The sequence below is a fragment of the Musa acuminata genome, chromosome BXJ1-4 (genome assembly GCF_036884655.1).
Source record: "Musa acuminata AAA Group cultivar baxijiao chromosome BXJ1-4, Cavendish_Baxijiao_AAA, whole genome shotgun sequence".
Lineage (NCBI taxonomy): Eukaryota > Viridiplantae > Streptophyta > Magnoliopsida > Zingiberales > Musaceae > Musa > Musa acuminata.
Genome location: NC_088330.1, coordinates 1,786,235 through 1,856,012, shown reverse-complemented (window position 1 = coordinate 1,856,012; position 69,778 = coordinate 1,786,235). Strand labels below are relative to the sequence as shown.

General features: G+C 36.7%; 11 protein-coding genes across 18 annotated transcripts in view; 6 read left to right on the top strand and 5 right to left on the bottom strand.

The window, feature by feature from the left end:
* LOC135584438 (heavy metal-associated isoprenylated plant protein 23-like) overlaps window positions 1–473 on the top strand; it is a 1,083-nt gene extending 610 nt beyond the window's left edge. For all 5 annotated transcript variants that reach the window (XM_065155607.1, XM_065155595.1, XM_065155587.1 and 2 more), the window contains one exon: window positions 29–473. In XM_065155607.1, coding sequence (XP_065011679.1) covers window positions 29–327 — 299 coding nt within the window. In that variant the 3' untranslated portion in view covers window positions 328–473. The remainder of the gene's footprint in view (window positions 1–28) is intronic.
* Window positions 474–6,360: 5,887 nt separating this feature from the next.
* On the bottom strand, window positions 6,361–7,756 carry LOC103980321 (FCS-Like Zinc finger 5). Its single transcript, XM_009396686.3, has 2 exons — window positions 7,301–7,756; window positions 6,361–6,655 (listed from the first exon to the last, which is right to left on the bottom strand). Exons 1-2 carry the CDS (start codon window positions 7,645–7,647, stop codon window positions 6,502–6,504), a joined length of 501 nt encoding a protein of 166 aa, XP_009394961.3. The 5' UTR covers window positions 7,648–7,756; the 3' UTR covers window positions 6,361–6,501.
* Window positions 7,757–19,060: 11,304 nt separating this feature from the next.
* On the top strand, window positions 19,061–21,502 carry LOC103980322 (probable trehalose-phosphate phosphatase 6). The gene is made up of 11 exons (XM_009396688.3): window positions 19,061–19,439; window positions 19,528–19,668; window positions 19,763–19,834; window positions 19,929–20,021; window positions 20,108–20,161; window positions 20,247–20,348; window positions 20,456–20,533; window positions 20,614–20,683; window positions 20,761–20,831; window positions 20,924–21,016; window positions 21,116–21,502. The coding sequence occupies exons 1-11, from the start codon at window positions 19,152–19,154 to the stop codon at window positions 21,179–21,181; spliced, it is 1,128 nt and encodes a 375-aa protein (XP_009394963.2). The 5' UTR covers window positions 19,061–19,151; the 3' UTR covers window positions 21,182–21,502.
* Window positions 21,503–25,285: 3,783 nt separating this feature from the next.
* LOC135586506 (uncharacterized) lies at window positions 25,286–27,054 on the top strand. The gene is made up of 2 exons (XM_065155571.1): window positions 25,286–26,835; window positions 26,936–27,054. The coding sequence occupies exon 1, from the start codon at window positions 25,651–25,653 to the stop codon at window positions 26,746–26,748; it is 1,098 nt and encodes a 365-aa protein (XP_065011643.1). The 5' UTR covers window positions 25,286–25,650; the 3' UTR covers window positions 26,749–26,835; window positions 26,936–27,054.
* A 6,306-nt stretch (window positions 27,055–33,360) lies between these two features.
* On the bottom strand, window positions 33,361–39,483 carry LOC135640802 (uncharacterized methyltransferase At1g78140, chloroplastic-like). Of its 4 annotated transcripts, none has more exons than XR_010497452.1 (9): window positions 39,156–39,478; window positions 37,826–37,926; window positions 37,526–37,666; window positions 35,544–35,625; window positions 35,069–35,259; window positions 34,822–34,933; window positions 34,520–34,627; window positions 33,772–34,004; window positions 33,361–33,693 (listed from the first exon to the last, which is right to left on the bottom strand). XR_010497452.1 is itself a non-coding variant. In XM_065155559.1 (9 exons), exons 1-8 carry the CDS (start codon window positions 39,345–39,347, stop codon window positions 33,864–33,866), a joined length of 1,068 nt encoding a protein of 355 aa, XP_065011631.1. In that variant the 5' UTR covers window positions 39,348–39,479; the 3' UTR covers window positions 33,361–33,693; window positions 33,854–33,863. The 4 variants fall into 4 exon arrangements, 1 of the variants encoding a protein (XP_065011631.1); XR_010497450.1 differs by having other exon boundaries at window positions 33,796–34,004; window positions 39,156–39,477; XM_065155559.1 differs by having other exon boundaries at window positions 33,854–34,004; window positions 39,156–39,479.
* Window positions 39,484–41,275: 1,792 nt separating this feature from the next.
* On the top strand, window positions 41,276–42,022 carry LOC135671981 (early nodulin-like protein 21). The gene is made up of 2 exons (XM_065180437.1): window positions 41,276–41,474; window positions 41,673–42,022. The coding sequence occupies exons 1-2, from the start codon at window positions 41,276–41,278 to the stop codon at window positions 42,020–42,022; spliced, it is 549 nt and encodes a 182-aa protein (XP_065036509.1).
* Window positions 42,023–43,440: 1,418 nt separating this feature from the next.
* LOC103980324 (extradiol ring-cleavage dioxygenase) lies at window positions 43,441–45,965 on the top strand. The gene is made up of 3 exons (XM_009396692.3): window positions 43,441–43,849; window positions 45,149–45,519; window positions 45,594–45,965. The coding sequence occupies exons 1-3, from the start codon at window positions 43,619–43,621 to the stop codon at window positions 45,784–45,786; spliced, it is 795 nt and encodes a 264-aa protein (XP_009394967.2). The 5' UTR covers window positions 43,441–43,618; the 3' UTR covers window positions 45,787–45,965.
* Window positions 45,966–46,821: 856 nt separating this feature from the next.
* On the bottom strand, window positions 46,822–52,412 carry LOC135640793 (UPF0481 protein At3g47200-like). Its single transcript, XM_065155536.1, has 2 exons — window positions 52,394–52,412; window positions 46,822–48,529 (listed from the first exon to the last, which is right to left on the bottom strand). Exon 2 carries the CDS (start codon window positions 48,318–48,320, stop codon window positions 46,944–46,946), a length of 1,377 nt encoding a protein of 458 aa, XP_065011608.1. The 5' UTR covers window positions 48,321–48,529; window positions 52,394–52,412; the 3' UTR covers window positions 46,822–46,943.
* Window positions 52,413–59,528: 7,116 nt separating this feature from the next.
* Window positions 59,529–64,408, bottom strand: LOC103980519 (UPF0481 protein At3g47200-like). The gene is made up of 2 exons (XM_065180736.1): window positions 64,359–64,408; window positions 59,529–61,285 (listed from the first exon to the last, which is right to left on the bottom strand). Exon 2 carries the CDS (start codon window positions 61,074–61,076, stop codon window positions 59,589–59,591), a length of 1,488 nt encoding a protein of 495 aa, XP_065036808.1. The 5' UTR covers window positions 61,077–61,285; window positions 64,359–64,408; the 3' UTR covers window positions 59,529–59,588.
* A 1,502-nt stretch (window positions 64,409–65,910) lies between these two features.
* Window positions 65,911–66,854, bottom strand: LOC135671980 (UPF0481 protein At3g47200-like). Its single transcript, XM_065180436.1, has 2 exons — window positions 66,471–66,854; window positions 65,911–66,372 (listed from the first exon to the last, which is right to left on the bottom strand). The coding sequence occupies exons 1-2, from the start codon at window positions 66,852–66,854 to the stop codon at window positions 65,911–65,913; spliced, it is 846 nt and encodes a 281-aa protein (XP_065036508.1).
* Window positions 66,855–68,653: 1,799 nt separating this feature from the next.
* LOC135671979 (extradiol ring-cleavage dioxygenase-like) lies at window positions 68,654–69,462 on the top strand (the record flags this gene model as incomplete). The annotated part of the gene is made up of 2 exons (XM_065180435.1): window positions 68,654–69,027; window positions 69,102–69,462. Coding segments are annotated over 2 exons (567 nt in total), but the record flags the coding sequence as incomplete, so codon positions are not given.
* Window positions 69,463–69,778: the final 316 nt, after the last annotated feature.

Here is a 69,778-nt window from a genome sequence, read left to right as displayed (position 1 = left end):
CTGATGCAGTTCTGATGGATCCTCACAGGAGTTCAATCAGTGGACATCAACAGAAAGCAGTACAAGGTGACTGTAACGGGGTATGTTGAGCCACACAAGGTACTCAAGAAAGTTCAATCCACAGGGAAGAAGGCTGAGATCTGGCCTTACGTTCCTTACAACCTGGTTGCCCACCCGTATGCTGCCCAAACCTATGACAAGAAGGCACCCCCTGGGTATGTCAGGAACGTGGAGGTCATCAAAGTCTCCAGCCAAGCTGTGAGGCCAGAGGACCAGTTCACAACCTTGTTCAGTGATGACAACCCAAATGCCTGCTCTATCATGTGACCATATCAAAGAGACCACTGTTCTTTCTTTTCTACCATTGTTCTATGTCTGCAAAGTTGCTTCTGTGCTTTGTTGCGGAACAGCTGCATGTTGTAATTTCTTGTCCTTTGTCTTTGAGTGCAGAGTTTGCAGTTTCCTGTCTTCCATTTGCTTGTCTTATTGCTGTCCTCTAAACAAACAACAAAGAAGAGTTCTTATGGGACACAAGTACACCCAGGTTCATTAAAGAAGTTTCACTTTTACCAATACATGTAACCTCTTTTTCTACAACTCAACGACACAATTGAACCAAAACAACCATCTTTGTTTCCAATTATTTGTTAAGTACATGGCCAGGAATTTAAGCAAAAGCAAGGAACTCAGAAAGGATTATCTAACAACCATTCTAAATCTTTTAGCAAGCACCTAATGTTTTGAAAGGGAGATCATACCTACCACATCAATACATCCTTTTCACTGGGGAAGGTTCTGCCTTAAATCTGCTTGTTGAAGGACACAGAAATTAACCAGCAGCATGCAGTGAAACATAGCTAAGCATTTGATGTAACAGTTGCACCTAGTGCAAGTCTGCGGCATTGTTGTGTTGACTTTGAAGAATCAAAAAAAGAAATCTGATCTTTCTCTACCTCTTCACTTGGAAAGATTATGGAGAGCCTGTGACTGTGCTGCAAGAAACCAGAGACCTATGCAAGAAGTCAGGCACAGAAAGATCTTCTCATGAATTCTTTTGGTTAATTGCACTCTAAATGAATTGTGATTTTGGATTTATTATGCACGACTGATTTCTGTAGAATCCGACCTATCAGCAAAATTCAGAATCTCAAAATGTGATGATGTATACATAAAATAAATGCATCAGTGTTTGAGGTTTGTCTCCTACTCTGCTCGTGGGGTGATCAGCACAATCTATCAAATCCAGTCAGCTTATTTGAACTATAGCAATACAGAATGAAATGTTCCCCTTCTTATGCAAATATACAGATTGTTTAGAAAACAGTAGTGACGTCCAAAATACAGATGAGTACTCGTGTTATTTGTAGGGAAATATACTTATCCATGTCACTCATTCATGTGAGGAAGAGAAGAATTTCAAAAATAAAAAATATATAGAGAGATTAATAATCAAAGAACATATAAGAAAGTTGATGTAAGATTTAACGTGATTCGATAAATCCCTAGATATATTCATAAAAAATATTAAATTATTTAATATGTGAGATGATCCTTGAATTATCCTCACTATGCACAAATTAATATCAACACCATCTCACACAAACGCCTGAAAAATTTATATACTTTTCTTTATCCTTTATAAAAATTCTATAGAATATCCTCTCTAGACATTCTAGAAAGAAATCTAGGAGCACTAAAGATATCCTATATATATATATAGAGTAGCTAGTCGCAAATATAATATGGTGTTTGATTAAAATTATTTAAGTGTTAGATGAGCTGCAAACAACTTATAGAGATTTAGGATGGGATCATCTTCCTTCCTCAAACAACATAAAATTAGTCGCACTGCATTCTCAGACATTAGATTTTGATAGATGGACTCATGACTTCTTGCAGTGCATTCAACTCATTTTGAAATACCCATTATCCTCTATTCTGAGTAGTGGTAAGGATTAACCTTTTCCTCTATGAGTTTCTTACTATACTTAAAAGTAGGTTTATTTTGATATAATTTATCAGTCCAGATTCAAATATGAAAATTATCTGATTAACTTATTGAATTTAAATCATCCATCCAAAAAACTTAAATCTAAATTAGTAATAATATATTCATAAAATTCTTATAAAAATAATTTAATTCTTTATTTATTTCTAATATATGATTAAATTTGGAGTATTACAGTATAAATCTTTTCTTTTTTTAAGAGGACATTGCCACCAGAGCTTGATTATTGTGATGGAGTGATGGTAAAGTTAATATTCTGGAATCCAACTGGTGATCCATAAGACCATTTTCCACATCTATGAATGTGATTTGGGAAGAGAAAAAGACTAACATTTATGAGCAAAAAATGCAACAAAATTAACAAACACTTCTAGGAGTTGGAGGACCTGGAAGTATCACCATTTGATTAACAGCAAAATGTCTTCTAAAGAGCATGAATTCTGGCAATGAATAGATATGAAAAAATAGCACATCTACTGATTGAAACTTGAGCTTGTACTTACCACAGGTTGATTGGGCTCTTTTCTGGGCTATGAGGCTTGTACTGTTGATAGGCTTGGCCTTCCTCACTGATGATGCAGATGAAATTGTGGAACAAAAATTGAACTGTATTCAATGATAATTCGTTCAGATTTGGAGACATGATTCAATAGAATATGTGTTCGTAGGACAAACCATTAATTCTCTTTTGCTCAGGCCTAAATCACGCATTCAAGGAGAATGCTGTGTTGAGTCTCTGTGCCAAATCATTTGAACTTTGCTTACCTGCAGACCCCATGTCACCATGTGCTAATATTCTCAATTAAGATAGCCACTTGAGCTAAAATATACAGGAACTAAGCTGGATTGTGCTTGTATTCTTTGAATCAAGAACCCTTGAACCAAGACCGCTTTTGGTTATCACCAGACAAATATCAGTAAGTATCCTAAAAATTAATACTAGCTGCATATGGATCTCTACGATGTTTTCAGCATTAGCACACGCGCAGCATTAACCATAAATAAAATCTTTTGTATTAGAAGAACATGGAGTAATAGATGAAGAATAATCTTACACAAGTTCTTCCGAGAGAATAATTGACTGGTCGACAAAAGAGATAGCAAGAGGATCACAACATCAAGCTTCTTCTAAGGATCCAACTCAAGGAACTCAATCTTTTACTCAAATATGAAGAAGCATGGATGCTTGATCTCCCAGATAAATTATCAATGAAGGCACGACAGGATAGAAGTAACAATGTAACACCTTCAGTTTTTCCACTTGAAATCCACCGATATAGCCATCTTCAGATATCAATAAGTGTTTTAGTCTCAGATTCTTCAGTTCCTCTAAGCATGTGCAGATCATCATTATCAATTAGCACAATCTGTATTAGTCATTAACAAAGCCACAAATTGCTCTTAAGACAGGCCATCATGTCTGTTCATTTTTTGAGAACCTTGTGCATGTACAGTTCATGACACTCCTAAAGCTTGTCAGTAGGAATTTAGCAGTACAAGATAAGAAAAAGAAGTATTTTGCAGTACAAGATAAGAAAAATAAACAATGGATTAGAGATGCATTATCAATCTAGAATAAGTAGATCAGTTATCAAGACTTAGTATCCTCCACCACAAGCTGACTTTATTTCATGCAACAATATGACCATGCAAGCCTGCCCATGAAAGAGTTGTTTTCATGCAATAATGTTTAGGCAGAGCAGGATCCATTCATTTAATGTTAGCAGGAGACTTGTCTCGAGGTTATTGTTTGCCTCTTCACCAAAGAGAAGAGGCAGTGGCATTCATTGTGGTGCCTCTTCTCCACCTAGTTTTTGTCTGTCATCAGTATATCCTAATCGAAAAATGGGCCAGCCCTATGGATCAACTGGAATAAACTAATAAAAGGCAACATTGCTTTTAATTCTGTCATAGTTTTCTAACTGATTTCATGCTGAATGCTCCAAACAAACCAATTAACTTCTCACCATTCTTGTACCAATAAATTTTTAGAGCAAGCAAGCCTGGAGAGGCTTCCTGCATCCTATACACAGCTCATATTATTTGAGACAGTTAGCTGATGGACCACACAAGTGCAGTTTGTTGTCTTCACACATTAATTTCTCCCGTTGTTGAGCAAAATTTAGTGATGTCTTTTACAAGTTTCATTTAAGACAAACTGCTGGAACTCAAGCTACATAACATTATTGAGAAAGATTTCCACTGCCACGTCAAAAGGCTTGGCTAAGGAGTAGTAAGACTAAACTGCAACTTCAAACATGAGAGAAATCACCAGTGAATGCCTCTTCACTGATCAGCACAATATATGAACAGGGAAGTTCTCAGTTTTCAGTACTAGTATGACGTGATTGTCCTGCTCTTCAGTCAAAGGGTGAAGTATCAATTCTCAGTGCTGATGGCGAAAAGAATCTGTGGAACAGTGACAATTATTGCCAGGGTAGATACCTGCATGGGTGATGGTATTGGCATCATAATTGATCTTTTCTCAAAACATTAGTGCATATTGTTGGTGGTTCTGTGGACTCTCTCCATGCATTTATCTGCTAATGACTTCAATTTGTTAACCAATAGGCTTCTTGCACTGGTGATTTGGAGTTTAGGCTTTGATGGCACTGGACATCATTGTAGGACTGGATAGTGGCACAATCTGAAAGAAACCAATAATAAAATCATAAAGAAGTCCTAATTAGTCCCTAAACTCCAGATGTAAGCAAATCTCAAGGGTATAGTTTATAACAAGCAGACAAGATCAGGAAGTATGATAAGGATTAAGTTAATAAGAGGAATGAGATGGCTTCCAGATCCACAGCAAGCTATGATGTGCTGAGGGAGACAACTTTTACTGTGAAAGGTATCGGACATCTAACACTCATTTTTTAGTTTAGTCACCCTCACTCGAGTGCAGATTCCACAATATCTGATCTTACAGAGCAATATATATATTAGAAAATACAAATGTCATTCGAGATATCTTATGTAGCTTTACCTCCCCAACTCTTGCTAGAGTTCCAATGAACTCCCGTCTCCAAATTCTGTCAATCATATACCAAGACTGAATCCATCTTTGCTTAGATAGATCTTAGATAAAGTAATAGGACTAGGAGACTGTACTATGCCAAACACTTTAAAGCAGCAAATTGTTCATCAAGTAAGTTCCAATTTAAGACAGTCCACTAAGTGAAAGCATATTATATCAAGGATAACTCGCAACATGAACTCAAGTACATAACATGATATTATTGTCCTCTGTTGATAGCCAGTGGCACCATCAAGTTGAAGGTAAGGAGGTGACACAGTAAGGTGATGGTAGAAGTCCAACGTTAAGTGCATATTTAACCTCTGTAGAGTTAGATGAACACTCTTGTGTTGTTCTTCAGTGTGCGGTACTGTTTCATATTCCATCATGGTGAAGCGATGGTGAATGTTTTAATGAGGCAATTCAGTTTAACCACGGTGCTTTGCATGAAGTAAACAGATCGAGGATGCTTATGGTCGAAATTCCAATAAAGTTGGAGTTTCAGAAAGATGATGGCGATGAATCTATTGACTCGTACTAAGAGGGTAAAAGTCGTCCGCCCAAGAAAGCGAGTACAAGATTGCAGCAGCACGCAAACCTTTCGGCCTTCGGTGCTCAGCGACGTCACAGCTGAGAAGACGAGAACAACATCGAGACCAGGTCGTCGTTGTTTGTGATCTCTACGTCACACGGCAAATACGAGAGCGAGAGATGGGGACATGAACGACGCTGAGCTAGTGGGTTAAATGAACGGTGATAAAGATGGGGCCGTGCAGATCATTGCATCTTCCTACCGGGCGCACCCTAGAAGGGTCCCACTTGACGCAAGCCGACATGGGGAATAGAATGAACATTCAACCATGCATGCCTTCATACAATGTATGTGCAGAGGTTTTCTGCATCTAAATGTTCCCAGTAAAGATACAATTATGCCAGGAAAAAGCATATCAAGCTACACGCCTAACATTACCAGTATCTCTGGTGGCAGTGAAGCTTCGTAGGGATGATTCATTAATATATTGCAACTATTAAGGAACAACATGGCTGCACGAATTCTTTCTCCGCAACTCAGCTACCTCTGAATTAAGGCACATGGCGCTGACGTTAAGCATATTTCTCAGTTTCACATGAAGCATGAATATTGGTTCAATGCAAAAAACTGCCGCTCATGCTTGTGGAAGACTATTCTTCTTAGGTGTCCAAAAGACTTGTAGGAATCACTCGAAGAGGATGGGGATCATCTGGCTCATATGATTTAGACTTTTTGGAATACAGGCCAAACAAAAGGACATTTTGATTCACGAGTTGCTGGCATTCAAGGCCACAAGAACAAATCGAAGCACAAGATGGTGTAGACTTCATTGCTTTCCATGAGAACCGAAAAGACATCAGCTTCATGTTTCTACATTATATTCCCTTCTGCTAACTGCAGCATCTACAGTGCATGACATGGACTGTTCTTAAGGAACTCTGAAGCTTATGCGGCGGCGACCATTTCGCTGTCACCGGCTTGCTCGGATCCAGTGGTTGCAGTGGAGGTGTCCTTCATGGAAGTCAACGAGCACTTCTCCTGCAGCTCGTCCTGAGTTATGTGCTGCTGACGGCATTCGAAGCTGCAAAACGCATCACCTCTGTGCAAGACAGGAATAATAGAGTTAAACATCCAGTGATGATTTGTAAGCTTCTATTTGCATGAGATAATGATCATCATTTATTCATGGCTGGATCTAACGTTGCCAAAGATCGCTGAGCAACGATGAACTGGTTCTGAGACAAACCATCAAGAATATCTTTGATATATCCAAGATCTAAGTCTTCCAATATTATAGGAGACAATCCCATAAGATCTCATGAGATCACTCAAAATCCGAGTCTGAAAGATTTCAGGGCTTATGTAGATCTCAGAAACTAGGAGAAGACCTATTTATCTCGTTGAAGATAATACTGAGGGATAAAAAGATTCACAGAACATCCAACAAATACTTTTGGCTACATTTAAATTTCCACAAGAAATGGAGAGAAATGAACCTTAAGCTTTAGCGAGAGCAGCAAGCACATATGAACTTGGAGGCAAGCGAGAAAAAAAAGAAGATAAAGTTCTAAGCACCATCGAGCAGATATACCTCTGAGTGCACTTGGCATCTCCTCGAGTTTTTACCCATTATAAAGCAATAAAGAACAAGTTTTTAGAGCAGAAATCCAAGGATCGGCGTGGAACATGAAGAAAACTATGGGAAAAAGAGATGGGATTTTTATCCATGAACCAGAAGCAGTACCTGTACATGAAGGTGTCCTGGCCGGGTCCAAGACGGCGCTTACAGAGGCCGCAGGCCATGAGGAAGGGCGCCGTATCCACCACCACTAGCTCGGCCGAGTTCCTCGCGCACCTGCCGCCCCGCGGCGACGGCGCCGCCGGGTTTCCCAGGTTCTTCGTCTCCAACCAATCCGACGCGGTCTGCCGCTCTCTCGACTGGTCCCGCTGGTGGTGAAGGGCGTTGCTGACCTTCTCCTGATCGAAGGGCTGCTGCATCACCTCGCCGTCAGTGAGGACGACGTCGGCGGCGAACTCGGTCATGCTCGTGGTCCGCCTCATGGGAGGCCGCTGCCGCTTCCCCAGCAACATATCGCCTCCTCCTTCCCTAATTCCTCTCGCTTCAGTAAAGAAGAGAAGGAGGCGTAGAAAGGAGCGGGGGTTGGGAGGCGAGCGAAGTAGAGAACAGGAGGTGAGGAGACCGCCGTCAACTAGAAGAAGGGAAGCCAGAAAAGAAGCAGATGTATCTGAACCGTCGATTGCTTTCCCCATCCGTTGGTCCACGTCCGTCCTTTATTTTTCGGGGCTTTTTCATCTTTTTATATGCGTTATTTTTTCCATGATAGATTGGCGACCAGTTACGTTCATCCGTCCGATCAGCATCGGACGGTCGTAATTCCACGTGACACCACACCGCTGCCCGGGACCGCGTCAGAATCGACGTCTCTGTCGTCGGCCCGGCCTATGAATCATTGCCGCGGGGCCCACGGTTCCTGTGTTCGGCTCGAGTCTCGGTCGGGACACGCCCCAGCGTCTCGCTTTCCCGGTCGAAGAGGTCAAATGGTGGGCCCCATGCCTACTCAGCTCCTCCGGTTTCCTCGTTCCTCGTTCACGCTTTCTGCCTTTCTTTTGTTCCCAGAAATACTATGCAATTATTTTTTTCTGGGGAATAAGAGTATATTATTTTTAGCACAGTGATATTTTGCCAGGTCAAATCGGTTTGAACTAAATGTTTAATATATATTTTTTTATTTTATTCCTATGTTTCATCCAAATATGGACAAGCATGTAAATGATGCATGACTCAAAATCAACCTCATAACACAAGCATGGCAACAACAAAAATAAAAGATTCAAAGAGAGGTAGGTCATAAAGCCTGTTCTTCATCGGGTTTATTTATGGAAATTATTAATTTTTCATGAATTAATTCAATAAAAATTAAAAAAAAATCTTATAAAATCTATAACTTTGATAAACTAGAGAAAAAAGTTTTCCAAATCCTCCTCTTATATCATAAAAAAAAAGGGGGTACGCAGATGTCACTGTAGTAGTCAAATCCATGTCCATTAGATTAGGAAATAAAGAGTGAGAGGTTGAAATGTTCTATCGTCACTGTTTAATGAACTATTATTAAGAGGACAACGACATCTAGCTAACAACGGACACTGAATGGTAGCGTAATGAAAAAAGACAATGGAAAACATGAGTTAACCATTTTGGATGTTGGCATCCTAAGATTGATGCTAAACTATAGGTTAATCTGCAAAATAATTGGAGAGTTGAACCCATGTTTACCAGCTTGGAAGACGAATTCATAATATAGAAAAGTAGTTTCAGCCTGGAGGCTACTCTTTTCCACATGCATTAATATACGTCACTGCAGCAGAAAAGTTGCATCGATGCCCCCCAAAAAGTTCTATGTGAAGACTACTCTTCTGAAAGAACTTACCGTTGCCCACACCTAAAGAACTCAATATTCTACTGTGACATGAAGTGGTCTAAAGGTTGATCCATAGCTTATACGGCTTGCTCAGAGAGCATCTTCCTTTCCTAGGCTTAGATCACTGCAAGGAATATACCTAGCGTTATTAGACTTGAAAGATCTGTAACCATTGACTGTGGAGGTGCACACCCATGTCTTTGTCAGGTTTCATCAGACTCCAAGCATAGATATTGAGAGTAAGAGTGTAATCACTTCATGATCCCCACTATGACATCTACGAACTACAATAATTTATTTCTGCAATCAGTTTTCCAGTTCTAATGGCAATTCAAGAGAAATTATAACAAAAGAATGAGTGGAAGATCACCAAAATGCATCCAAGTTTGTAACTGTTGCTTTCTGCTGATTGGTAAATGATGAGCCAAAACCCCACCTTTACATAATCAGAAGGAAGAAGATCAAACTGCTGCTTTCCAAAAGCATTCATGCAATAAATTCTTCTCCTGTTTTTCATGATAAGATTACAAGCTCTTATGGTAACTTTCTATCTCATTTAATTCATCGGTATGGACCTCATAACCCAAAAAGAGAATCACTGGCCTACCATATAGGTTTGCGAACTGTCTGTGTGTTTGTCAGAAATTAAAGCTCAACCCTCAACAAGTATTGGCCTAGAATAAGTTCCATCTATTTCCAGCCATTACATATGCCATAGAATGTCTTGTTTAAAGAACCTTTAGTAAAGAGTTCTGTGACTGACTGTATCATCCTCCTGCAGTAATTTGTTGTATTGAGTTTCTCTAAGCTAATCTGTTTTGAGAGACCAATCACAATACTGGAGTCACTTTCAAACCAGCTATGGTCCCTGCACTAAAAGGAGTGGCATCAGAGTTCCTGATAATATATATCTTGATTCTTAGGCAACCAGGATATATAAAGGTTATGCATCTTGATGGAAACCTCAGCCTGAAACCAAAAGCTTTTTAGCATTGGATGCAATGAGTGGGGCATGTCCACTCCCACCACCACCCTCTACTGACCTCTTGCTTTGTTCCCCATTAGTGGCAGAGAAGAGGCAAAAAAGATGCAACAACAAGTGGAGGAGAATTCCTCCACTGTGAGATGTTGCACTAACCTTCACCTTCCTCATCCTTGATCCTTGGAGGAAGAAAACCTTATCAACTTTCTATCATCAGGAGACCTACATGAAACTTTCTCTTGAGGCTGTCATCCACGTCCTTTCAATTTCGTGGCAACAGAAACCAATCTGGGCCGTGCATTTGCAGGACCCCGTGAGTTTACCGCCTGTCAAGTAGATGACAAATTGCGCCAACGTAAATTATTTTTGGCGTAAAATTCTTCGTCTTCTCTAGTATTATCCTCACTGGCGGTGAGTGGATTCCATTTATCGGTCCATTTGGTGGTCCGAGAACATATACAAAGACCAATTTGGGCCCATGTTATTTGAAGAGGAGAAAAGATAGGTTATGATGACCTCTTCGTAAGCTTAAAAATGTGCACCTGTAATGTCAAAAGACCTATCGTTGAGCTTACCTTATATCACTCAAATGGTTGATTGTTTATATAATACCCAATTTAATCTCTTATCGGAATTAGAATTGAAAGAATGCTTGATGGCTATATTATAATTAACTTTGGTTTTTTTTTAAAAAAATCAATTCAAACATTTCGATCCTATGGTTTAATATTTATCAAGTTAATGTGTCTTAATGATATTATAACTAAACTAACATTGGGATGACATGAGATCATGACTAGGTTTGATTATGGTGGGTTGTGTTTGTGGTTTGATGTATCACTAAGGGTGATTTTGAAAATAAATATTAATATTTTTAATGTGTATTTGTAGAAAGGATTTGAATGAATGTGCAATCATGGAATAGTTTGGGTATTTAGTAAATAATAGATAAAATTTATATTTTAAATGTGCATTGTGGTAAATGTTACTTGGTAAAATTATATTTCAAAAGTTTATTGAATATTAGATAATAAATTTATTTTTTAATATTTATAAAAAGTAAAATAAGTACATAAATAAAATAATAAATAAATCTATGTATGTAAACTTATAAAAAAATTTGTATGGCTTAGATATATAATCCATAAACATGGGTAAATCTACATTGTTCTATATTAATCAATGGAATTGTTCTATAGGAAAGAAATTAAAAGAAAATAAATGAATGTTCTATACATATCGATGGAATTATTCTATAGGAAAGAAATTTAAGAATAGAGTTAGTGCCGTTCTTGAGATCTGTGATGCAACAAAGCAGGTAACTCAGTGGAGCAAATGACATTGTGGACTTGTGAGAGGAGTCAATGATAAATATATATATATATATATATATATATATATATATATATATATATATATATATATATAATAGAGTTAGGGTATCTATTATGTGGTGGTAATTTTATAATTTTAGAGAATATCATAGGGTGCTTTAAAAATATTTATTAACATCTCATAAATGTCAAAATATTTATTGCTATCTGGCATCAACATTTGAGTATTTACAATACAACATCCACGCCAAATATGATTTGAAAAAGATTTATCAAATACCAATTCATATTTTACATATACATTAGGTTCTCAATTCATGTTATCAAATGTATCATAAGCTAAGCCTCATATACATCAAGCTAAAGCTTAATTATAAGCTACCTTTGAATCATAGCTAGTCAAGACCCAAAAAAATAAATAATTACGTCTCTAGTTTGATTTGATATACAAATCATGCTAGTACTTTGGGTCACTAACGAGAATGTCAACTCCCTACATCCATTTAGTCCTACATGAAAGTTAAGAGAATAGTAAATTAATCTATAATAGGTTCATGGATTTATTATTATTAATTACAACTTATACATTTTGATCAATATAATTCTAGACCTATCAAATCAATAGGTTAATTATTTCATGGGCTCCAGATAAGAATAATGATTCGTTATTAAGCTGAACTAAGTACAAACCAGTATCTCTGATACATTCTGTTATTAGAGCAATTAAGTGAGACTTGATTCCCACCTCCCTTCATATGATAATAACTTTTTTCTCACTTTCCTACCAAGTCTATCCACTCATCACCTGCATTGATTAATGCTACATTGACCTTCACATCAAAACTACATCTCCTAGGATAGCAAATATGGCTCACTGTACATTGTTTGGCTACCAATTGATTGATTTGCGGAGAGAGTGTGTGTGTGTTCATGAGTCAAATCATTCTCCACTCAGGTGCCAGTAAGTACATTGGCTTTTCCTTGTTGAATTTGTCTCTTATTGGTGGTCTAATAATTGTCACGGAGGAACTCCACCTTGCCAACTAAATATTCCTTTATTACCAACTTCTACTGCAGCTGAGAGAAAAAAAATAAAAGGCTTTCAGTATTCTGAACTCCACCTGATGATAAAAAGGAAGCTAAAAAATAACAAAATTTAATGGAAATGGAGAACCAAGATACAAAGAGCACATTCTATTGTCATGTTGTTTGATGCATCCAAACCACTCCATGGCCAGAAAGATAATTTCAGCTTTGGCTGCTGAAATCTGACTTGATTCAGGGGATTTGAACTAGCAAGGGAGGAGCGCTGGATCATGTGAAAGGCTTGGGAGTTAAGTCCAGGTAGATTTGTGGTTTGACTGCATGCTTAATATAAATCAGTCACTTTGTAGGTTCTTGGCATACATCCAAGCTTTCCTCTGAAAGCTCTTATCCTAACATTTTTAATTCCAAATGCTTCCAACTTTTATTATTCATCATTCTCTCCAGTTTGAATCCTCTTTCATGGAATAATTCTCTCCCATTTATGCATGTGAAACTAGTCCTTAAAGGTATATAAAATATATTTGAGTTTAGCTGACAACCTATTAAGAAGATTGCGGTGGTGTCTAATGGCTGCATTGATGTCTTGAATAGCCATTCAAATATGTCATATAGATTTACAAAGAAAAATTTATATAAGGTTTCTTCAGCTTGTACTTGTTATAGGCTTTCACTGAGATGAGCAAAAGTGCAATATATGACACATATTTAAGTGTTGGACAATGCTATATGTCAGATGTTTTTTTTGACCTTTTAAATCAAAAAAAGAAGAAGAAACATTAAAGATGGTGGCTTGCTACCAGTTAGAACGCAACTCCTTGGTAATTGTTTATCTTTCTAGCTCTTTAGTTGGTGCACTGTCTTTTTCATGACATTTCTGAAACAGTGATATACACTTCAAAGTATGGCAACACAGTCTCTTGTATAACTTCTGTTTTAGCAAGACATTAGTGCCTCATGCATGCTTCTTTTCCTTTGTTGCTGATTGAACACAAACATTATTGACCTTTTCTCACGTGTTTGCATAGACAACATCTCTCATGCAGCAATGGTTAAGATTGCTAATATAAGTTTTATTTGTTTAGAAGATATCAAGATAAAAAATTTAATTGATTTAGGATACCTACTTTCGATAAAATTATGATGAGTCCTTGACGTCCTCATTTTTAGAGGATATAATTATTTGACATATAGTGTAATGACAAAAACTTGATTTAGGTGACAAGATCGATGGGATATTATTAAAGAAGATTATGATGTAGCTAGAGCCACTAAAGAAGATTAAATAAAGGATTTGTATGCTCTTTATCTTCTTAGTAAGATTATATTTTCTCGAATTTCAACTGTAACAAATTCTAAGGATGCTTGGAATATCTTAGAGTAACAATATCATGGTAATTCTAAGGTATTGACCATTAAATTTTAATTTTTTTTTAAAGAATTTTGAGAATTTATTTATGGATAAACAATATAAACCTATTTTTCAAGAGTTATGGAGATAGTAAATTAGATGAAAAGATATAGTGAATTAATTTTTTATTAAAAAAATATTGAAAATTTTTTAAAAAGTTTTATGGATAGATATGATGCCACCGAAGAATCAAAAGATTTATCTAAGTTACAGGTTAGTGGATTGCTTAGTTCTTTACAATCACATGAGGATAAGTTGAATAGATCTTAAAATACATATATTGAGCATATCTTACAAAGTAAATTAAATATTTTCAAGGAGGAAGAAAAAGAAAATAATAGTCCAAGAGACAGATAAGACAATAAATTTGATCACCAAAAGGAAAGAAACATGGAAGGTAATAATCATGATTATTATAAGAGGAATATTCAGTATTATTATTATAAAAAAGTATGATCATATTGAAAGATTTTGCTATTTAAAAAGGCAGCATCTAAGAGGAGATGATAAATCTAAAAATTTACCTTTTGCATGTCAATCCGTTAATGATGAACCAAACAAATGGGATTTTATGTTCAAGGTGGAGTAAGTTTATTGAAGTTGAAAAACCTATAAATTGTGAAAAAAATGAAGATACAAAATTGATTCAAAGAGATGAAGAATTCATATTTTTTTAAAGAAACATATTGATAGATCGAGTCAACACTCAAGTGAGAGTTTCAGGGAAATTTTTTTTTCTAACAAATCTACGATTAGAAAAGAATTTTTTTATTTGAATGCATAAATTTATAATTAAATATATTAGCATTATGAGAGTGTTAAGATAATATTAATATAAGTTTTATTTGTTCAAATAATATCAAGATAAAGATTTATATATTTTAGATTGAATTATAATAAATTCTGATATATTTTAAGTGTCATTAGTTTAGACTATAAATAGAGGTGTGATATCTATTTATCAGGCATCAAGTCTGATTAAGGGAGAGAAACAGGGTTGCAAAGCACTGATTGAAGGATTAAGTTATTTATATTTTAAATTATTCTGATTCGTTCTTGATGTTTGAATTTTTATCTCTTCTCTTTTTTTTATCTTGGTACTCGAAGGCCAACACCTCCACAAGACCGTCATTGCTTACGGTTTGCAGACATGTAGGTGCAGACATGGATAAGCTATTTGAATGGCATGCAAAGCAACAAACAAAAAGCAAAGAAATATCTGGGAGGCCGAAGTGGTAATCTTCATGCTTCGAGACTCCACCAAAGCGAGAAAGATGGATAGAGACCACCATGGCAGGCTTTGGGCAGGCAGCCGTTGATAAGTGATCACTTGATAAAGATAAATATAGGTGGCAACAACGCCTCGAGTGGTGCGAGGGGAGAAGAGCTCAGGGAACGTGTCACTGGAAGCTCTCAGGTTTCTGACACGGAAACCCGAATCCGGATCCCACTTCGACAAACGTCAGGGAGATGGAGCGTAATCGTCCACCTCATGTCTCACGAAGAAGGCAAGAAAATGATCCTTGCGGAGCCCTGATGAACTTGCACTGGATCAATGCGTGTGTGTGTCTTCATCGGAAGAAATGTAAGCAAACAAGAAACGCTTGGCTGGATTCTGCAAGAGCGTGTAATCCATATGTCTTCCATATGGAGTCTCGACATCAAAAAAATCACCCATTCTTTTTCATTAAAAACACTTTTAAAATCAAAAGAAAATGTTTAATTATTTAAAAACAAATTAAAAATTAATATAAAATTTATTTCTCTTATAAATTAATTATTTATAAGATAAATAAATTTTGAATCACAAAGGATTCTTTTCTTACTTCAAGTAATTAAATCATATAACTACTCATAAAATATTTACTAACCTAAACAATAATTGAGTATTTTTATCTATTTGTGTGCGTCGTAAAAAATATATTTGAGCTCCTTATGAATTTTTATCGATCATATGGAGTTCAAGTTTGTCTGTTCGTCCCCCTAACATATTTACTATGTTTTGTTGAATAACAACTTTCACCCTCATTAAGTAAAACTCTTTCTTCCATCAAAATATAAACATCTTTATCGAATTTTTAATCATTGGATCTTTTGTTCGAAAGAAAAACTTCAAAATTTAAAGAACAAACCAGAAAATTAACATAAAATTACACAATTTGATGCTCTACAAAGAAAGCTAAAATTTTTATTGATTTTTTAATCATTGGATCTTTTGTTCGAAAGAAAAACTTCAAATTTTAAATAACAAACCAGAAAATTAACATAAAATTACACAATTTGATTCTCCACAAAGAAAGCTAAAAATTTTATTGTTATCAAATCATAAGTTTGATTAAGTTATTTAGTCTATTTATAGACTAAATAAATTCTAAATCATAAATTTTTTTTCTTATTTGGATTCTGATCCTTCAAATAAGTTGAATCACCCAAATTATTTTCTCATATGTTGCTCTCCCACCACCAAGATTTACATATACATGAAATATTTATCGAATAAATAAAAAAATTTAAATTATAAAAAAATTCTTATTTGAATACCTAATCCTCTGATTAGCTTGAATCATTTCATGACTCCTGAATACTTAGCAATCAAATATTTTTATGCAGCAGTGAAGAATATTGATTGTTTGGTGTAATAAACGGAGGGTTCCTTCAGCAAAGATTGTAATTGTTGCGTGGGAATTTTCTTTACAGTGAGCTCAGTCTGGAACATAGAGTTTTAACGTTGAAACCATCGATATAATAATTTAAAGCTGGTGCAAATCTGTGATAGATTCTACGTATTAAACTAAAAGTAAGACAGCCAACTACTCCTTTTATTTTTCTGAAGGCTTCTGCACGCAGATCCAAAAGATGAGAATTAGGTACATGGAAGGAAGCATTGACTTTTAGCGAGTCACAAGGGGTACAGTTCAGAACCCTAAACCATGAGAGAGGAACACAATTTTGGAAGACGATAAATGTCTTTTTGTTTATTCACAGCACCACCTCCCAAACATAGATACATTTTTATATGTAAGTACTATAAGATATCATGATAAAAGTAACAGTTCATTCTTATGTCTGCGTGTGTTGTAATTAACACCACTCTCGTGTCTTGCTCTCCAAGAACAGATTTTGATTAGTGTCTTGATCTTTAATGCTATCAGAAAATCTGGATGTGTTCTTTTTTAATGGAATCCTCTCATAAAAATTACTCAACACACTGTAAAGAACATGGCAGCTGGTTTTGGGCTCACGCTACTTGTTTCGTATGTATTATTCATCTTTTGTTTTTTTTTGCTTAATCTCATTCTTCTCGATGAAAATAAGACTTAGTAATACGATCAAATTTTATCATTATATTATATGAGTCTAACTTCTTAACTCTTGTCATAGGTTGGATTTTGGGAAAACGATGGATTCCTGATCCTTTGAAATTATAGCATATGATGATTCATAGACACTTTCGATGCTTAAATTAGTATGATTTTATATGATTCTAAAATAATAAGATAATATTTTTCTACCTCTAGAGTCAAAGAAGCACTCAGAGGACCTTTTACATGTAGCCATTAGATTAGAGCAGACGAGTAATTCTAAAAACAATTATGCCAAATATTCAACTAATCATGAGTCAAATTGTCAAATGCTATAATTATAAGGCAATCAATGTTTATGCTAATGATGCTGGAGGGTCACAAGTTGTCATTCTGGTTTAATAGGTTGTTTTGTCCGCATTGAACCAGCATTCCTATAGATGACGATTTAACTATCATATCAGAATGACAAGGTGTATAGTCAGATCTAACGTGTTAACGAATTACTTGTATGTTAGATTTCCCATATCAATTGTCAATCTAATAATATATGGAGATTGATTCTATTTGGATCACATCTAGAAAATGAAAAGTTCTTCTCAAGAGAATATGATCAAGAAAATTATCAATCGAGGAATGTGTTTTCCGAAGGCAAAAGATAACAATACATATATCTTGTATCTCATATTTTATTTTCATCTTAAGTTAATTTAAATTTATTATGAGCAAAAAATCTATAATAAATTCAGGTTTAGATTGAGCTCAATGATTATAGAAAAAGCATATTCTTTTTAGATTTGAATGATTTCCTAAAAAAATTTCCTTTTTTATGTTTTGATAAGGTATCTCCTCTTTTCATTTTCCTAAATAGAATCTTTTATTTTTTTAACCTTATAAATTTCTTTCTCTTTCATAGTCATCGATTGTCTCTATCATGTATCGCTTTGTTGGTGTCACACACTCTTCCTCACTTGTCACCTCCTCCCCCTACCTATCACCGAGGGGTCTTGCTCATCACAATTATCATCTTTGCTTTTGTGCGCTCTTCCCCTCTCATCGTGATTATCACCTTCGCCTCATGAAACAAAGGAAGAGCCAATGTGACATATGTAATGGGTTGAGAAAGGTGCACATAGACAAAGGTGACAAGTGATACGAGGCACATAGAGGTAGAGGTGATGAGCATGATAAGTCAACAAGGGCAAAGCTTTATAGTGATAGGTAAGGAATAAAGGCGACAGATAGGAAAGGAGCAAAACCGGCAAATATAACAAGTGGACAAGATCGTAGTACAAAGAATAACAAAATCACGAAGTGAAAAAAGGAGAGATGTAAGACGATAGACAAGGATACTATATAAAGACAACAAAACCTCGTAGTCGAAATAGGGGATAAAGACGATAGAGATATAGATAAGAAATGATAGGTGACACCAACAGGTGAAAGCGATGTGCACTGAAAGAAAGAAAAATAAAAATATTATATGAGAAAAACGATAAAGACATCTTATAAAAACAAATGAAGACGGTAATAGGAAAATGATCTTTTAGATTTTTTATTGATATGATATTATTTAATTAGTGCATAGTAATATTTGGATTCATCAACCACGTGGCTCAAATTTTTATTGACCAAATTTAATGATCATATTCTTTTATAATTGCACGATCTTAATAAGTAGTAAGAAGAATTAATTCGTAAACTTCATAATTTTATAGGGTGAAAAATAGTGCTACCGCCATTTGTTATCTGGCTTTTAGATTTGTTGGCGCTGCAGGCTCGACACGTGCGCATCACACGTGGACCCGACGCTGGCGCGTGCTGCGTTCGCCGCGACGTTGAAGGCGGCGAACCAGTTCGAGGCGGCGGGCCCGACGGCCGCCAACCACCTGGGCGTGGGCCCCGGCCTTCGTCGCCTTGTGTTCTCCTCGCTCCCATAAATACACCGCCCACCGCGACATCGCTCCGTCGCCAACTCCCCAATCTCAACCACTACCACCGCCCTAGCAACCCTCAAAATCCTTAAAAATCCCATTTTTAGCGAAGGGAACGAAAAAGAACCGAACTTTACTCCTCGCCGCCATGACGAATCAGAATGTGGTCGTGCCGGAGGCAACGCCAGCTATCACGGTGGCGGCGGCAGCCAAACCCCCGGTCCTGTTCCCCTACCCCCCGCCTCGCCGTGGTGGCGCCTCCGCTGCAGCCGCTATCAGGAAGAAGCACCTTTCTCAGGTCGAGCTCGGCGAGAGCTGGACCAACGCGTGGCTGGAGTCGATGAAAGCTTCCTCTCCCATCCACGCGAAGGTTGCGGCCAGCGCTGCCGCGGTGCCCATCATAGAGCGCGAACAGAATGAGCACTCAGCATGGATCGTAAGCGCTTATAGTTCAATTGCGTTCGTCCTTTAATCCAAAAAGGTCGGATCTCCCGATTGCTGATAGTCATGTTTTGCTGGAGCAGGTGCGGCATCCATCTGCTTTGAGTAAGTTTGAGCAGCTCATGAAAGCCACCAAAGGAAAGCAAATCGTAATGTTCTTGGACTACGACGGGACGCTGTCCCCCATCGTCGATGATCCCGACTCTGCATTCATGTCGGATGCAGTGAGTCTTCCATTCTTTCATCTCTTTATTGCGTGCCCCAATTCATCAAAAGATGATATTGTGATCATTCGATTGGTTGTCTTGGGAGGATCAGATGAGAGCTGCCGTGAAGGAAGTGGCAGGGTGCTTCCCCACCGCGATTGTGAGCGGGCGGTGCCGAAGCAAGGTGCAGTGAACACCCAACTCCAAGACATAACATGTGTCAGTAATGTCCGTCTCTCTGTTTCCTCTGCTCACCATTTGACTCCCATGATCTGTAGTTGTTTGACTTCGTAAAATTGACCGAGTTGCACTACGCTGGAAGCCATGGCATGGACATCGAAGTTCCCAAAGGAACTAAATACACCAAGAAGGTACCACTCATTTTCCCTGTTATTACATCAAAATCAAGAAAATTTCTCTCACACATTTATGCTTCTCTCTCGTCTTCGTTGTCCAGAAAAAAACTGTTCTCTTTCAACCGGCAAGCGAATTCCTGCCCATGATAAAGAAGGTTTGGTTCATCTTCCAAGTGTCTCTGATCTGTACATGAAACTATAGCATTATACATGATCACCAACATTTGCTTTCTCCTTCAGGTTCACAAAGCGCTGTCGGAGAAGACCAAACCCATTCCTGGTGCCAAGTTGGAGAACAACAAGTTCTGTGTGTCTGTTCACTTTAGATGTGTAGATGAAAAGGTCAGCCGTGAGCTCACACTCGAGGACCAACTGCTTGTTCCATGCCATCATGCATGGGAAACAAAATCTTTTCATCTTATCCTTCTCTGTGTATGAACTATATGCAGCATTGGAGAGTGCTGCTGGAGCAGGTGTGGTTCGTGTTGAAGGAATACCCCATGTTGCGGATCACTCCAGGGAGAAAGGTGAAGTGTTTCTCTCTCTTTTTTGAGCTTAACACCATAACATGGATGTGACTTGTGTTCCTCGTTCACTACATATTTAGGTACTGGAGATCCGTCCCATTATTAAATGGGACAAGGGGAGGGCCTTGCAGTTCCTATTAGACTCACTTGGTAAACCGAAGAGTAGCATTGGTTTGGCGTTCTAATTATTCCATTAACGAAGCATCAACTTCTTCTGATTCCTATAGGTTTTGCTGACTCCAAAAATGTATTGCCTGTTTACATCGGAGATGATCTCACCGATGAAGATGCTTTTAAGGTATACATGCAATCTCCATTTACCTTGTTTGCCTCTAAAGTTCATGAGTTAGTGATGTTGATAACAGGAAGAATGTGACGTGATTTTGTTAGGTTTTACGTGATAGAGGCCGAGGCATTGGGATCCTCGTTTCAGAGTTTCCAAAGGAGACGAATGCTTCTTATTTCCTGCGACGGCCCTCTGAAGTAATTAGTGTAACCTCATGTATTATACAGACAAATGGAAGTTTGTGTGCGGGGTGTGAAATTGCTGATGTGATCTTTGGATTATTATTATTATTGTAGGTCATGGAGTTCTTACTTCGCCTGGTGGAGTGGAAGCGCCTCTCTTTGGAGGATGGCTTGGAGTAGTAAGCACGAAGGGGATGTGCCATGGCACTACTACCCCTTTAAAACTTTGGGGTATGCCTGGGATTGAATGAGATGGGACTTCATTTCATCCCGCGTTTAAGAATAAAAGGAGAGAAAGAGAGAGAGAGAGAGAGAGAGAGCATTTCATTATCCTTTTCTTATTATGAGTTCTTTCGGGGTTTGAAAGCGCTGCAAAAAACTTGGCTTTCCTGCCCCTCAATGAAGCTAAATTTTGTAAGTAGAACTATGTACAATGGAGAAACAAAAGTTAGCTTTCTTGATCTCTCTGCAATGGAGAGAGAAATAGCATGTTGTTCTTAGGATAAACTAATTTACTTTATGTTTGGAAACTGAAATATATACTTGGATTTGTGTGTGGAATATATGGCAAGTTCATCTTAAGAGACTTGTCAGTAGTTGCAACGTCCATAAGTAGGCAAATTATTTTCTTCTTTGAGTCTCCCTTCAGTCGGAATGTCACTTTCTTCAGTCTCTTTCTGATGCGTTGTAAAAGGAAGAAGAAACCCACACCCTGAAGTCGTCTTTTTAGTTTCCCATTTTGGTCCCTCTTTGGTGAAGAGAAAAAGGTAGGATCTACGAATTCTGATTGGAATAAGCGTTTCCATCAGCAGCCAATTACGTCTCTCCTCTCCTCACCTGAATCTCCATAAACCCTTCTCATAATCATGTTCTTTTGCTCCATTTATGCTTTGTACTTGTGTTGAAGTCATGTTTCAGTCTTAAAACCTACAAAAATTAGCAGCATACTTAGTTTCATCCTCAGAAGCTGTCAGTCCCCTTTCCAAATAGCATCCAGCAGCTACAGAACTCTGAAACCAATCCTACTACTTTATCATCTTCACCCACACCATATAATATACCTTTATCGACAGAAGTTGCTGTATCACAATCAAAGAGGTTGGGAGCTTCAGAAAAGTTGGACCATGCAGAGGGGTCATCCACTGTTCTTTACCTACACACATGTCTCGTGTTTCCAACAAGTGACTGACACCAGTAAACCCAATGAGCACATGAAAATTATTTTCCACAGGAAGAGTTTATCTTCACCACCTCACATGTGTTCTCAAACATGGGACGATGGCCATCTTGGATCTCTGTCAGACCCACTTGAAAAGAGTGAGTGGAATCTCAGCAATATGGAAGATCTGTTGTCTTCAACATTGGTTGGGTACCCTTCCAGGTAGGTCATGAAAGGGAGGCAGCAACAAGGTGTGAAGGATTATTCTTGCAAAAGAGATGTTTGATTTAGCTGTTTCTATCTTTGTAGTTAAGGGGTCTCATGTTGATGGAAAGATCAATTTTGTTGTCCACAAAATTGCCAACTGATTTCATCCAATGTTGGGCACCAACAAATTGATCTGTATTACACAAACTCTTTACCTTATCTCAAGAAAAATTATATCTACAGGTAGCTAGCTAATTGAGGAGGGCATTCATTTGGATCTCTAATAATGACAGCGAAAGCTATCATTTCCATCAAAGCTTGGACATGCAAATTTGCTCAGGAAATATAGCTTTCTGCTTGTTCGGTGAAAAGTTACCCAACAGCCACATCTTCTGATACATTGATGGAATTCATCTTTCTTGACAACGATCTAAAACATAATCAAACAGAATTGAGCTAAGAACATGGCAAGTAATACAATGTTATCTGATAAAGAAGGGATGTGAGATGCAACCTTACCTTTCTCATCAATTCTCATTCATGTCATTATTGCTTCAGACAATTGTGATGCACCTTTGTCCACCCAAAATACGTATCATGTTGATTAACATCCAAAAGAACTTACAGCCAAGAACAAAAATTACTGGGTCACAAGTTGGAGCCACAGAAGACAGATCAATTACAATCCATAAGCATCAAGCATCTTGAGCTGTTTGGCCCGTATCTTTCTAATTCGGCCCGTCCTCTGGAATATGGAGTCAAGTCAAGAGAAAGAAGATATGCAAAAGAAGCAACACTACCCAAGCTTTGTCATTGAAAGGACTCATCCTCCAGAACTTGGAAGTGGATGTGCACCTTCACTGTTATCCATCTTCTTTATCCCAGAACTAATAAACCCTACAACACATCTGATCATGCTCCCGGAATTAATAGTTTTAAGTTTCATGAAACATACATCTGAAATTAACAGTTTTGGTTCCAAGCAATTTCAGCTCCGAAACCATTGGGTCTAAAAGAGGATAATCTTCCGTTGTTTCAAGTGATTTCGGCTTCAATTTTGATTCAAACCATCGGTTCGCATTGATAAAAACAAAAAAAAAGATTAAAAGATTTCATTACTAGATTTTGATTTTAAAGTGCTAACTATATTATGGAACTTATTTGAATTCTGATTCTATTGAGTACTTAATTCGATTCTGATTTGAATTGAATCGGAGTCAAAACTACCCTACAAATACGTCTCTTGAACAGAAGAAGAAACAAGAGAGAGATGATATGAGGTTGAAGTGATTTAGGAAGGTAGTTTTCATGGGCATGGATGGAGTCCTCCTCAAGCAGTATCTATCAGTTGAACAACATGAGCCACATTACTTTAGCTGTTCCGTAATGGACCCGGAAAGTTCTCTAAGAAGATTGCCCCATCTTCTGCAACATTCGAGTCGAATTTTGCTTCTTATTTGTTTGTGAGTTCAGCGGACGAACACATCAAGCTTGGAACAAAACTAGCCACGCATGGGGTGTAAGCCTCAGAAGCTTTCTGATGATCATATAAGCTCTTCTGATATCTTATACTGCAGAAGAGAACTCCTTTAAACAAATGGTTGTCATCTCTTCCCAGCTATTAGATATGAAATCCAGCACACTTGGTGGTGGATTCATTAATAATATTAGAACATATGGCTGCCTTTTCAACTATTAGATATGACATCCAATGCATCACTGGTAGGTGGATTTATTATGGTTAGGAATCAGATGCATCACTGGAATACTTTTTCATTTTTTTTATTTCTTACATAAACTTATTGCATCTTCTTAAAGAAGGGATACGAGAGCATAGCAAGCTAATACAATAAATAATCCTCCTCAAGTAAATGATGATTGCATTTCTGCATTCTTTTTAAGTTGTTAATATCCATTAAGTTTCAAACTACATTAATAAAAATTAAGAACACAACTACTTATGAAAACTTGTACAAACATGTTGCAAATATGTTCGTTCTCAGATTTTTGTACTTGTGCCTGATATCAATATGCTGCATCAGTCTAAATACTCAGATATATAGATCTCTTTCAATCATAGAAACGCCACAGAGAAAAAAGATGACACCTTTCCAATTACAGAAGGAGAAAACATGGTCAAATTCTAACCTAACACGAAAGCTGTATAATAGAGTAAAGCTGGAAATCATTAAATACTGCACACTCCACTGAATTAGCATCCAATATAGGAGATAGGTCAAAAAGATCTTCGTTGGTCAAATCGTTGTGTGTAGTAAAATGACTTCAATTAAGGTAAAAAGAAATGCAAATGACTTGAAGTCCTCTTCAAACATTATATAGCTATATCAATGAACTACTCCACTGTGGATGTTGGACCTCTTAAACTGAAGGAAGAAACTTGTATTGCCTTCTCTGCTGCAGTTTGTCCAACTTATCCCATGACAGTGCATGGAAGGCAGTACACTTGTACTGTGACTACAGCACTGGATCCAATTGAGCCCACCTGTTGCTTGTGAGATCAGCTTTGCTGGTGAAAGGGATGGATGAGGGAGCCACTGAAGTGTTGTGACTTGGAGAACTGTGATGAGAACAAGCTCAGATACAATTAAGAGTTCTTCTGTTGTAGGGTCATGGGAGTGATGTGTACTTGTGCAACTTCGGTTGATGAGTAGTGTATATCCCCCCAAGATAATTCACAATCTATCTATCTATCTATCTATCTAATTAGGTCGATTAGACGTTCTAATCCAACTCAAGTGGGTGTGTTATTGCTATCTAATAATTGTAATTATTCTATCATGCTTAATTGGAATTGACGGCAGTCTGTATGTGTTGGACACCAATTGCGACAATGATAAGTGGCTTGGATTTTGCCCCCCACAATTCTAACCCCGAAATCTATCAAAAAGTAGAAAGAATTTTCCCTTAATTAAAAGATTTTTTTATTCTTTTTGTAAGTGGAAACGTGGGATGAAGGAGCCATTTTTTAGTTACCAGAAAACACGAAAACAGAAGCTACAAAGAACCTTCCTTGTCCGTCCTCTCCCATTCTCCTCCCTCAAAACCCATGGCTGAGTGCTGATTGATCCTTCCTCTTCTCTGATCTTCTCTTCCCGCGTATCCTTCTTGGAAAAGAGTGATCTGATCTACGTTTATTGGGAGAATGATAGCTTTCGTCTCCGTGTTTGCCATCAGTTCTTGAATTGAGATAATAGCAGCTTCTTCTTCCTCCTCCTGGAGTACTGTTTCCTTCACCCTCTCTCTGTCTTCTACAAGCTATACCATGGACTCTGGTAACCGTGGTAGCCTCCAGTCAAACAGCGGCGGCGGCGGCGATGATGACTTTGACTCCCATGTCGACTCCCTCTCCGCCTTCTTCAGCTCCTCCTCCGTAGCTGGCGCCACCACCCTCCCACCGGCACCGCTATCCGACGGCCAGCACTTCTTCGACTACCCGTCCATCTCCTACCTCAACTCCTCCACCTCGCTCCTCCCCCTCGACTCCGCCGCTGCGGTGCCTTGGCTTTGCTCTCATCTTGACTCCTCCAATTGCACCGCTGCCGCCGTCTGCCAGTCGTCGTCGTCGATGTCGTCAGTGCAACAGCCCGTCCCCACCGCTGCGGCAGCTGCAGGGTCGCGGAGCTCGAAGAAGCGCTCTAGGGCCTCGCGCCGGGCCCCGACGACTGTGCTCACCACCGACACGTCCAACTTCCGGGCCATGGTACAGGAATTCACCGGCATCCCATCCCCTCCCTTCGCCGCCGCGTCCTCTTCCCCCTTCGCCCGCTCCCGCTTCGATCTCTTCCACTCTGCTTCCGTGGGCTTCCGTTGTCCCACCGACGCCCCTCCGCCCCCTTTCCTCCTCCGGCCCTTCCCCCAAAAGGTCCAATCTCCGTCCCTTCCTACTACGACTAATTCCATCTCCTCCTTTTCTTCTTCTCCTCCAGCTTTGATCCCCACAACTACTGCATATAGTGTCAATACCTGTACTCCTACTGATAACCACAACAGCGACTACCAACTACCTTATCAAGATCTTGGCCTCGGTGGAGGACACAGCCAATCTCCTCCCGCCCTCAACTTTCAATCCCCACTTCAACCCTCTCTACTCCAAGCCAATTACACGCATGCCATGCCGACAAGCTTCGATGCAAAGCCCTACGGCGTGCCGTCGGCTGAGTATGGCAACAACGTGCTCAGCGGCCTCCTCCCAGGTCATATCGCGTCCAAAGCAATGCGGTCCGGCTGGCCGGACGCCAGCACCGATCTAGCTCAATCGAGGCCGCTCTCGGGGCGGTTGGAGTTGGACGGAGAGAGGCAGCCGGAGAGCATCGCAGCCACGAGGAGCGAAGGCATGGCGGAATCGAGAAGAGAGATGTAGTGAGGTTTTTATTGGACGCAGAAGGAGAGGAGTTCATGGCTGCCTTCTTTCTCCTCGTGCACATGACACATGTAGCAAGCAGCACTGGTAAGTATACATTAGTATCTTCTTCGTCTTCTCTATTACCTATCTATTTGGTATGTTAAGAGGATTTCTCGAGCTCATCACTATACTTGCACAATGACAGCTTGGAAACAGTAGTAGTTTGTTTCTTCTGTCGTTCCTCCCATTTCCTCAGGCATTGTCAACCACAGTAGCTCTTCTAAGAGAAGACTAAAGATGTGCATGGTGCAATCGAAACGCAAATATGTGATGTCTATCAATGTTTACATTATAATACGTACAAATGGGAGGAGATGGAAATCAAGTGGAGCAAAAGCTTTCAGCAATCTTCCATCTTAATCATGCTACATATAGATAGATTCCTTTCATTCATATACCGATTCCTTCGTCACGTTGACACAATGAATCGGAATGCCTTTATAATTATGCAGAATAATCAATATTCAGTACTTCTATACAAGAAATCAGATTGTTTATTTATGACGTGAGTGATAATAATTTGATTCGTGAATATAGTCTTCTTATCCATAAAGGTAAGACTGCATTGGTCTTCCCAAATCCGGTATTAATATTACTAGGAGTTATATGCATTGAATTTGTCCTTTTATCAAATACGGTATATATTGACACTTCATTACTATCGTTTATTGATTTTTCGATAAAAATAAATTAAAATATGCTAATGAATTAAAAGCTTTCATATTGCAAATTCTTCATCAGTTTTATAAAGTTATCGTAACGACGACTTGTTTCATATAATACTATCATTCTAAACCTTCCTCACGTAAAGAAGCGGTTCTCGCAAATGAGAGAGATACTTTTCTCTACGACTATTCGCAAATTATAAATCTTCTGTTCGTCAAAGCTTACAATTGAATGGGTGTTCGATAAATACTAGTTTTTGTTTATGTATTTTCAAAATAGTACATCCCATTCTTTTTCTGAATGTTGACAATATATGATATTATGATGAAATGAGATAAATAGTAGTTTTTCTAGTTCACTCTTCCTTAATTGTCAATAAAACTGGAAGACATTTCAAAGATTATTTTAATTATAAACATTGTCCATTGATATCTACTTGATAAGGATTCAAAATCTCATTCGATAAATTTTACATTTAAAATATTAATTAAGTAACATTCATTTATTAAAATTTGATGATATGAACATCATCCAATAAATTATTACATTAAGGAAAATGACAAGAACAATATATTGAATGGTTTATTCATAAATCCTGATCTTTCTTTGTTTTGCAATGGATCAGGTTAAAGAAAATGACAAGAACAATAAATATATTGAAAGCGACCACCCAAAGATAGGAAAATGAAAAGAACAACGGCAGTAAAATGGTATAGTAACATTCAAAACCAACCACATCAGAGATGCAACAGGCCATGGATAATAAGGTTGTGGTGTAAAAGCTTTCTAGGCTCCAAAGAACATTTACTGATCCACAAATATTTGCTGTGCCCAGATTTTGCTTCTTACTTTGCTCGCAACAATATTTTCCAGTCTCTATTCATCTCCTCCTGTCAGACAGCAATGTACAATCTGAGTTGCTGACACAAATCTTCTCTCTCTCTCCCGCGTTTTAGAATGCTTGGTTTTTTGGGCTCGCAGGTGAAAGTGAACAGATCTAACAAAATTTGGCATGATTAGATGTGTCAGGTTTTGGAATAAATGATAGAGAACTGTAGACAACAATGTGATCTACATCAAATGATGTCTTTCTTCTTCCATCCGAAAGTAACACGTGAGATGGAGCATTTGGTGTTCTGCTTAAAAGGACGATGAGCTTCAAAAAAAGATCGAGGGGTTTCCCCGACTGCCTCTCCTCTCTTTCTTCCTTCTCGAAGAAGACCAACATCTTCCATCAGACTTCAGAAACAAGTTCTAGTGACAATCTCTCAAAGGATCACTAACAACAAGACTTTGTGGATTTGAACGACTTGGTTTGCGTAATTCTGTGGTTTGCCCTTGTTTCATGCACCTAATGAGGTGAGAATTGGTGTCAACAAAGCATCTCACCAACTGGGGTCAACCGAGCATGATGACTGCAACCAGACTGACAAAGCTACATGAGTGGCTGTCTCTTATCTTGTCTCACTTTAATGTCCATACTAGAACCAAATCATGCGACTGCCATTACCAGAGAATCCTATCATGAAATACACCCTCACTGAAATGGTCATCTGCAAGCAGCAGGAAGTTACCAAGCTGTGAACTGTTGGATCAACCATCAACCAGTAATTCTTTTAAGACCAAGGATGGTTGATCAGTTTCGAGCAGGGATGGTAGCATGTTGCCTATTTTCTAGGGGAAGAGTACATGCTTATATTTTAAGCTGCGAGATGCCGTGTGAAGCTGACAGGACCAGGGAAGGCCATGACTTGTAGCTTACACCAACACTCCTCTGGTTGACTTGACCCAGGAATGGAGGGAGTCCTCCATTGACTGGTGTAGTTATGTATGTCGGAGAGGCAGTAAAGATCCAGGGAGAAAATTCTGTGAAGCTAAAGAGAGATTCGAGCCATCTTTTTGGAACTTAGAATAAGTCTTGCACTTCATCTGTTTGGCTCAAGGTTTTAGGTCAAGGCAAGGTTTACTTGCTAGAGCCACACCGAGAATATTTTGGAGTAATTTTAGAGATACATGAATTGTTATCTTCCTTGTGACCTCAAAAGGCTAATACTGAAGACTATTGATGTGTTCAATCTCACCAAATGAATGAGGACCGAAAAAGTATTTCCTAAACCAAAAATAGATGTTTTGTACACTAGGTAGGACAATTAATTGGTGAAATGAGACATAAATATATCACATAATTCATGTAAAATACTTTGAGGCAAATCTATTCAATAATTCTTGTTAGGTGGACAGTAACATTAGCTTGTTCACATCTCATCCAAGTCACCATAAAATTCTCGTCTTAGATAAGATGATGGTGCTTTCTTTCTCTATAAAATAATATCAATTGTGATCCTCTATAAAATTTCCCTTCCTATGGTAGGTAGCGCAATGCAGAGAAATAAAGACCTAGTTGACAAGAACATACTCTTTTATATTTCATCTCCCACATGATATTTCTTTTTGGAATGTCCACATCTACTATCCTTGGAACAGTTTGTGATATCAAGAACCATGGAGGTGGAATTTGACACAGCTAAGTGAGGTTGGTTCTACATATTCTGCATGATCTTTATTGAAGAATAGATCTACTAGGGAAGGCATGAAATCAAGGTGGGTTGTTTGCCTTGTGTGGGGAAAAAAGACGATGGGACTTTCTTGTATATGATGAGCAAGGCACTCTTTTCTAGCTTTCTGACTGATGATAGACTAATTGATCATTTAGTGTTTCATCCTAATTTGAGTCCTAACTGCTTGATTGCAAAGCTGTGAAAGTTTCACCATTAGTTCAGATATGGATGAAGCAGACATGACAGTCAAACTGACCACAAGATCTTGTCATCTTGCTATGAGACACTTGGGAACCCTATGCCAGCATCATTTACTACATACAACATGTTCATCACATAATGATAAGAGCAATAGTAGTAGGCCATGTAGGTTTTTGTGAGTACAAGAGACTAGCCATATATTAGCAGCAAGCTTAGTCAAGAATCAATTGTGATTCATCAACAAGATCTGTAGAACTGTTCTTGTATTGGTTTCCAATGATACCAACAATCTCCATAAACAGATCTTAGTGGTTTTTTTCTGCATCTTAATAAAGACATGAACCATATACTCAACCATACATCACCATCCACATTAAGATCGGTTGTACCGAAGTGTACTGCCCATATCGGGCGGTACATATCGGTCCAACAGGTTATCAGTATACGGATCGCCCGGTACCGCTACAGTACTACAGTATTATACTGAAGCATATAGTAATATATTGTAGCACTGCTATAATATAAAAAAATATTTGGTACATCAGGGCATATCGTTCGGTACGCCCTGATGTACCATCCGATATATTGGTACCGTACCATATCAAATCCGAGTCAAAATATCGATACGGTACGATACAACGAACCTTGATCCACGTTATTACCCGTGCCTCAACTAGAACAAGCATCATGGTGTAACCAAATGCACAGATACAAATAGTGTCAAGAGTGAGTGAAGGGTGGCAGGATGCAATGATAATTAGGACTTTTTCTTACTCAAAGAACAAGACAAGGCCATTTACCAGTCCAAAGAAGGGTACAGTCCTCGACTCAGAAAACTCTAAAACAACTGGTCATTTTTCTGCAAAGACTCAGCACATGCCCTTTAATATTTCCTTCTGTACCACCATTTCTGCAAGACACAAGAATGACGACTCTTGGTTCCCCTCTCGTTGTGTGGAAAGTGTATATTAGACCTTAGAGAGTGTCGATCCTTCTCTTGACTGATTTCTCTTTGGCAACAGTTACCCAAGATAGTTGCCAACTCCAAGACAGACAGACTCTAAATTCCCCCACATGAGCATTTGACTAAACTCTTCCGACATTGACCAAGACTTTGAGGGATCATCACTTTATTGCTGGTGTACATCCATCCCTTGGAGTTCAGCAAGAACAACAAGGATTTAATAAAGTTGTCTCTCACCATAATTCATGGACATGGTGCACTTACTATACTGCATAGCAGAAGAGTGTTTACCAGATAGGCAACAACAATTCAACGAGCTACCTAACCAGGTTTACTGATCTTGTTAAAGTTCTTTAAGCTCATAATCTGTCACAAGAATGTGAAGACAACAACTGTTTGGAATAAGCAAATAGAACTAAATGTTGTTCTTACCAACACACACACTCACTAATAAAAAATGCTGTTTTAATTCTAGATAAAAACCATGTGTTAATAAGTTGCTAAATTGTGGTGACTGAAGGGGACGTAAAGGAGGAGAAGTGGAGGGCAGAAATCTACACCTCCGGTTAACTAGCAGCTGATGAGACATCACTTTATCGAATTGACATCCTTTTTCTTTCCTGGGAAGGGGCATAGTTTTTACCTTTTCAGTTCAAATACTGTATTGGTTTGATACATCTTACATACCTGAAGATAATTGGTTACTTAGTGATGAAAACAGGTGAGATAAACCTTTTTCTTTTAGATAAATCCTTAGCAAACAGGCAGTCATAAATGACAACCCACTTTTTCTCCTTCCGCCAAATTAAAGAAAACAAAAAGAAAAAACAGAACATTAATCATTATTATTTGAATTTGGAAATGAATTTCAACTTGGAATAAGAAGATCTCCCTCAAGCACGAAAAGTTAGTTGTCTTTCTTCTCAGGAAGTAGCACCAACGAAAGACAAGATACTGCTACACCTGAGGCTGAGGGGTCTCCCTGTCTCATCTCATGATTCTTGTTTCAGACAACCCTCCTCCTGCGTATCTAATGATGTTATCTCCCACAAATTCTATGTTGTCTATTGGTGTCATAATCGGAGTTGCTTGCTTGAGGGCCCCCCATGCACCTGTGATAGCAAGGCTACTTAGTGTTTCTGCTGATGATGGGTAACCCAAACTTGGGGCATGGATGAGGAGACAAAGTTTGGCATCTCACATCAGTCTCAACACTGTCTCCAAAGGCCAAGGCTGGGCAAAAACCCCTCTGCCATAAATGTTGGATTGCTTGATTAAAGATCATAAGTTTTACTCAGAAAACCAAGAGGTGAGTTAAGTTCATACAAACAGGATTGGTTTGAAAATTTAGCAACATAGGTTGATCAAATCTGTGGCTGCAAAATTACTGTGTAATTTAGAAGTTTTCATCTTGACTGTGAATTGAGATCCTTGTAGCTTTTCTGACCTAACATCATGTGAGAAGACAATCTTAAGAGTCCAATATCATAAATACACCAGACAGTGAGAAGACATGGATCAGTATCAGCTTGAGATGTATATAATTAAATCAAAATATCAATTACAAGTGCAAATGTTTTCGAATTGTATCACAATTTTCGAGCCCAAATCCTAGTTGTTAAACGGATCCGGGATAGTCAACAATGGGCCCCCAAGGATCCAGTTAAGGCGAACCCATTGACGATGATGGTGCGCCATGCTGGCGCAAGGTGCGGCTGGTAAAACAGGTGGGGCCAACGGCGCCCGCTCATGGGGCCCCTGTCGATTTCATTCACGGTGGCGACGACGACGATGCGACTCCCATCTCAGTGTCGGTGCCATGACAACACCACGAGCACCACCATGACCATCAATAATAATAATGTATAACACAGGTGAAAAGATTTATAAGAAAATATGTACATTATACATTTGTTTGCCACCCTTCTGTTGGATTAATATATTGAAGATGTTTCAAGCAGCTTGTTTCTCTTCTTTCCTTCCGGTTTGTAGGTGTGGAGAAGTGGAACCACAGAGAATTAGCTGATAGACTGTTTCCATATGACGGTCAAAATATGCAACATAGGACAATGATGGTAGACTATTCATTCTACTTCGTCACCTAAATATGTTTCCAATTCTCAGAGACGTGCTCTATATCTAAAGGAACATCGTCAAGACATTTAATCAGCAGATGCTTAATTGCATGCCATCTCACACAAATTTATTCCTTTAGCAAATTATATGAAAAGGAAGGAGAAGATTCTTCTACAGAATATGCATTTAAGTTAAACTCAAGACAGGTATATATATCTTTTCTGTTTAAGCATAAGAAAAGGCAGAAGAAGAATCCCACCATCCTCTTTTTACAGGATTACAACCCTAAGAATTAAGCAGCTTCGACCTAGTAAAAATGGCATTAGCGACTGCTAGTTCACAGTGCAGAGTCTTATCACATCCTCTGCAGCAGCCCCCCTTCCTTTCCTTGGAGAATGTCCGAGAGCAGAGAAGGAGATTATTCTGTTCATGATCAACCTGACGAATAAAAACAAAACAAAACATTCATAAAAATTTCAAGAACTGAGATCAGGTAAATCATGTGCAGAAACTCACATGAACGACTACACAATCATGCACCTTTCAAAAATAATTAAGTTGCAAGGGTCATAAAAATCGGGTTATGAGCTTTGTATACAATGTCATGATTAACTGGGTTTGGTTGCAGATATCATCACAAAAGGTCCATTCCTCACACATGTAAAATTGACCAAGCCACATGTCTGGCAGAGATCTTCAAGTTCACCTTCTGATAGATAGAGGTAATTGCTCGAGGCACGGATATAATACTGCAAAAGAAAATGCCACCAATTTCCGCAAATCAAAAACCGAATAAAATAAAGATCAAAGGTTACAATAACTCAGCAGTTAAAAAGAATGAGGCTTACCTGATTGATTAAGACACAAAGACATCCGATGTAAACCTGTTTTATTTATGCAAATAGCAAGATAGAGACATACGAACGAGGACTAATGTTATGTTTCTAACATCATAAAAAAAAGGCTCTCTGTAGCCATGGTAGTGCATCTCTTGTATGAACAAAAGGATGACTAAAGTGGGCTTATAGATGCCTTTATAACTGTGCTTTGTCCTTAAAACAAATAAGAAATATGCCATAAGATCCATTGATATTGGACCATGGACCAGGGGCCAGGTATCAGCAACCCAATGTATAATCTTTTTTTTGATGTGACTTGCATTTATATCAGTTGTGTCTCACATGTCATGATAACCAGCGGCCAGACTACAATTTCATGTAAACAGTAGTTTTTTGAGAGTATAAATGTTAGATCAAAGCATTACCTGGCGGACTGTTTTCAAGATTGGAATAACCGGAGGCAAGACATCCAAGATGAAGGTTGTTGCAACAAAAACACCTCCAGGGCGTAGTACTCGGCTTATTTCTGCTACCTAGAAACACCACAAATTTCTAATAAAAATGTTTTTTTTTTTCAAAAACAAATGGGACACGTGTGAGGGAGGGAGAATGTAACTTATTTAGATAGTTACCCCTTCTTTTTCTTGCTTTTTCCATATCCCAAAAAAGGCAAAGAAGAGGGTAACACTTGGGTTTCAAAAGTGAAAGAAGGAAAGAAAATACTTACACCAGCAGATGGAGAAGGCCAGCAATGTATGGCAGCACCAGCATGAACAGCATCAACTGAACTTGAGACAAAAGGGAGCCTAGAGATATCAGCTCTCACCAAAATCAAGTTCCTGAATCATAACAAATTATAAATTAAACTTTCCTGAAACTCTCATAATAGTTTCAGTGTGAATTTTCCCTTAAGACAATTAGCAAGTTAAATTTTGGGATTCACAAGACTGCTGAGAAAGAAAGAAGCTTATTACTCTCTTGGCATGCCCTCCTGGTTGATGAAATTATAGCATTGCTGCAGCATATTCTCTGAGAAATCTAAAGCTATAACAAGCGAAAACATCCCACTCTTAGCAAACAGCCTTGAGAACAAGCCACTCCCACAGCTTGCATCTATAATAGTTCCACCAGTGCTGGGTTTAAGATAACCTTTAGCCATTTCAAACTGCAGTTAGATACCGAGAATATTATAAAGATTTGACACTAGAATTAAGGAAATGGCACAAAAAATAAATTCTATTTCTTTGGTATTGTATCAAACAGTTTTTTTTATGATATTAGCATTCTGACTTCATTCCAAAATATTGCTTTTATGTATTTGTTTCTTGAGTGTTAAGTACTCCCAAATTGCAAGAAACAGATGTTGAAATAGTTCACAAATAATATTCTGCACATGATCCAGTTTAAGTTTAAAGCTGAACAGTGGTATCAAGAAAGAAGTCATGAAACCTCTCTCTCTGGACCAGGGAAACCACCCCATACAAAATTTTGGCGCCATCCCCTCTCGTAAAGAAATGATACCAATGGGCTCCTGTTCCATAAGCAATTCGTAAGAAGATACTTGGAATGTCTAAGTCAAATGAAACAACTTAATGGTTCTTCAATTTCAATAATAAAACTTTACAAATTTTAGCAGGAGATTCACATCAGGTCTTTTAAAAAAAATTTATGAAGACAAGAAATGATATAAAATGATTCACTCTAACATGGCAGTGTAGGCATCTCGTTTTGCAGGAAAACATTCAGATTATATATATATATATATCCATTATATTTTTTTGAACATCAACCTGACTTTGCCATCCTCTTGCATATGAAAATCATAGTAGAAAAAACACATAAAAATTAGTTTTTATTGTCTAAGGGTCTAAAATCCAATGACCAAATCACAGGGATATATGTATAATATAATATATTATAATCATGACTTAGGAATGAGTATATTAGAACATAGAAATTTAAGAATCAGAATGGTGTCTGGTAAACCATTAATGGATAAACATTGCAAACATAAGATGTGTACGATGGATAAGATGAATTTGGTGTTGCATGAATTGACATCTCATGATTAAATGAATAAACCTAGCCCATAAAAGTAGATGAATTTAACAGTGATCCTGCACTGAAAAATTTCAGAAACTGAGAGTAACTATCTTCACTTATCAACATATTGGACAGAGAACAAGAAAATGATATTTAAGAGTGTAAGAGATGTGCAAGTTTTTTGTTCAGACAAAAAAGAACAAACAAAAGAGTTTTGCTAAACCATTTGCTCATCAATGACATAAATCATCCCTTATCCACAATGAATGAGTTTTAGGCAGAAGATACAGATAATCATTTAGTAGGACTTCAAGAAAGATACTAACTTGAACCTCACCAAGAACCCTCACAAAACGATGGGGGTTTCAGCTCTTTGTATTGAAAAATATAAATTATAAATTTGTTAGTTTATCTTTTGAAGGATCAACCAGCATCTTCCATGGAATTTAGAGGTTCAGAAAGGTGGTAATCAATCTCCTATGAGGGAACCTTTGGGCTCTAGCACATTCAGAGACCCTTAATCTAGATCAGAAGACCAAATATATTTAGAAAGTAAAAGATCTATCCACTGAATAATAAAGAAGAATGATAAAGAAGAATGCCATTAATTATGATGCTTGTCCCCACGGAAGTTACTGATTCCTAAGCATATCAAACTCCAAGCATTAAGAAGTGCAAGGCTCTTGCTCTTGTCTAATTTGTCTTTGTGGTCTGAACTTATCATGTTCCTATAAATTAGTAGCAGAGAAGAAAAAAGTCCTCCTAAATATAAACACGAGTATATAAGAGGATATCAAGGTATCCCATTTCTGCTATTGGACCCATGCTGGCCCATGACCAGACCCATATGGGCGGAGGAGAAGGAGAAGAAGAGTAAGAGAAAGAGGAACAGGAGGAGGTGGAGAAGGAGAAGACAAGATTGGAAGGAGGAGGGGAGGAGGAGGAGGAGAGGAGAACTGGATGGGATGAGGACAGCGGGCGATGGTCTGGCAGTGGTAGGTGGCACAAGAGAGGCAAGCAAGGGAGGTGATAGAAACTTATGGAGAGACAGAGAGAGGGTCAGGGGCAACCCTAGTAAAAAGAAAAAAGAGAACCAGACATGCCGCTTGAAAAGAGACGGTCAGCTCCCGATTCACGTCGAGACCAATACATAACTTCCCCTTCATACTGGTCCAGGCAAAATGGCAAGCCTTGGCCCTTATAATCTTTATGTGACTACAAAGAACCTTATTACATTTATGAATAAATCTAGTATATACTTTCAACAATGCTGTTAAACAGAAAAGTCTGTGAGATTCTATTGAATATAAATGTGATCCATAACATGGTAACATTCATTCCTTTTATTGCACCATGGTTTGCTTGTCAAAAGAAGAATCATTTAACACCTGAAAAGTTCAGTCATTGCTGGCATAGTTTCAGCATAATCCTTGGATCCACTAGCTACTGCCAGATCAAGATATATACCATTGTTTTGGTAATCTTTCTTGCAAGTATGGCATTCAAGATTGGACGCAGACTGGAATGCTCTGAAAAAATTCAACCAATATAACATTACACAAAGCAGGATGATCTTTTCAACTTTGCAAATATTGTATGATACTAGAAGAAATAGTATAGTAATTAGTCACACTTGTGTTGACAATTTAAAAATTAATAATAATAACAATACTTCTACCAATACTAACAATGTTAAGCCTGGACCATTTTTGCTGATCAAAGAATTGTAACAAATAGGGCAAGCTAATATGGGGATGCCAGTGCTAACTTTTGCATCTTCAGTGAGATCCTGAAAAGAGTACCACATCAGGAAAGGGTTATCAAACACAAGACTGCTGGTTAAAGCACCAAAAAAATTGTCTAATAAATGTAGTACATATAAGAAATATATTTGTAAATAATCAGACAAACAAAGGCTTTTTTGGTAAAACAGGATTTACGTAAGGTCCATTAGAAAATTTTGAAAGTTCAAATAATAACTCACAAACTCCAAATCAAATAACGATTGCTTAAATTCATATAAAATTCTACCAATAAGGGTACTAAAATGGTAATGATTAGCTTGTATACTGCAGTGATGGATTTATAAATTCCTTACAAGAATAGTTTCCCAAAATCATGCAGGTCTTGATAGATACACTGGGATACTGTAAAAAGAATTAAGTTTCAAGGGCTCAAATAATGAGCCTAAGGGCAGTCAACATGGTTGAAGCAAAGTCTCAATGGCCTTATTCGGCACAATCTTATGAACAACTATTAAATGATTTCCACCCTCTAATTTGGTTTGAAAAATCATAGTCAGGAAAATATAAAAGAAAACAAGCCAGGTACTTGTCTCAAAGAGCTGACTGGATGTTATAAATTTCCACATAACTATTCGCAGTACAAGGTTCACAAACTGAAAAGCATAACCCCCCAAATTCTGACATGGAGAAGAGTATAAAAGAAAGGAAGAATGATCAGCAATGCTCATGTAATACAATATTACTTTCTCATTGTCAATCAATCAGAGCTAATATGATGGCATTAGCAATATTTTAGCAACAATAGTGTATATTACTGTTTTTGACGTGCAGAATTACTGTATTCATCAAAATCATGGTCAATTCAAATACTATATGATTCTGGGACATCAAGGGCGAGATCATGCCTGTGAATGCAACTACACAACATCCATCCATGGATGTCGTACATGATAACATGCAAATTTTTTGAATTGTAAAACTCTGAACCGCTTACTGTTTTCCATTTGTTTTTTCTATCTCTATTGGATGGACTTTTTATTGTAATTGATGCAGCAGCTTCAATGAAATATCCTCCTAGATTAAAAATCGAATTTTTACCAAATCCACCTTCAATTTGTATCACCAGTCCCAAAATTATAACAACTCCCCTTTCATAGTCTGCACATCACCGAACCATTCCTCTCCCGTGACATTAACTAAGAAGCGGACAGAGTGTAAAAGGTCTAAATCCGATGATAAATCGAATTGCGAATGAAGGGTAGACGAATAAGACCTGTGTTACCGGATTGGAGTCGCCGGTGGCCGTCCCAGGAGGAGAGGAGGAAGAGGTGGTGGCGGCTCGAATAACTACGCCTCGAGCCAGGAGGTGGGGTTTGGGGATGAGACTCCGGCGAGGATTGAAGAGGAAGTGGCGGAGCGGGAGGTGGAGGAGGACGCCTCCCACGTTCCCCAGAGCTGTTGTCATGTTTCCCTACACCCACCGCTTCTCGCTTTGAACCCCGGCGACAGTAAGATAAAGTACGACGATCTCGAATTAGATCGCGGGATGTCATTTTACGGTGATGACGGTTGTCGGAATTTTACGGTCTCAAATGTTGTGCGGCTATCCTGCGACCGCCTCGGCGTTGCTGGCCATGGACAGACACTACACGGATACGTGGCTGTTGCGACCTACACACGAACCTTGATGCAATCGGAACCAAATGTTGGCCGGCCCATCAACGGACGCTTACGGCCCATTATCATGTATATATGATGATCATGATGTCAGGTCAACCCGTCTGAGAACACTCACAACACAGTTAAGCACTCCTAGTTGCATTTGCATTCTAAATATCATGATGATACACAGAGACTTGGTTTAGGCACTAATTGCCGCCGATCTTATATATATATATATATATATAACTTAAATTTCTTTTTTTATATATATTTTTTGACTTATTCTATTTTAGTAGACAAGTGGAACTAAGATTGGTCTCCCTTTTATAGTGAGTGCCTAGGGGTTTGTTACTCAGCTGGTATGGTAATAAACACATATGAATCAATTATAACCATCCTTCATTGATGCAGAGCCACTATATTACTCCAATTGAAACCGCCATCAACTAGTGTTGGATCATTACACCCGGTCACAATATTGTTTGCACGATAATGGGTGCGTATCATTTTTCAGTTGACACTTGTAGGGTATAGTTACATCAAGCTGAGGTAACGACGGAAGATTATTTAAATGGCTCCCACATGTCGGCTAAGTGGCTTAGCCACGTGGAGATGAGGTGTCAAACACAAAGTAGTAGTATGGGCACATTACGTTTTTGGATGAGTGACATCATATTCACTACAATACATGCAGTTATATATAATGGAATGTTTGACTTGGTATGCTATATGTTAATACTTTGATTAGATATAGCAATACGATAGGATAGGATGATATAGTCGGGTATGATGATGAAATATAAGGGATCGATGAGGCTAAGTGAGGTAGGGCGATACCTTTGGGTGTGATGATCTAGAGGATTAGGCATAGTGGCACACAAATAATTGATAGGTAGGTATGGTAACTTTTAGACATTAAGTCAAGATTTGGTCAATATGTATCAAACTTCATTTTATAGATTCATGCTAAAAAAATCAAATATTATACTTCAATATCAAATATATGAGAAAATCAATACATCGTTATAACGAGTAATATATCAAAGAAAGAATAATATGTCAGAGGTTCAAACGAAATATCAAAAAATTGAATAAAATATCGAGAGAGAGGATAATATATCGAAAATTTTAAAAATATGTCGTGATTGATTTGATAATATCATAATCGAGATTATTTTAAATCAATTTAAGTCAGTATTACGTCAAAACAAAGTCAACTTATACAAAAAAAAAAAATTATTAGGCTTGAATCAAAATTGAATTAGGCCCGATGGCTAAATCGATAGCCTAAACTATCATTAGTGGAAGAACACGATATTTCTAACTGCGGGCTTGAACCAAAATCTATTTTTCTAACCAACTCTATTTAGTGGAAGAACACGATATTTTTGACCGTTAAAGCCCCCACGTCCTCCGCACTCTCCTCGATCGACACGGGTTGACTCGTTCAACGCCATGCAGTCACAAACAAAACTTGGAACATTATGTCTATCCCTCGTAGCACATCAAATCTCAGCACGTACTCCAATCACAGCCGTTTCAATGAATCACGAACTCTCCCCACTCTCCCTCGATTCCTCATGCTCAATCCAGTCCAACTAACTTTGACCACCCGTTACCCTCTCTCTCACTCTCGTTTTAAGGCGCACTCGCCTGCTTCTTTCCTGCTATCACGAGCTCCCAAGTCCAACAAACGAGTAGTCGACTGCTTTCGCTCTTCAAACCTCATCAATGGCGGCTCCGATTCAGACAAAGTTCTTCCCCAACCTCTTGTTCTTCCTTTCGGTCGCGCTTCTGCTTACCTCCGCAGTATCAGCTTACGAGTTCCGCGTCGGAGGACCCCGAGGTTGGACGAAGCCCACCGGAGATGAGTTGGAGAACTACAACCACTGGGCCACAAAGAATCGCTTCCATGTTGGAGATTCCTTGTGTAAGTTGATCACTATATATATAATAGTAGAACTCACCTCACTGATACGAAGAGCACTCGGTTATTAAATCTTAGTAACATAAGATTCTCCTCTCATCGATCCCTATGCTCCATAAATGTAGTAGGATCGCTTCACTGACAGGAACGCCTTCGATCATATGTTTGTGGTCATGTTGATTTGATTACTTGAGCTTTTAGATTTCAAGTATGAGAACGACTCGGTGCTGGTGGTGGACAAGAACGCGTACAAGGAATGCAACACGACGGATCCGCAACTCAAGTTCGTCGACGGCAACACCACGTTCAGGTTCGACCGCCACGGCTACTTCTACTTCATCAGCGGCAAGCCGGGCCACTGCGAGGCCGGGGAGCGGCTGATCATTCGCGTGATGGTGCACTCGGAGGTGATGCCAGGAGCAGCTCCATCATCTCAGCCGGGCGGCGGTTCGGCTAACACGGAGTCCGGTGCTGCCTTGAAGACCACTACTGCTGCTTCTGTGTTGATGGCAGCTCTCGGATCTCTCTTCGCTATTTCCCTGTTCTCCTAGATTAAGCTTTAGGGACGCTAGAATTGGACACTTCTGTTTTATGATTTGGATAGCTTAGTCATTTATTTGGTTGTTTCATTACAGTTTAAGGCTTAATTAATTCGTTATATGTTATTAATTTCCAAGTTTAGTATGGCATTCTCTTGGATATATCTTCACGTCAAGTACCTAACACATTCTTTTAAATCATGCATAAAAAGATTTATGGCAAAACAGAGGAGAAACCTAGCCAACCTAACTACCATCGAAACACAAGTTGCTTTATATTGATCACATGGCAAGAGAAGAACAGCTACTCCGAGCTCACATCTAATGAAGGTGTGAGACCAAATCCATAGAATTTTCTTCTGAGTTTATATGTTATTACTCTCGCTTCTGATCATAATATATCTTAATGTTACTTTTCTATTACGAATAATTGTAACATCTAAAATAAAATAATTAGAGGCATGCCATTTAAGTTGGATTGCCCTCTAATCAGCTACCCTTCAAAGCTCAGCCACGAAACCAACAGCTTTTACTGTTAGATTTTGTCCGCCAACTACCATTACATGTAAAAGGGATTCCAAGGAAGGGGATAAGTTTTCTCGTTGGTCGAGAGAGCTTTCGAAGTTCCAGTGCCCATGAGCTCCCCCCATATGATAATGTGAGGTCAATTATCATACTTTGAGTTATCCTCGTTATATATATTTTAAAGAATTTACACTATTTTTATTCACCCTCTCCTGAAAGCACCCTCTCTAGACACCTTAAAAAGAAACTCAGAACACAAAGTATTTTTCACATATTGTATTATAGTTTTAAATCATTGTCACTTAGTTATAGTATTCTCGTATAGGTTTACAATATATTTGTGGAGGTGCTAAATACATCATAATCTTATTAAAAATAAGATAATTATATTTGTTCAGAATTAATCTAATGCAAAAGATGAGAATCTTTTTACCTTATCCTATTAGGAGCATTTTGGAATATGTGAAAAGTGAGGATATTGAAGAAAAAACCTAAAGTGAGAGGCCTTTCAGAATTCATCTATTTTATTTGGATATTATTATTTGTAACCTCTTTTTTACTATTTATAATTTTATTTTAAATTTTTTAATATTATTTGGCAGGGGGTTGTGGAAAAAAAAGATTAAATTAGTAATATCTAGATTATAAATAATAAAATATTATTTTATTATTTTTAAAGGATGGTCAATAGGGAATATTAAGCTTTTTTTATTTTTGTGTTGTACTAAACTTGCGATTGGACGGTTTGATCCACCGAGCCAAGACTTGGTTAGGTGGTCGCATGCATTTCGAAGATCTGAATCCTGTGATTGCTGACACGGTCCGACAGTCAAAGCGAGCTGAGTCTATATTAGCTTCTCCCTACTATATCTACAACTTAATGGCATCTTCGTGGTCAGAGAAGCCTCACGGTGACGTCGGCATTGACTCGATAAATATAGCACTCTTCTTTCCCTTTTGTTTTTTGACTCAAATCCTCACGCATTAATCCTCTATAAACAGCCAATACTTTTTCTCATATCTCATCGCTCTTCCTCTCCCCTTCTTACCACCACCAATCTATTGTGCTGTGGTTTCTAGTTGATGATGGATACCTTCTTCCTGTCTCATGGCTCGCCGACGCTGTCCATCGACGAGCGGCTGCAGGCGAGGCACTTCATGCAGTCATGGAGGAATCAGGTTCTGCCGGAGGTGCCCAAGGCCATCCTCATGGTCTCCGGCCACTGGGATGTGTCGGATCCCACCGTCAACGTGATCAACGGCCCCAACGACACCATCTACGACTTCTATGGCTTCCCCAAGTCCATGTACCAGGTCATCATCATCCCCTCCCTCTGCTCTTCTTATGCTCCTCTTTTCTCTCTTTCCTTCTTTCTCTGTGAAAACTAGATAATTTTTTCTTGTTTCCTTCAAACAAAAAAATCTCCACTTTTTCACGGATTGGAGTTTGCCGGGTTGCATAAAATCTTGTGATCCCTTGATTTTAGAGGACTTGTAATATTTGTCATACCTCAAAATCCTAGTTGAATCTCAAGAAGACATGCGATGCATCAAGTTTGTCCATGAAAATTGTGGATCTTCTATCATTGAAAGTCTGATTAGTGAATACCATTGACGATCACAAGTGTTGGGTGGGCAATTAACTAATGATTATGTGGTGGGAGTTGGTAGACCTATTGATAAATAGTAAAATGATTTGGTGGGCGTTAATTAAAAGGTTATTAGGTGGGAGTTAATTATTTTAACTGTGCGTGTCAATAGTATTATTAGGGAGACTTAATCCCTAGTAAAATGTGGGTGTCAATAGTATTATTTTAAGTGGGAGTTAATTAAAAAGTCTCCCTAATAACTAATAATTAAATAGTAAAATAACTCCCAACACTTTTGTGTGTCTCATCAATCCTTTTATTTTTAAAGGATTGTCAATAGTACCACTTAAAAAAATTATTAGGGAGACTTTTTAATTATAATAATATTTGATGACACGCACAAGTGTTGGGTGGGCAATTGACTAATGATTAGGTGGTGAGAGTTGGTAGACCTAAAACACATAGGGCTTACCAATTCAATGACATCTTATTTTGAGATTAACATAGCTTTATGCATAGCTTGGGAGCAAGTTTGTTCAACCGAGATGCAAGCCTCAGACCCTTCCCTTCTTCTAACATCGATCATTTGATCAGTTGATCATTGGTGAAGTCAGTAAGCTTGCTAGGGGTTTTGTCTGTTTCGGAATATGTAAACTCTACAAAACATATCTAAGAGTAATGGATTTTGTCCATTTCAGAATATGTGAACTCTGCAAAGCATATCTGTAAGGGATTTTGTTCGTTTCAGAATATGTGAACTCTAAAAAGCATATCTAAGAGTAAGGGAGACTCGACAGACTTATAAAGCCTTGATTTATACTTCTTAATCAATATTAGACTAAATGACCTACTAAATGAGTCTACTAAACGAGTCTTATTTCCACGTAAAGTGCTAATTAAGTAGAAGAGGATCTTGATTGTTTATCTCAGGGCATGGTTAAGTGCGTAGAAGATGAGTAACGCAGCATTTAATGTCCTCCGGAAGGAGAGCAAGTGAAAACTAAGAAGCTTGGAATTGTGACAGCTTAAGTATCCCGCACCAGGGACTCCTGCTTTGGCGAAGAGGGTGAAAGAGCTGCTGCAAGAGGCGGGCTTCGGCCACGTCAAGGAAGACAAGAACCGCGGGCTGGATCACGGTGCCTGGGTGCCGCTCATGCTCATGTATCCGGCGGCAGACATCCCGGTGTGCCAACTCTCCATCGACTCGGCCAAAGATGCTGCATACCACTACAGGATGGGGAAGGCGTTAGCGCCCCTCAAGGAGGAAGGCGTCCTCCTCATCGGCTCCGGCAGCGCCACGCACAACCTGAGGGCTATCGGACGAGATGGTGCACCTCCGCCCAGCTGGGCCGTCGACTTCGATAACTGGCTCACAGATGCTCTTCTTAATGGAAGGTATGACATGTATATACGTGCTTGTTGGCGTTTCGATCACTGCACTGAGCTGACTCCTTGATGCTGTTTGGTAGGTATGAAGACGTGAACAACTACTTGGTGAAGGCGCCCAACGCGAAGATGGCACAGCCATGGCCGGACCACTTCTACCCTCTGCATGTGGCGCTTGGGGCTGCCGGCGAGAATGCGAAGGCCGAACAGATCCATCAGAGCTGGAGCAACGGCACACTTTCTTATTCCTCTTATCGGTTCAAGGTTGCTGAATGATGTGCACCGAAGTCCCGAATAAATATGAAATGCATATTCTCAAAGAAATTATCTCGTTCTAGATGTGGCTAATTTCACCACTGTTGATCTTAATTCGAGGCTTATCTACTGCTTGTTTGTTGAACATTCTCTGCAACAACTAATAAATAAGAAGTCCTCTACGGCTTTACATTGGCTCACCAATCAGATTGGGTGTCAATATAAGAAGCAGCATATGCAAAAGTTCTAAACATAATATTCCTAGGCTTATCCTAAATTTGATTGAACTTGGCATCATTCCTACCATTCCATAACATCCAAAATCCAGTGGCCAGATAAACCTCGAGGACCAGAGCATCTTTTCTCTCTGCAAGTGCTCACCTTCGTCGATTGAAGAAAAGATAGGCTGAGGGATTCAATTTTAGATTTGTAAAGCCAGCATTGGAAGGGTGGAGACAAATTAATAGTGGCTTAGAGGTAGAAAGTTTGTTCTGCAAAAGTTTCCTAAAAAACAAAAAAACTACACCTTAGGTGCAGTAAAGAGTTTCAAAAGCTGTCCAAGACAATGATAGGGCTATTAATTAACGTACAAACTTTGATAATATATCGTAAGATCTTTAATTTAAATTTTATCTTCGTTATTTTTCTATTAAAAAAAAAAACTACTAGACAGAACAAGAGGACGCAGCAGTTCTTTATTAATTTTCACATCAACCTCGATCGAATGTTCCTTTCAATTGGTGAAATGCTCATTATGTGTCACTTTCGTTAACCTTGACATAAATTATTAGTTAGTTAAGCTTTTTATATCCATATTCAAAATATAATATTAGTAAAAATTATGTTAATAGTATTATCTACTACGCCAAACATATTATACCACTCAAAGAAAAGCCCTCTGTTCTTTTATCAAGATTCACCAATAAGGCAATCTTAATTTACAGAAGGTGGTGTTGAAGTTTCATACGCTACTACGTATGCAATAGATGTGGGTGCACAAGATTATGACTTCAATTCGATCCTTCTTCTTGTTGACACAATGAATCTGCACCATGATTGAAAATTTTAAGCTTGTTGACGAAATGACATCCGCGTACATGGCGCAAACACCTTTAAAGATAAACGTAGAGATCATTACGTTGTTCATACAAACTTACAAATGATACAGACCATGATGACTATTTAGTTGGCTGAACATAGCTCAGTAATGTGTAAATGGTCTGAGTTGTGGTGAGAACGAAGAGAAAGATAGCTGCAGCCACCGAGACAATCGCCCAAGGATTACTGAAGTAATCATGATTCAACCTTGCTCGCCATTTGTTACATCTGGCGTCGTAGTGCTTATTGACTTCTTTGTAGATTCTTGAAAAGTAGCTACTCTCGAGGTCGTCAATCAGTACCTCCTTGCAAAGTCGGTTGAAGAGAGTAGCGACTTCTTCGCCGTTGCCCATGCCGCTAATAATGATTTTACTTTGTTGGAGCAATGCGACGTCGGCAGCCGTATCGATGATGCAATCTATGAGTCCCGCGTAGGACGTGACATGAGGGCTGGCTTCCCTGCAGCACTGCTCGAATGCTATGAGGTTCCTGAGGAGGATGTTGGTGTGGTCATCAACCTGAAGCTGTGGGATCTCCATCTTCCCATCCCGAAAGGTGATGTCCAGAAAGCTCTTAGCCTTCTTCTTCTTCCTGATATGGACGCCAGCCTCCGTGAGCCGTGTCGCACTTGGAATCCAGCCCAGAAGCATATTTGTCTCCTCCTGATCGTCTCTAGAGCAGCATGATAATTTGTGTAGCCACGATGAGAGCCAAAAGGGCACGTGGAGCACGTTCTGCATACAGCTGAGGTTGTGGCAGAGGAATGTGGAGGATTCACTGCCATCTCGGTCGTTTGCTGGGAGCATGCAAGAATGGAAAAGATGGAGTGTATGGTGAAATGATTTTTCGACGGAGGGATTTTCCGTCGTGAAGATTATGGCCTTGCGGAGGAAATCAAGTATCAAACTATTGAGGTCATGAGATTGGTCAGGAAAAGTAGAGTCGAACAGAGGCTGGAGGAGACAGAAAGGGAGTTGGTTTTCCAGAATCAACATATCACGCGCCACCACTGGTGGTAGCGACCATATTGTGGCTTGTCCTTCTCCCTCTGGCAATATGGCCTCGATCACAAAACAGCAATCAAGCAACATCATTTGGACGAAGTCTTTGCTGTTCATCTCCACATTTTCTGAGTAGGCCATACGTGCTTGCCGCTCGTTCTCCTTGATCAACTTGAGGTAGTCTTCCAGGGGCTTCTCGGGGTTTCGGACAAGGAATTTGTTGAGATACTGCCATTTCAGGTGGTCCATGGCTTTCAGGTGAGACTTGTGACGGTGGAAGGGGCCGAGCGAAACGATCGCTGGTTCGTATGCCTCTGGTTCGATCCCTCGCAAGTTTGGTAAGACTCTGAAGATGGTCGGCTGTTCGGTGCGCCAATCCTCCTGTTCTGTTTCCTTCAACTTGTCCTTCAATGAGACAACCCATTCTCGATCTATTGTTTCCCCTGCAGTACTCATTTATTTTTCCTTCTTTCTTCTCCCCCAACCTTTTAGGGCCTCTTCCAAGTTTTAGTTCTTCTAGAAAAACGAAGGTAATTCACGATTGCTTGCATTCATGAATGTGCGGGCAAAATATCCACCTAATAGTTGTAGAGAAACGGCGAGTCTAAATTGCACGCACGCTGGCTCTCACCATCTCTGATCAAAGACAAAACAATACAGAAAACCTACATATAAACAGATTCAATATAACTCTCTGCATGTGTTAGAATGATAGGCTATAAATTTCACTCATCCATCGACTTAATTTTTAAAACTTACCATTAGTGTACTGTGAACGTGAAGATTAAAGTTATATCTTTTGAAAAGTCTTGAATTAATTTATAAAAAGCTGATAAGATTGAGTCTGGTTTGATAAAGTATTAAAGTTTTAGTAAGACAAAATAGATGTGAATACGATAGTAGATGATAATCGTATTCTAGTTTAATGTGTCATCCTATTCCTATAATTTGTTTACAAAATAAAAATAGAGAATTTAATTGATGAAATGGAAATGAATTCCTCCAAAGATCAAAATGTTTACTGGCATGAGCATGAGTGATCAGCTAATCAGCTACATGATTTTCTTCTTGGAATACATATATTATTTTATAATATCTTAGGCCTATAAATAGACATGGTATATGCTCCTATTCTAGAAATTTAGTTTTTTTTATTTATAATTGTTAGGATATTATTTTTCTTAGTGGTGATAAACTTAATATATTTATAAGTCAATAAAAGTGAGTTATAAAATTGTATATGATGGTTTGTATAGAATTAATATGAATATTTGAGTTAACAATAACGAATGAAATATTATTGCACGAACTTATTAAAATTTGATGTACTTATATCTACACACTTTTTCGTGTTTTCTATTTTGTAGCGAAAGAAAGTATTTTATCATCATTATATCTAATACATGAAACTTCTCATATTGTTGATATATATAAATGAAGTAAAAAAATTAATTAAATAAAAAATTAAAATTATTTGATTCAATAGAGGTGATGAATTTTATGGTAAACATGATAAGTTGGGTCGATATTCTAATCTTTTTTTCTAGATTCTTAAAAAAGTAAGATATTTATACTTAGTATACCTTACTAGGTGTGCTGTAGTAAAATAAAATTATTAAAATGTGAAATTATATTCTTATGAATATGATTAAAAACATAATAAGTTATTCTTCTATATTCGAATCAATATGAGGTAAAACAACTATATATATCTTGAACAAGATTCCTAGTAAATCAATTTTATCAACTTCATTTAAGTTGTGGACTAGTAAGAGATGTAGTTTGAGACATTTATATATTTAGGTTATCATATAGAAATAAAAGTCTTTATTCCATATAAAAATAAATTGGATTCAAAACTATATCTTGGTATTTTATAGGTTCTCCAAAAGAATTCAAGTGTATAAATTTTATTACCCTAATCATAATAAAAAATAGTTGAATTTGGTTATACAAGATTCTTAAAAATTATGAAATAAATGGAAGTGAAAAATCTTAAAATTTAATCCTAATATTGAGAAAATATAGATTAATGCTCTTTTATCATTTCATATTTGAGAAGTTGTTATTCCTCAAATTACTAAATAATTTGATGAAGACAAATAACAAAATTACATTAATTAACTCGTACATAATATTGATATCATTGCTAATGAACTTGTAAAGCAATTATAATCGATAGTCTTCAGAATATCTGAAAGAAAAGACTTATCATTTCTGATAATTATATGGTATATTTATGAAAATTTATGATATGAGAATCCAAATGACCTATTATTATTTTCACAAGATACATAAAGTAATGATTTTGAAAGTATGAAATGATGCAATGAAAAAAAAGTTAAAATCAATGGACCAAAATTATGTTTGGGAACTTGTCAAATTACCTAATAATTATAAAGGAGTCAATCGTAAATTAATCTTTTAAGAGTAAACACGATTCATATGACATTATTAGATAATAAAACTAGATTTATGGCTAAAGATTTTTTTCTTAAATAATAGTATGGACGATAACAAGACTAGTTTTTGAAGGAATTCATTATCATAATATTGGTAACTCATTATGATATTAAATTATATCAAATGTATATAAAAATAATTTTTTTTGAATGAGAATCTAGATAAATTTGTAGATAAGGAAAAGCAAAAATTGCCTTGCAAACTTATGAAATTCATTTATAGCCTTAAATAAGCTTCTAAACAATGATATATGAAGTTTCATGATATCATTATCTTCTTCAGATTTAACTAAAAATATTATTGATCAATGTATATAACTAAAGGTCATTGAAAGTTATTTCATCATATACGAATGATATTTTATTTATCAATAGAAATTTTAGTTTATTGCACAGACTCAAAAAAACTTCTTACTAAAAAATTTAACATGGTTGAATCACTGAATAATTTTAGCATATCTAAGTATATTAGTATAAAGTAGTTGATGGCTAGATAAAAAGTTTAGAAGTAGCTATTGTCAATTAATTTTCTAAGTTTCATTATATTGATTATTAACCCATTTAGTATGGCTTTACAATCTAAGATTAAAGAACATATTTTTACAATAAGGCTTATAAGTAATACAAAAAATATATGATGATACATGCTTAAGTGAACATTATTATTAATATTTTTTTTGCTTACTTAAGGTTATTTATTTTTATAATCCTATTTATATTTATTTATATACATATTATGGTTGAATATAATAACAAGATTATATTGACAAGATAAATTAATAAAAATATTATAGACTGTATTAAAAAAGACTAATAGTATTGTGATATAGAAAAGAGAGTATATTATTGATAACATATAACCACTGCGACTTAAATTGATAGTCAAACTTAATGTTATATTATTATATTTATTAAAATTATTGGTATGTTTTATAAAGTTTGTACATTTATATAAAATATTTTTTAAATTTTAGAATCCAATTATGTAAAATTATTTTTAAATAAATTTTATTTTATTAAATTTAAATTTGAATAATTTTATTTTATATCTTATCAATTAATGGGCAGCTAAGTGAGAAAATGTTAGATTATATGATTCTTATTAGTTAAGATATATTAAAGTTCTAATAGAATAAAAGTTCACTTATGTTAGGATTTCTTAGGATATGAGACGTTGATGGGAGGAACTTTCTTATATCTAGATCTTTTGCTCTCGCTTATATATAAATATGATATCCAAGCGATTAGATTATAGATCATAGATCTATTCTCATTTTTTTATTATTCCTTATTTTTTCATCAATATTATGGTCATATAAAAGATAGGAAGAGATGAGAATAAAAGCTTATTTTTCTTCTTGCAAATCGATGTTATTATTACTTCTTATAAATCGGACTATGATGAGCTGCTAGATCAAACTAAGATATTCTATCACAGATACGTAAATCTAATCTATGTTTAATTATCAGTGTGCGGGAAAAGGGAGTCCAAGTAAAATTGACGAAGCACAAGGGGAAGACGGTAAGGACACCTGCTAATAATATACAATTCATATCTTAAGCTTCTGTTATGTATGTATTTATAATGGTAGATTACAGAGAAGTTAGGTGCACTAGCTAGCTAGGGAAGTCCGAATTGACATAATTTATAATATATAATATAGTCATATAAATATATTAGTTGCTGCTTTGTGTTGTTACAGACTATATTAGCATATCATTATCATTTGGCATTTAGTCAGGTATTAACTGGAAAAAAACTTTAGAGAATATATGGATTCAATAATGATAATTAAGCTGCTTCCATCCCACTCAATGGATCGACCAACTTTATCCTCTCCTCTATAATATCATGGCATTCAAACCTTAATTTAGAGGAATTATAGCTGTTACGTACTGCTTATTCTTAACTACTACCAATATATATATCCCACATATATTCAGTAAATTTTCCTCAATGTATGGCAAATTTTAGAAACACAGCTAAGACGTTAAACGAAAGAATTGCTTAGAAGATACAAACTAATGAAATCAATCTAGAGATAAATGACGAGGAAAGAAGAAAACCTTGAAAGCTGACTGGAGAATAAGATATAATATGAACGGGAGTGGCGGATGTGAGTCTATATATAGACTCGTGATCAGCTCACATAGATAGTTATTTATTTTTGTTTACAATAAACACTCATAGATAGTCTGGTGATGGGAGGCCGTATGCCACAATCACATCAAACAGCAATTAACATTGGTCAAATTAAAATATATATTCTCGATCATCGAGACTCACTTTCTTTGTCGTAATTGAATGTTGTTTTACAAAATCGAATGAGACAGTTTTCAATTTGAGGTCCCCATGATTGATTTTGATACGATAAGATCGAAGTATCAATCATTTTTAGTAGGATTCTAGATTTATTTATTTTTGTTTACAATAAACACTCATAGATAGTCTAGTGATGGGAGGTTGTATGCCACAATCACATCAAATAGTAATTAATGTTGGTCAAATTAAAATATATATTCTCGATCATCGAGACTCACTTTCTTTATCGTAATTGAATGTTGTTTTACAAAATCGAATGAGAGCTTTCAATTTGAGGTCTCCATAATTGATTTTGATACGATAAGATTGAAGTATTAATCATTTTTAGAAGGATTCTAGATCTATTTACATTACAAAATATATAAGCATTATTTTCTCTGAAAATTTATGTTACCGTGTTCTATCTCAAGCAGCTAGAAGTTGACAGAATTATTTTTATATGCGTTGATAATTGTGGATAATCACAAATGAATGGTTTCTGAAATATTTATTTTGAAAAAGATATATCATTTATTGAGATAATATATATTTATATAAATTTTGAGGAAAAGATTTTCTATAATCATACACTCAAATCATGCACTCAAATTTGTGATTCTCATATTGTAGAGATATAAGGAATTTAAAATTATCATTCTATATTTGTCTTTATCATGCTCTCGCAAAATTAAACTTCGGATGTTAACCTCTAACCGATGCAATTAAAATATCCTATAAATAAAATATTTTATAAGAAAATTTAGTAGTTGATTAGAAGTACAAACGTGAGAAATACATAGTTAACAATTGACAACTATTTATAATCAAATAGAAGTCAAGTTGACAGTGAATTGAAAATTCTAACTGTTCAATTATATATATATATATATATATATATATTTATTTATTTATATATATATTCTTTGGAAGAAGCTTGGACAGTTTGGGAAGGGATTTTTATTGATAAAAAAGAAGAATCTACTTCAACCGATATGCCCTTAGGCACAGTCATACATAACATAGAAATTACACTTAGAAAGGGTAGATAATTAGCTACAACAGCAATAGGTGCTGTAGCAAAACTGATTGCAAAAGAGGATAAATCGATCACATTAAGATTACCATATGGGGAGGTCCGTTTGATATCCAAAAACTACTTAGCAATAGTTGGACAAGTGGGTAATGTTGGGGTGAACCAAAAAAGTTTGGATAGAACCAGATCTAAGTGTTGGCTAGATAAGCATCCAGTAGTAAGAGTAGTTATGAATCGTGTAGACCATCCCCATGAGGGCGGTGAGGGGAGAGCCCTATTCGGTAGAAAAAAAACTCACAATCCCTTGGGGTTATCCCGTGGAAGAAGTAAGAAAAGAAAAAAATATAGTGATAGTTTTATTCTTCATTGTCGTAAATGGGAATATTGAAAATAGAATTTTTTGAATTAAAAAAAAAGTGATGGGCAAATGACAACCCGCGCATGGTGGATTCACAATCCACTACCTTGATCCACTTGGCTACAGCCACCCGCTTTGCTAGATAAAGGATTTTCTCATTTTTCCATTCATCATTATTATATTTATTCTTACCTCCATACTTAACTTAGATCGAGATATTGGACATAGAATGCTAATCTTTAAAATAAAAAAATATAAAGAAAAGGAGTAATACACTGTAACATGACACGTTGGCTATTAAAAACCCTTTTGTATATAACCATTTATCGAAAAGAATAGAAAAACTCAACATGAGGGAGGAAAAAGAAATAATAGTAACTTGGTCTCCGGCATCTACCATTATACCCACAATGATTGGCCATACAATCGCTATTTGGAAAGGAACATTTACCTATTTATATAACTGATCGTTTGGTAGGTCACAAATTGGGATAATTCGCCCTTACTTTTACTTTTGCGAGACATGCAAGAAACGATAATAAATCTCATCGTTAAGTTAATTTAAAGTTTATTTTAATATTAAAATATTAAAATATAAATTAAATATAAAAATTGAAATTAAAAAAAATATTTTTTTGTGAAAAAAAAACTGAAAGTAAAACAAGTGTTTATCATTCATTATTGGGGGATAAGAGTGAAAATTTTAGCTCGACATATATGTAGTATGCCTGTTTTCAAAGCGCGAAGAGTAATTGATCAAATTCGCCTACGTTCCTATGAAGAAACACTTATGATACTGGAACTCATACCTTATGGAGTATCTTATCCCATTTTAAAATTGATTTATTCTGCAGCAGCAAATGCTAGTCATAATATGGGTTTGACGAAGCTGATTCATTCATTAGTGAAGTCAAAGTTAATAGGAGTACCATTATGAAAAAATTAAGACCTCAAGCTCGAGGACGTAGTTATCCGATAAAAAGGTCTACTTGTCATATAACAATTATATTAAAAGATAAATCTAAATTATTTTTAGATGAATCTAAGATTTAGATTCATCATAGTAATCATAGTAAAATAACATATATGGATGGAAAGAAAATATAATAGGAAAATATGGGACAAAAAATAAATCCACTTCGTACGTACAACCCAACGTCATCATTCCTTTTGGTTCACACAACTAAAAAATTATTCCGTGGGTTTACAGGAAGATGAAAAAATATGGAATTGTATCAAGAACTATGTAAAAAAAAAAAGGAGAATATCCTCAGGTTTCAAAGGAATCGCTCGTATAAGAATTAAAAAAAAAATTGATTTGATCCAGGTCATAATCTATATTGGATTTCTAAATTTATTAATAGAGGGCCAGAATCGAAGAATTAGATATGAATGTACAGAAAGAATTTCATTCTGTGAACCGAAGAGTCAACATTGCTATCACAAGAGTTGAAAAACCTTATGGGCAACATAATGTTCTTGCGGAATGTATAGCTTTACAATTAAAAAATAAAGTTTCATTTCGAAAGGCAATGAAAAAGGTTATTGAATTAGCTGAACAAACCGATACAAAAGGAATGCAAGTACAAATTGTAGGGCGGATTGACGGAAAAGAAATTGCACGTGTCGAATGGATCAAAGACGGCAGGGTTCCCCTACAAACAATTCGCGCTAAAATTGATCATTGTTTCTATACAATTCGAACTATCTATGGAGTATTAAGCATCAAAATTTGGATATTTGTGGACAAGGAATAATAGACCTTTATTTATCTTGCCATTCTGGCCGAACAAAAGATAACAAACTGTTTCATTCTTTTTCTGTTAAATCAAACAAAAATGAGCAATTCTAATTCTATAATGTTGAATAAAAATTCGATTGACCATTTGTTATAATTGCTATGCTTAGTGTGTGACTCGTTAATTTTTCTTTAGAGTTTAGAGTTGGAATTAAAAAAAAAAGACTAAACCCTACTTAAACTTAATAACTATATAAAATAAATAAAAATAAAAATAAAAACAAAATAAACTAATAACCAACTTATTGCTTCGTATTGTCGAGATCCCAAGAAACAGTCACTATATGAGATGAGTGGATCAATCATATAGTTGCAGCAACTGCAACTAAAATATTTTCCATAAAAAATCTGATTATGGGTTGTGAAACAAAAATAAAGGGATGTGGATAAATGGAAGGATGATAGAAAGAGAGAACAAAAATATCAATGATATATGATTCCAATATGTATGGTCTATGAATTACCCCATAAAGGTAATGTGATAAAGCATCGAATATAAATAATAATAAAGAGCCTCGGGTTAATAAAAACGAAGGAGATTGACTCGAGAAGCTTGAGAAGCTATGGGAACGACGGAACCCAGTCCCAGGATTCTACTGAAAACGAATCCGAATAATTCATTGGGTGGGATGGCGGAACGAACCGAGAGAAAAATTATTTATTATGAGAAGTCATGGGTTGACCTAGGAATAAAACATTAAAGAGTTATTATTCGCCCGGGAAACCTTTATTTATTGAGATTACATTACAATATTTTGGCATCATTTGATAAGGATAAAAATAAGGATCAAGGATCGTTATACAATAAAAAGCATTATCTATAATTTATATCTATAAATATGCATAACATAAATATTCTAGCTGTATATCATGTATATACATCTTCCTGTATAACAAAACAAATTCAATATTAATAAATGTCTTAGTGTATTAGTTTATTAAATACATGTGTATTTGTAATATTATTGAATCTTTTCATTTGTGAGGAGCTGGATGAGAAGAAACTCTCATGCCTGGTTCCGTAGTAGAGATGGAATTAAGAAACAACCATCAACTATAATCCAAAAAGAACCAAGTTTCGTAAACAACATAGAGGAAGAAAGAAGGGAATATCTTGTCGGGGCAATCGTATTTGTTTCGACAGATATGCTTTTCAGGCACTTGAACCCGCTTGGATCACGGCTAAACAAATAGAAGCGGGGCGAAGAGCAATGACACGATATGTGCATCGTGGTGGAAAAATATGGTTATGTATATTTCCCGACAAACCTGTTACAGTAAGACCTACGGAAACACTTATGAGTTCGGGAAAGGGATCCCACGAATATTGGGTGTCCGTTGTTAAAAACTTTATGAAATAGGCAGAGTATTAGAAGCTGTAGCCAAAGCAGCTATTTCACTAGATGCGTCCAAAATGCCTATACGAACTCAATTTGTCAGGATAGGTATTTAGAACTAAACAGTGTATTGGTCTTCATCGATAATTGATGTGTATTCGAATCATAGGAGCCGGTAATAATCGATATGCTCATATCGGTGATGTTATTGTTGCTGTAATCAAAGAAGCACTGTCTAATATGCCACTAGAAAGATCGGAAATAATTAGAACTGTAATTGTAGCCTACTTGTAAAGAACTCAAACGTGACAACGGTACGATAATACGATATGATGACAATGCTGCAGTTGTCAGTGATCAAGAAGGAAATCCAAAAGGAACTCAAGTTTTTGGTGCGATTGATTGGCTCCCGAGGTATTATAAATACTACTATATGGGACTATGATATATCAGAACGTCTAAAATAGATCAAATTTAGTAGATTAGTAGATTGTGTCTCACGCATATACTTTTAATAATAAATAATTTTATAACACAAAAAGAAAGAAAATAAAACAAAGAAAAAAAGGGAACATGTTGATTATATCAAAATTAGGAGGCACCAATAATTATAGTTCGTCATGGGTAAGGACACTATTGTCGATATAATAACTTCTATAAGAAATGTTGACAAGAATAAAAAAGGAACGGTGCGAATAACATCTACTAATATTACTGAAAATATTGTGAAAATACTTCTATGAGAATGTTTTATTGAAAACATTCGAAAACATAGGAAGGTAACAAATATTTCTTGGTTTCAACTTTGTGACATAGAAAGACTAGGAAAAGAATACAACAGAACTATTTTAAAGCGTATAAGTTGATCCGGTTTACGAATTTATTCTAACTATCAACAAATTCCTAAGATTTTAGGTGGAATAGGAATTGTAATTCTTTCTACTTCCCGAGGTATAATGACAAATCAAGAAGCTTGACGAGAAAAAATTGGAGGTGAACTTTTGTTATATATATGGTGATCCTCCCCCTCTGGTATCCTAATTTTATCTCTAACTTCCTATTTGTGAAATAGAGAGGAAAAGTGAGTTATATAACTCTTCCTCCATTAGTTGATATTTCATGGAAGTTACAAAGAACAAAAATTTATTCATAAAGGTTTAATTACTAAATCACTTCCCAACGGTATGTTTTGGGTCTGCCTAGATAATAAAGATATAATTCTATGTTATATTTCCGGAAGGATCCGATGTAGTTTTATACGAATACTCCTTGGGGATAGAGTCAAAATTGAAGCAAGTTGTTATGATTCAACCAGGGGACGTATAATTTATAGACTTCGCAACAAAGATTCGAATGATTAGGTGATTTTTAAAGCATTTCTTTCATGACAATACAATTCGAAGTAAAAAAAAATTCAAGAGACTTATTTTCTTCGAAGGAATAGATTCAAAATTAAGGTAAGGAATAAGAAATATGAAAATAAAGGCTTCCGTTCGTAAAATTTATGAAAAATATTGACTGATCTGTAGGCGCGGACGAATTATAGTGATTTATTCCAATCCGAGACATAAACAGAGACAAGGATTATCTTTCTAAAAAAGAACTTTCTAAAGAAAAGATAAAATAAAGAATTTCTTTTAATATGAAATGGATATTTTCGTATCTTTTCTTTCTGTATATTTCTGACTTATATTTATAAGATGATAAAATATGACAAAAGCTATACCAAGAATCGGTTCACGTAGGAATGGGTGTATTGGTTAACGTAAGAATGGACATAGAATACCAAAAGGAATTATTCATGTTCAAGCAAGGTTCAACAATATCATTGTAACTGTTACAGATGTATGAGGTTGGGTAGTTTCTTGGGCCTCTGGTACTTCCGGATTCAAAGGGACAAGAAGAGGGACATCCTATGCTGCTCAAGCGGCAGCATTAAATGTTATTCGTACAGTAGTTAATCAGGGTATGCAATGAGCAGAAGTTATGTTAAAAGGTCCTGGTCTCTGAAGAGATGCAGCATTACGAGCCATCCGTAGAAGTGGTATACTATTAAGTTTCGTACGTTATGTAACACCTATGCCACATAATTGATGTTGACCCCCTAAAAAAAGATGTGTAGAAATAAGAAAACAACGGATTTCAAGAGAAATAAATGATTCAATGATCTGATCAAATAATAGTATTAGTATAGTATGGTTCGAGAGGAAGTAGCAGGATCCACTCGAACACTACAGTGGAGGTGTGTTGAATCAGTAAACGTCTTTATTAGTCGTTTCGTTCTGTCACCGCTTATGAAAGGTGAAGCTGATACTATAGGTATTGCCATGCGAAAGGCTTTACTTGCAGAAATAGAAGAAACATGTATCACACGTGCAAACTCTGAGAACATGTATCATTACGTGGTTCATACAAACTAACAAATGATACATGACTACTTAGTTGGCTGAACATAGCTCAGTACTGTGTAAATGGTCTGAGTTGTAGCGAGAACGAAGAGAAAGATAGCTGCAGCCACCGAGACAATCGCCCAAGGATTACTGAAGTAATCATGATTCAACCTTGCTCGCCATTTGTTACATCTGGCGTCGTAGTGCTCATTGGTTTCTTTGTAGATTCTTGAAAAGTAGCCACTATCGGGTTCGTCAATCATTACCTCCTTGCAAATTCGGTTGAATAGAGTAGCGACTTCTTCGCCGTTGCCCATACCGTTAATAATGATTTTACTTCGTTGGAGCAATGCGACGTCGGCAGCAGTATCGATGATGCAATCTATGAGTCCCGCGTAGGACGTGACATGATGGCTGGCTTCCTTGCAGCACTGCTCGAATGCTATGAGGTTCCTGAGGAGGGTGTTGGTGTGGTCATCAACCTGAAGCTGTGGGATCTCCATCTTCCCGTCCCGAAAGGTGATGTCCAGAAAGCTCTTAGCCTTGTTTTTCCTCCTGATATGGACGCCAGCCTCCGTGAGCTGTGTCGCACTTGGAATCCATTTCAGACTCGCATTTGTCGGATCCTGATCGTCTCCAGAGCAGCCTGACTTGTTTATCCACGATGAGGGCCAAAAGGACACGGGGAACATGTTCTGCGTACCGCCAACCGCATTTGTCTCCTCCTGATCGTCTCTAGAGCAGCATGATAATTTGATTAGCCACGATGGGAGCCAAAACGACACGGGGAACACGTTCTGCATACAGCTGAGGTTGTGGCAGAGGGATGTGGAGGATTCACTGCCATCTCCGTCCTTTGCTGGGAGAATGCAAGAAAGGAAAAGATGGAGTGTATGGTGAAATGACTTTTCGACGGAGGGATTTTCCGGCCTGATGCTTATGGACTCGCTGAGGAAATCAAGTATCGAATTCTTGAGGTTATGGGATTGGTCAGGAAAAATAGAGTCGAACAAAGGCTGGAGGAGACAGAAAGGGAGTTGGTTTTCCAGAATCAACATATCACGCACCAACACTGGCGATAGCGACCATATCGTGGCTTGTCCTTCTCCCTCTGACAATATGGTCTCAATCACAAAACAACAGTCAAGCAACATCATTTGGACGAAGTCATCGCTGCTCATCTCCACTTCTTCTGAGTAGGCCATACGTGCTTGCCGCTCTTTCTCCTTGATCAACTCGAGGTAGTCTTCCAGGGGCTTCTCGGGGTTTCGGCCAAGGAATTTGTTGAGATAGTGCCATTTGAGGTGGTCCATGGCTTTCAGGTGAGACTCGAGATGGTGGAATGGGCCGAGCGAGACGATCATTGGCTCGTATGCCTTTGGATCGATCCCTCGCAAGTGCGGTAAGACTCTGAAGATGGTCGGCTGTTCGGTGCGCCAATCCTCCTGTTCTGTTTCCTTCAACTTGTTCTTCAATGAGACAACCCAGTCTCGATCTATAGTTTTCTCAATCGGCTCCCCTGCAGCACTCATTTCTTTTTCCTCCTTTCTTCTCCCCCAACCTTTTAGGGCCCCTTCCAAGTTCTAGTTCTTTTAGAGAAACGAAGGGAATTCACGATTCATTGCATTCACGAATGTGCGGGCAAAATAGCCACCTAATAGTTGTAGAGAAACGGCGAGTCTAAATTGCACGCACGCTGGCTCTCACCATCTCTGATCAAAGACAAAACAATACAGAAAACCTACATATAAACAGATTCAATATTACTCTCTGCGTATGTTAGAATGATAGGCTATAAATTTCACTCATCCATCGTCTTAATTTTTAAAACATACCATTAGTGTACTGTGAACGTGAAGATTAAAATTATATCTTTTGAAAAGTCTTGAATTAATTTATAAAAAAGCTGATAAGATTGAGTCTGGTTTGATAAAGTATTAAAGTTTTAATAACACAAAATAGATGTGAATACGATAGTAGATGATAATCGTATTCTAATTTAATGTGTCATCCTATTCCTATAATTTGTTTACAAAATAAAAATAGAGAATTTAATTGATGAAATGAAAATGAATTCCTCCAAAGATCAAAATGTTTATTGGCATGAGCATGAGTGATCAGCTAATCAGCTACATGATTTTCTTCTTGGAATACATATATTATTTTATAATATCTTAGGCCTATAAATAGACATGGTATATGCTCCTATTCTAGAAATTTAGTTTTATTTATTTATAATTGTTAGGATATTATTTTTCATGTATTTATAAGTCAATAAAAGTGAGTTATGAAATTGTATATGATGGTTTGTACATAATTAATATAAATATTGAGTTTACAATAACGAATGAAATATTGTTCCATAAACTCATTGGAATGATGTATACTTATATCTACATATTTTTTTCGTGTTTCCTATTTTGTAAAGAAAGAAAAGTATTTTATTACTATTATATATGACTTATCAAGATATGAATATTATGTCTAATACATAAAACTTCTCATGTTATTAATATCTTTAAAGTGTACATGAATAAAATCAAAAGATAATAAATAAAAATTAAAATTATTTGATTCAATAGAGGTGATAAACTTTATGGTAGACATAATAAGTCGAGTGAGTATCTTAATCCTTTTTCTAATTTTTTTACAAAGTAAGATATTTATGCTTAGTATGTCTTAAGTGTGTTATAGCAAATAAAATTACTAAAGGGTGAAATTATATTCTTATGAATATGATTAAAAGTAGGATAAGTTATTTTTCTATATTAGAATAATATGGGGTAAAGGTCTAAGAACAACTATATATATATATATATATATATATATATATATATATATATATATATATATATATATATATATATATATATATATATATATATATATATATATATATATATATATATATATATATAATAAATTCCTAACAAGTTAGTTTTATCAACTTTATTTAAGTTATGGACTAGTAGAAAATATATTTTAAGACATTTATATATTTGGGTTATCGTATAGAATAAGAGTTTTCATTCCACATAAAAATAAATAAATTCAAGAACTATATCGGGGTAGTTTATAGATTATCTAAAAAAATCTAAGAGTATATGTTTTATTATCCTAATAACAATACAAAGACAATCAAATTTGGTTATATAAGATTTCTAAAAATTATGAAATTAATAAGAGTGAAAAATCTTAAAATTTGAAGGAGATAAAGATTAATACTCTTTTATCATTTCATATTTAAGAAGTTATTATTCCTAAGTTACTAAATTATTTGACGAAGATTAATAATAAAATTACATTAATTAATTCCTACATAATGTTGATATCATTGCTAATGAACTTGTAAAACAACTATAATCGATGGTTTTGAGAATATCTCGAAGAAAATGACTTATCATTTCTAATAATTATATGATATATCTTTAAAAATTATATTATAATACGAGAATTCAAATGACCTATTATTATTTTCACAAAGCTATGGAAAATAATGATTTTAAAAATGTGATACGATGCAATGAAAAAAAATTAAAATCAATAGACCAAAATTATATTTGAAAACTTATCAAATTACCTAATAATTATAAATAAGTCAATTCTAAATTAATCTTTAAGAGTAAACATGACTCAAATGATAATATTAGATAATAAAACTAGATTTATTACTTACTAACTTTATTCTAAGAATATGCTCTTTAATCTTAGATTGTAAAGCCATACTAAATGGGTTAACAACTAATATAGTGAAACTTAAAAAATTAATTGACATACTTAAGTAAATATTATTATTATTATTATTATTATTATTTATACTTAAAGTTATTTATTTTCGTTATTCTATTTATGTTTATTTATATATATATTTATGGTTAAATATAATAACAAGATTATATTGACAAGATAAATTAATAAAAATATTATAAATTGTATTAAGAAAGACTAATAGTATTGTGATACAAAAAAGAGAGTATGACATTGATAATATATAACCACTATGATTTACATTGATAGTCAGATTAAATATGATATTATTATTTATATTAGACTTATTGGCATATTTTATAAAGTTTATACATACGTATAAAATATTTTTCAAAATTTCAGAATCCAATTAGGTAAAATTATTTTAAAATAAATTTTATTTTATTAATTTTGATTTTGAATTATTTTGTTTATATCTTATTAGTTAATTGGCCGAGTGAGAAAAATATTAGATTATATGACCCTTATTCAATTAGTTAAGATATATTAAAATTCTAATAGAATGAAAGTCCACTTATATTAGGATTTCTTGGGATATGATTTTATGGGAGAAACTCTCTTAATTATCTATCTAGATCCTTTGTTCTCGCTTGTATATATATAGAACTTATGAGAGATTAGATTATAGATCATAGATTTATTCTCATCTTCTTTTTAATCCTTATTCTTCCATCAATATCATGGTCTTATAAAAGATAAAAAGAGATGAAGAATAAGTGTCTATTTTCCTTCTTGCAAATCAATGCTGTTGTTTCATACAAATCTGACTATAATGAGTTGCTAGATCAAACTAAGTTATTGTTTCATAGCATAAGGTACATAAACTATGTTCTTTGAGGTACATAAACCTAATCTATGTTTTTTATTTTGATTTTGACATTATGTTAGTCCACATAACTGTGTATTTTTATGCCAATAAAAAACATACTAAAATGCTGATTAAAACAACATCAAGTAAATGAGAAATGTTTGCATGTAGAGAAAAAGCTAAGATAGAGATGTGACACAAAAGAGATAGGTTCTAAAAGCTAAGTTGTTTTGCTTACCGTGAATCATGTGCGCTATATAGACTGGAGTAAGTGTTTGGGAGTGGGGGGATGGGGAAGACATCGATACATTGCCCCCTGAGCTCTGTATTTATACAGTTGATAGCTTTCTTGTGCGAGGGGCCACCCAAGGAAACATCCCACATACTAACTAAGCCACACTTTTGTCTATCAAAAGACTCGACTCTCGTATCACTTTACAGCTTGCTCCGTCTCTTCGGCTAGTCGCCTTGTGATTTTTTTTTACGTACGTATTTGTATTTATAATGGTAGATTACAAAGAATTTATGTGCACTAGCTAGCTAGGGAAGTCCAAATTCACATAATTCATAATATATAATATAGTCACATAAATATATTAGTTGCTGCTTTGTGTTATAGATTAGATTAGAATATCATCATCAATTGGCATTTAGTCAGGTATTAACTAGAAACAAACTATAGAGAATATATGCTGCTTCCATCCCACTCAATGGATCGACCAACTTTATCCTGTCCTCGGCCTTAGCATGTCGAATTAATAGGTTGCCTCTACTATGAAAAAGGAAAAGGGAAAAAGAAAAGAAAAGAAAAGCAACAACTCTCACAAACTTTGGAATGCCAAAGTTCAAAGCTAATATAGTCCATTTATTTTCCCAGGAATTGTATGCCTTGTGTGGCTCACTTATAATTTAAGTTGCAGATCCACATGACAGTCGGAAGACAATTAAAATGCTACATCGTCTCCTGTTCAATCTCATGCAGCAACATCTCCACTATGCCACCCGTATCAGTTGGCATGAAATCCCATTTCATGCTGAAAAAGAATATTTTTATAAAATTGTATGAAAAGATGGGATAATTATTTGTACGATTTTGATGAAAAGAAGTAAATATTTGATCTTTTTCCTAATTGCACTTGTGATAAAAAAAAAAGAAAGTATGATTAGTTGCTGCTTCCTTTGCCTTAATTAAGAAACTAATTTGCGTTTTTGTTCATATGAGCAGCTTTAACACGGTTGGGAATTAGTATGAGATGAGCCCTGCAGAGGATTGTAATGTGTGAGAGATTGCAACCGCTTGCAACATCTTATCATCTTTATTATTTTATCTTATCACTTCACATTAATTAACAATTGATATTCTATGTAGAGAGAAGAAAGAAAAAGAAAAGGAAGAAAAATTAAAAAATTAAAGAACATATATTGGGGATTCAGTTTAATATCATATGAATTCAGATCAAGTGCAAGAAAATTATATTAGAGTTCTCTTGCATTTCTACTATTTTGATTAATGTATATGACAATAGATATTGATTTTGATGTTCTTAGTTAATTTGATATTTACACAATGAAAGAAATAAAAGAAGGAATAATGGTTATATTAAAAAATAAGAAAAGAAAAAGCACATCAAAATTGATGTGACATAAGTTATGTCTATGCTTCCATTATAAAAATACATTTAAAGATTAGTTGTTACGAAAAGTATCGTAAGCATGTTATGTGATTTGAAATGCATGTAAATGTTATGTCTTTGTAAATTTTATATGCCGGTACCAAGTAGGCGAGAAGATTATTTAGGTGGTCGAATATAGCCCAGGACCGGATACACGGTCTGCGGAATGGTGAGAATGAAGGCGAAAATGGCTGCACACAACCAGATGATCGTCCACGGGTTCTTGAAGTAATCACGATGTAGAGTTCGCCACCATATGTGATATCTGATGCCGCAGTGCTTATTGACATCTCTGTAGATGCTTGTAAGATAGTCCTCGTCTTTGATCAGCACATCTTTGCAAAGCTTGTTGAAGAAATTGGCGACTTCGGTGTTGTCGCCCGATGTGTTGATGATGATTTGATCTTTCTGGAGCAATTCGACGTCGGCAGCAGTGTTGATGATGCAATCCACGAGTGACGCGTAGGCCGTAAGATACGTTCTAGCTTCCTGGGAGCACTGCTCGAAGGCTGTGAGGTTCTTGAACAGCACGTTGGTATCGTCACCGACCACAAGCTGAGGGATCTCCAGCTTTCCATTCTGATGTCCAGGAGGCTCTTGGCCCGTTTCTTAATCTTGAACTGGATTCCCGCCTCCTTGAGCTGTGTCGCGCATCGAATCCATGTTATCAGGGAAACTGGTTGTTCGAACGAATCCGAGTCGCTGTCATTTGGCTTCTTTGCTGGGAGAATGCAAAAATGGCATAGATGAAGAATATGATGGAAATCAGGGCCACCATGGCTGGGGACTCTCTCGTTGTCGTTCATGAACATGATGAACATGCGTAGAAATTCTTGTGTCAGCTCTGTTTGGCCGCCAGCATCTTCAGGAAAAGCAGTGTCATATAAACGATCGAGGAGAAAGAAAGGGAGCTGGTTTTCCAGCAGCAACATGTCTTGCGCTACTGCTAACAGCGACCATATCGTATTCTTGATCGTATTCTGTCCGACGTTGAGTTCACTCACATCCTTTACCCAGGATATTATGATCTCAATCACAAAAGAGCCGTCGAGTAGCATCATTTCTACGAATTCATTGCTACTCATTCTCATGGAGCTTTCATTCGGGTACACATTGCTAAACGTAACTTGGATATATAAGCCACTTACATATTCAATGTCCTGGCCTCAAAAAAAGATAAAAAGATGGAACTAAAGGAACATATTTTAGTGTAGTTTGCAAGTCTAAGTACAACATTCGATGCATTGAGTTCTAACCTTTTGAAGTTAAAGACAAAAAAAAACCCACTGAGGAACCAACCAAATAAGAATCGATTACCTATCGATCTGAAGTCGATAAGCCAACCTAGTAAAGGAGAACTAAGAAAAGCTTCTGAGATTTGTCGTTATTAAAACTCATTACAAAAGGAGAAAGAGAGAGAGAGACTTAGAAATAGCTTCCACCGGCAATACGTACCCGTGGAACATAGAATCTGCAATGGACTTCAGATGGAATTGTTGGCTGTGAAGTCGTACATATAATTTCATGATCACGTCGGCTCTATAATTTTTTTGAAGTGATGCCATGGTTTCCCAACTCTGATCTGTTAGAAACCAAAAACTTATGATACTATGTTGAAAGACTCAAAAAAGGTGATCGAAATCAAGAATTCATAATTGAGAGACGATAGAGGTGAATAAAGAAGATATGCCAATTAGAAACTCACATTAAACAGAGTAACTTATAATCTCACAAACCCCTCTTCGTCTCTTCTCCCAATTGTGTACACCTAAAGTATTACACAAGTCCTTTATTTAAAGATAAACCCAAAACTTTGATTTTGGTAATAATTCCTATTTTGACTAAGACTCCTAAACCAAAATCATATCTGGTCACAAAGTTTAATTTAATATTCCAACATATTCCCCCAAATTAAACTTCGTAGAATATATTATAGAAAGCCTTGAAGCTTGATTTAATCTTCTTAGATGTTGTTTCTGTTTATAGTATTTTTTGGAATCTTTGAATTATGAGCCACTCGTGCTTGTCTTTCCGAATGATTTTACGATCGATCGTCCCATCAACAATAAAGTCATCATGGTTGGATCGGATGATATCAATAATTGAAGAGAGACAATAGCATATGCTAAGGAAGGAGAGGCTAATAGTCAGAAAATCCTCGAAGAGGGCTCCAATTAAAGTCAAGAGGTCGACTCTAGATATTTATCGAGGAGCACAATAGCATATAGCTGGATGACATTGTTGAAATTTTAGAAGGTTGATCAGGTTGGCCTATCTTCTTTTTGTTGTCTTTCATTTTCAACTTTTTTTTTTTTAGTCAAGAAGTCTATTTTGGAATATAAGGAAAATTATTAGGGAGACTTTTTAATTATAATTATATTTGATGACACGCACAAGTGTTAGGTTGGCAATTAACTAATGATTAGGTGGTGGGAGTTGGTAGACCTAAACCACATGGTTTTCTTTATGTAGGGCAGACCAATTCAAATATAGCTTTTCCGTAGCCATTAAAGTGGGTGAATGATCTACTAAATGAGTCATCTTTCCACGTAAAGCATTCACGTAACCGAGGAAGAACAAACAAACAAACACTAATCTATCTACATCATGAGCATGTATAGGAGCACTTAATGGCACGTCTGCAGAAGCTGTGGTGCAACGCAACCTGGTTTTCTTGCTCATGCATGGCGTGTCCATGTTTCATGCTAATTAAGCATGCATGTCTTGCCATTTCCATATGTAGAAGAGGATCTTGATTGTTGATTTCAGGGCATGGTTAAGTGCATAGAAGATGAGTAACGCAGCATTTAATGTCCTCCGGAAGGAGAGCAACTGAAAACTGAGAAGCTTGGAATTGTGACGGCTTAAGTATCCGGCACCAGGGACTCCTGCTTTGGCGAAGAGGGTGAAAGAGCTGCTGCAAGAGGCGGGCTTCGGCCGCGTCGAGGAAGACAAGAACCGCGGGCTGGATCACGGTGCCTGGGTGCCGCTCATGCTCATGTATCCGGCGGCAGACATCCCGGTGTGCCAACTCTCCATCGACTCGGCCAAAGATGCTGCATACCACTACAGGATGGGGAAGGCGTTAGCGCCCCTCAAGGAGGTAGGCGTCCTCCTCATCAGCTCCGGCAGCGCCACGCACAACCTGAGGGCTATCAGACGAGATGGTGCACCTCCGCCCAGCTGGGCCGTCGACTTCGATAACTGGCTCACTGATGCTCTTCTTAATGGAAGGTGTGACATGTATATATGTGATTGTTGGCGTTTCGATCACTGCACTGAGCTGACTTCTTGATGCTATTTGGTAGGTATGAAGACGTGAACAACTACTTGGTGAAGGCGCCCAACGCGAAGATGGCACACCCATGGCCGGACCACTTCTACCCTCTGCATGTGGCGCTTGGGGCTGCCGGCGAGAATGCGAAGGCCGAACAGGTCCATCAGAGCTGGAGCAACGGCACACTTTCTTATTCCTCTTATCGGTTCAAGGCTGCTGAATGATGTGCACCGAAGTCCGGAATAAATATGAAATGAATATTCTCAAAGAAATTATCTCGTTCTAGATGTGGCTAATTTCACCACTGTTGATCTTAATTTGAGGCTTATCTACTGCTTGTTTGTTGAACATTCTCTGCAACAACTAATAAATAAGAAGTCCTCTACGGCTTTTACATTGGCTCACCAATCAGATTGGGTGTCAACATAAGAAGCAGCATATGCAAAAGTTCTAAACATAATATTCCTAGGCTTATCCAAAATTTGATTGAACTTGGCATCATTCCTACCATTCCATAACATCCAAAATCCAGTGGCCAGATAAACCTCGAGGACCAGAGCATCTTTTCTCTCTGCAAGTGCTCACCTTCGTTGATCGAAGAAAAGATGGCTGAGGGATTCAATTTTAGATTTGTAAAGCCAGAATTGGAAGGGTGGAGACAAATTAATAGTGGCTTAGAGGTAGAAAGTTTGTTCTGCAAAAGTTTCC

What these genes read in the sequence shown, in the direction of transcription:
- LOC135640793 (XM_065155536.1), bottom strand. Translation starts at nt 48,320, where the DNA reads ATGAGTACTGCAGGGGAAACAATAGATCGAGAATGGGTTGTCTCATTG.
- LOC103980519 (XM_065180736.1), bottom strand. Translation starts at nt 61,076, where the DNA reads ATGAGTGCTGCAGGGGAGCCGATTGAGAAAACTATAGATCGAGACTGG.
- LOC135671980 (XM_065180436.1), bottom strand. Translation starts at nt 66,854, where the DNA reads ATGATGCTACTCGACGGCTCTTTTGTGATTGAGATCATAATATCCTGG. An exon ending in CGGATTCGTTCGAACAACCA is followed by an intron (nt 66,373 to 66,470) that starts GTTTCCCTGATA and finishes CCTGGACATCAG; the next exon opens with AATGGAAAGCTGGAGATCCC.
- LOC135640802 (XM_065155559.1), bottom strand. Translation starts at nt 39,347, where the DNA reads ATGACAACAGCTCTGGGGAACGTGGGAGGCGTCCTCCTCCACCTCCCG. An exon ending in ACTCCAATCCGGTAACACAG is followed by an intron (nt 37,927 to 39,155) that starts GTCTTATTCGTC and finishes TACTCTTTTCAG; the next exon opens with GATCTCACTGAAGATGCAAA. An exon ending in GGCCTTCTCCATCTGCTGGT is followed by an intron (nt 34,628 to 34,821) that starts GTAAGTATTTTC and finishes TGGTGTTTCTAG; the next exon opens with GTAGCAGAAATAAGCCGAGT.
- LOC103980321 (XM_009396686.3), bottom strand. Translation starts at nt 7,647, where the DNA reads ATGTTGCTGGGGAAGCGGCAGCGGCCTCCCATGAGGCGGACCACGAGC. An exon ending in CAGGACACCTTCATGTACAG is followed by an intron (nt 6,656 to 7,300) that starts GTACTGCTTCTG and finishes TGTCTTGCACAG; the next exon opens with AGGTGATGCGTTTTGCAGCT.
- LOC135671981 (XM_065180437.1), top strand. Translation starts at nt 41,276, where the DNA reads ATGGCGGCTCCGATTCAGACAAAGTTCTTCCCCAACCTCTTGTTCTTC. An exon ending in CCATGTTGGAGATTCCTTGT is followed by an intron (nt 41,475 to 41,672) that starts GTAAGTTGATCA and finishes TTGAGCTTTTAG; the next exon opens with ATTTCAAGTATGAGAACGAC.
- LOC103980322 (XM_009396688.3), top strand. Translation starts at nt 19,152, where the DNA reads ATGACGAATCAGAATGTGGTCGTGCCGGAGGCAACGCCAGCTATCACG. An exon ending in GAACTAAATACACCAAGAAG is followed by an intron (nt 20,022 to 20,107) that starts GTACCACTCATT and finishes TTCGTTGTCCAG; the next exon opens with AAAAAAACTGTTCTCTTTCA. An exon ending in TTAGATGTGTAGATGAAAAG is followed by an intron (nt 20,349 to 20,455) that starts GTCAGCCGTGAG and finishes AACTATATGCAG; the next exon opens with CATTGGAGAGTGCTGCTGGA.
- LOC103980324 (XM_009396692.3), top strand. Translation starts at nt 43,619, where the DNA reads ATGATGGATACCTTCTTCCTGTCTCATGGCTCGCCGACGCTGTCCATC. An exon ending in TCCCCAAGTCCATGTACCAG is followed by an intron (nt 43,850 to 45,148) that starts GTCATCATCATC and finishes GAATTGTGACAG; the next exon opens with CTTAAGTATCCCGCACCAGG. An exon ending in GATGCTCTTCTTAATGGAAG is followed by an intron (nt 45,520 to 45,593) that starts GTATGACATGTA and finishes GCTGTTTGGTAG; the next exon opens with GTATGAAGACGTGAACAACT.
- LOC135586506 (XM_065155571.1), top strand. Translation starts at nt 25,651, where the DNA reads ATGGACTCTGGTAACCGTGGTAGCCTCCAGTCAAACAGCGGCGGCGGC.